This window comes from Styela clava, chromosome 2 (assembly GCF_964204865.1).
Source record: "Styela clava chromosome 2, kaStyClav1.hap1.2, whole genome shotgun sequence".
NCBI lineage: Eukaryota > Metazoa > Chordata > Ascidiacea > Stolidobranchia > Styelidae > Styela > Styela clava.
The window spans coordinates 7,862,562-7,922,613 of record NC_135251.1 but is presented as its reverse complement, the minus strand read 5'-3'; the positions used below and the strand labels follow the sequence as shown (position 1 = coordinate 7,922,613).

Genomic DNA, 60,052 nt, shown 5'->3' with positions numbered 1-60,052 from the left:
TCCCACCTCCGTGAATCCCTTATAATGGGTTTCAAACTTTTCGATCAAGTTTGTTCTGCAAGAACTTTTATTTTTAGACTCTTCATTTGACCCGTCTGACTTTTCTTGTCCCGCTGTATTTTTCATACTTAACCAATCTAAGTTCAAAAAAAGACCCTACCCTATATAAGATGGACGAATACACGACCATCTATCTATATCACGGCTTCCCAAACTTCTAGGCTCGCAAACCCCTCGAATAAATTAGAAATTTTTCAGGATCCCCTGTTCTGAGTAGTGGCAACTAATCGCATTGGTATGAAAGCATGTAGCTTCCCTGATCATATGTACAGTACTCCATTGAAATTGAGAGATTTATGCTTTGCATATTGGTTTTGGTGCTCATGTAGTATGTGAACCATGATGACAGACAGTGGAACGTAGTAATGTGTAGGAATATATGTACCAGGTTAGGTCATAATTTCAGGTACAAATACTATGGGTGTCACTTGACTAGTCGCCCTATTTTTAACAGGACTGAAATAAGGAAAATTGGAATAAAAGTATGTCCTAACCGTATCCTAGAACAGGGGTGTCAAACATGCCGCCCCAGAGCACTTCCCATGCGACCCTCGAACGCTTAACAATATTTGTAATATAAACCAAAATTTGCTGAAAGTAGTTTTAAAAAATTAAAATTTTTTGTTTGCAATTGGACCCAATTGGATACACCTCAAGCTAGCAAATGATAACTTAAAAAAACACTTCAAGGATTAAATAAAACGCAAAGTACATGAAGAAGGTGGCATTTTTGATAAAAAATGGGAGAATGGCAAAATTTCTACATTTCTCAAAATTCTATAGCACATTGTTTAATTTGTCACATTTCCATCAGTACAATGAAAGAAAACAGCAGTCAATAGGACAATTTTAAAGATCAACTTGTACAAAATATACAATATCAATCATAACTCAAGCGGTCCACGTATGCCACATAATGGTAGGAAATGTCTAGTCCGAACAGTCAGTCATTTGTTTGTTTACTGATCTATACATGCAATGATAAACGTAATATTTTTGTATTACTGAAATGCAGTGGCGGCGCGTCGATAGGGCCAACCGGGGCAATGCCCCGGTTGTTTTTTCGGTATAATAAAAAATATTCGAAAAATACCTCAATATCGGTTGCACAGACTTTCTACACTAGCCATATTCTCCCGACATGGTGTTGACATATTCACGCATTCCTTCTCGTTCGTTGGTTGCTTGGAGAGTTGATAGTTTCCTCGCCTTCGTTTTTGTCGTTGTTTCGCTATTTGAATCAGTTAGAGACCTTTAGTCCATTTGCTTTCGATTTTCCACATTCCTTTTGAGCTCCTCACTTCTTTCCGGCTTCGCATTTCTTAGCCTTAGACCTCATAATGAATAAGGTTGATGCACTACCTCGCACTCCGTTTTCGCAGCTGCCGCTGGAACAAAAATTAGAGGTACAACGTCTTGGGCCTTATCAACCAAAAAATTGTTCACTGGAACAATCCCATGAGGGAGGAAAGCGTCGGCGTACATTCTGCGCAGAAACTTGGTATAAAAAACACGAATGGTTGTGTTACAGCGAGGACAAAAATGCACTTTTTTGTTTATATTGCCTACTTTTTGCTACCGCCCGTGACTCACGTTGGTGTAAATTTGGTTTTAGAGATTTAAACATCTTTCCGAGCGTGCCAGGGATCATCAATCTTCTATGGAGCATCTGAACAATGCAGTAAAATATCGAACATTCGGAAATGTTAATATTGCAGCACAGTTGGATGAAGGACGCGCAGTTTCTATTCGTCGGCACAACCAAAACGTCGAGAAAAACCACCATGTTCTCGGTCGATTGATAGATGTTTTGAAGTTTATTGGTTGTCACGAGCTGTCCCTCCTTGGGCACGATGAACGGGCTGGCTCTTCAAATAGAGGGGTATTTTTGGATATGGTGGAATACATCGCATCCCTAGATACAGTATTGAGAGATCATCTTGATGCCGCAACTGTTTCGAAAGGGACATCTAAGGATATCCAAAATGATTTGCTCGACTCAATGTATAAAATTTATTTACAACATTTGGCTCTGGAAATTGAGAATTGCCAGTTCCTTTCGATTCAGTCTGACGAGACAACTGACATCACGTGCGTTTCCCAACTGGCTGTGATTTTTCGGTTTGTGAAAGATGGTAAACATACCGAGAGATTTCACAGCTTTGTACCAATCGTTGATCGCACGGCTTGCGGGATATCGGCTGTACTGAAAGAAGTGTTACAGCCTTACAACGCGAAGTCAAAATTGATAGCTCAAACTTATGACGGCGCGGCAGTCATGAGTGGGTCGAAACATGGTGTTCAAGTTTATATAAAAGAAGATTTTCCTCATGCGCATTTTTTACATTGTTATGCACATCAATTTAACCTCGTTATTAAAAATATGTGTCTTGATACCCCTCTCGTCCGTATATTTTTTGCAAATGTTTCGGGGTTTTCTTCATTTTTTTTCGTTTCGCCGAAGCGCTCTGACCTCCTTCGCCAGATATGTAGCCGCCGTTTCCCAGCTAGTGCACCAACACGTTGGAACTTCCAATCACGCGTGGTGCAGGGCGTGTCCGAAATTAGGTCTGAGCTCATTGAGTGTTTCAATGACATTCAGAGCTCTCCGGTTTGGGACGAACGCTCTGTGAGGGAGGCGGCAGGTCTAAAGCGTCTGCTAGAAGATGGTGAGTTTTCATTTTTTCTCGCTTTTTTCTCCACAATATTCTATCACGTGGATGTATTATACGGCGTATTGCAGTCAAGGCTAATGGATGGAGCGTCTGTGCAGTCGTGTATTTCAGACTTCTGCGATGCTGTATCTCGTATCCGGGAAACAATAAAATACGACGACACATGGAGTGCTTCTTTACGCCGCGGGCAAACAACGCAGCGTTTGATTTTGTCTGCAAAGGAATGCTGTGACATTCTGGTGAATCAAATAGGCAATCGTCTGCGCACTGAACACCTTGCCGCGTTCTCTTTGATTAACCTCAAAATTTTTTCCAAATTTGCACGTCAATTTCCCATCCATTTGTTGGCTACTGTCTCCAAATTTTACCCCATGATAAACGTGGGTAAATTGGAAAATGAATTGCGATGTATATACACCAATCAAACTTTTTTGAACATCACATCAACTTGCGCGCTCTATGGGTTCCTCATAGATAACACTCTAGTAACTACCTTTGCGGCGTCTGCAAAATTTCTGGACATCATTTTGACGACGCCTATTTCTTCCGCCGACGCAGAGCGAACATTCAGCACGCTGAAGCGTATTAAAACATATCTCAGAAACATAATGAAGCAAGATAGATTAAATTCCTTGGCTGTTTTATCCATTCACAGAGACGTTATTTCTGGGATGCATGACTTTAATCAGCGCGTTATTGAGCATTTTGCTTCCAAGAAACCGCGGCGTGTTGCATATATGTTCAAGCAGTAGAAGTCTAGCAGCATATATATCTATGAGTGAGCGACGCATGTCCTTATCTTTGCATTTCTTTCCTTTCTTCATAGTAACATTTTAAACCTTATTTTAGGTTTTGTCTGCTTTCCCGAAGTTTCTGTTAATATGTCCTTGTATTTATCTGGGTAAATATTGCCTTTCCTTTTGAAAGAGGTTTCAAAATAAACTATGTCTATATTTATTAATCCCTTGACTTGGACCGGTTTTAAAGACACTTTCTTATCGTTAAAAATTGTCGCTTTTGCCGATTGGTTGTTACCGATGGAATGGTTTTTATACTCATAAAATGATGGGAGAACTTACAGCGCTCATCCTGTCCCCGTAGATGGGGGTGACTTGGTCCCGCAGTAGCTTGCCCCGGTTGTCAAAATGACCACGCGCTGCCACTGCTGAAATGAATCAAAAATTCTCAACAATCCAGAATAACCGATGATCATGTCGCCTCTTCAATTAGAGTTGGTTTTGTAAAATCATTTCAGCCTGATATTAGTAAGCTTGTGGCACAAAAGAGATGCCAAACGTACAAACAGTTTTTTCTGTAGTATTTTTGTAAATTCTTGGCTTATATATTTGGATCAAGTATTTTTTAATGTATGTATTATTCTTTTCTTATCAAAACTTTGTTCAAAAATGTTTTGGATAGTTGTACATAAAAATTTATTATTTTTTGTAATAAATACAGAAAATTGCAATATTACTATGCAAAAATTAATATGTAAATGGCATTTGAAATTCGAGAAGATACCAAAACTTCATTCGGCTGTTTAATTGCATTACAATATATGTCACAAACTATACTTATCTAAAAATAGGCTTTAAGTATACATTGTCAAAATATATCAAAAACTATTTGCGACCCTTTGCACAATTCCCAAAATGCAATGTGGCCCTCGAAAACCCACGAGTTTGACACCCCTGACCTAGAACACGCACGACGTTCCGTTGTCCACCATCTATGTTCACATACTACAGGAGCTCCCTAGTTTTAATAATTGTGTTTCGAGGCAAGTCTAAATAAGTACACGAAATATAGTACTTGTAGTACATGTGAAATAGGTGAACTCCTTGCGACAAACATTCAAGATTCAAAAACAAGATGGCTTAATTCACATCTTGTTTTTGAATCCGTATTTTTTTATCCCACCTCGCCTTCTTAACATTTTCACAAAGCCTAAAAATAATTCTCACAAAATAAAAAGGATTAACTTCACAGCTTGGCAGTAATTTATTGGCATGATTTTTTCAAATCAATCACAAGGAATTATTGTTAAACGTGTAACAGACTTGCAACAACGGTGCACGGCAGAGTCAATGAAAAATTAAATTAAGAAATGTAATAGCAGCGGGTATGTTGCAAAAGGATATAAACTAGGGATGGACAAAATGCAACTTTTCAAAGCATTTTGTGAGGCCCTCTTGCCCGCCGAGGAATTGTGAAAATGCAAATTAACTGGAATGATGTTATTTTGATTTGTTAAATCAAATGTTATCACTTTGTCATCTAATTCATTTCCTTAAAAAAATTATTTTGGGGTATTTTACATATCAAATTTCAAGTAAATGGAACTATATGATATAGTCTTACGAGAAAATTATGTTCTCAGTGCCGCCCTTGGAAAAATAATTTTTGAATGAAGCCCTTGTAATATTGCTCACCCCTGGTATAATCCCTATCTGAATAATTCAATGTCAAAAACTTCCAAGATTATTTTGACTACATTGGATCACAGGACAGAAATAACACAATTACAAGTAAAAATTCAAATCAATAAAAAAATGTAATTATCAGGTTCAAAGGTCAGAGTTCAAACATTGGCAAGGTTATTGAAAACCTGTATGACCCCTTTCAGGTATGTTTCCATAATGTTACAGGCTAAATAAATCAATTGCAAAATGGACAGTTATCGTAACATATTTTCTTTTAATGTACTATTCAGAAAAGATATGCTAGCGTTTCGGGACCATATATTTTGTTGAAGATAAAAATCATATGTTTCCAGAGATCAAAAACAAATCAAATATTCAAACACATTTGAATATATGATAAATATTCATTAATGAGTTTAACTTTCTTGTTTAAAAATTCATAATTATTAGCATTAACATATAACGGACTGCAGTTAACTTCAGATTCTGTAAAATTAAATATTGATTAGTTAAAATGATACCTTGCCAATTTACTATCATTTCTGCAAATTTCTCTGTTAAACATAACCAATTTAGAATATATCATTTCAAAATAGTACAAGATGTCCAGTGGTACAATTCTAGCAAATAAATTAAAAACGTCGGATCTATTGAGCTCTAGTTAGACATCATTTTGAAATATGAATGTTAAACTCTGTCCGCGGTGTCGAGTTCATAGGCAGTTAGTTGAACTATCTCAGTTGTGGGACGATCTCTGAACCTTAATTCAGTGTGGAAGATTTACATCATCCCACCCATTCTTCCCATGCCCCCCATTCCGCCTTCCATACCACCCATAGGTGGCCCAGCTGATTCATCTTTCGGCTCTTCTGTGACGACCAAAGTGATGACGACGACTACGCAGTTGTCAATAACGATGCTACTCCTGAAGCGTCGACAAGAGCTTGCTTGACTACTTTTGTCGGGTCAATGATACCAGCTTCCATCATATTACAATACCGGTCTTCGCGTGCGTTGTAACCATAATCCCCTTCAGCCTGGAGCAATTTTTCCGCGATAAGTTAACCTTTTAATCCACCATTGGAGCAGATAGTTGACGTAGGAATTCTGAGAATTTTTTTACAATGTCGACCCCAGTTTGTTCATCTTTATTTTCAACTTCGATATTTTCAAGTGAAGACGAACAGCGGAGGAGAGCGATTTCCCCTCCGGGAACAATACTTTCTTCGACAGCTGCTCGTGTTGCGTTGAGAGCATCTGTGACACGATCTTTCTTTTCATAAACTTCAACTTCGCTTGAGCCGCCTACTTTTAAAACAGCGACACCACTGGCAGGTTTAGCAAGACGTTCGTTCAATTTTCCACGTTCATAATCGCTTGATGTGTCTTCGAGTTGTTCTTGGATTGGAGCGATCCTGCGGTCGATATCCTCCTGCTTCCCTGCTCCACGTAGAAACAAAGTATCATCCTTGGTAATTATAACTTCGCCAACTTTTCCTAAATCATGGACTTGAACATCTTCTAATTTTAATTCCATAGCTTCATCTCCGAAAATATTTCCTATCTTTGAGCATATTTTTACGGTTATCGCCGAAGCCCTTTTACAGCATCAATTTGTAAACCAACTTTCATTATTTCTTTTTTCTTTTTAAGGATCACCAGATGACAGTTTTGAGAATACTGAAGAAAAAGTGGAGACTTCACAAGAAGTAGGAAGCCCCAGGTTAGATATGACAGTACTTTAACTTTGTATGATTTATAATGTTCACCTGTATTTCAATTGTCAAGGGGAGTGAGTACTGCAACGGTTCCCAATTCAACAGCGCACCCAAATGAAAAATTGCTGTTTTATGTCTTTAAAGTTGTGGGTCTAGAGAAAGAGGAATGTTCATCTAATGCACTTGTGGCTATTGCAAACGGGTGTTTGCACAAACTTTGGTACTCTCGTAGTATGTAAATTAAGATGGCAGACACACTATGTGTACCAGTTTAGGGTTATCTTGGTTCACATATGGAAGGAGCGCCCAAAATTCTATATTCTATAAGGTCATTAAAATCTGAATCAAGTTGACGAATTGCTCATCTTTACTTGTTGATAAGCATATATATTCATATACACATTTAATATGAAGAACAATAAAATATTTATAATAATTACAATATGTAAAATATTCAATCTTATGTTAGCTATGTTTAACACAGTTCTGTTAATTTTCAAGGGCACACTTAGCAAATTGCAGCGGCTCACTAGTAGGAACCACTAGCCTTGAGGTTAAAGTATTGAACTTATTATCTATCACAGATTGGAATTTTTTGGTTTAAAGCTCACCACCTTACCTGGCGCACAAAATCTTCAACACCCTGGCTAAGGAGAAGGGTTTTGAAATTGAGTAATGGGAGCCATTATTTTAATCAATCAGAAAATGAATCAAAATTAATATATTCGAATGCTGCAATTTTGTTTTCAAAAGTGAACTCCTGCTGTCTGAAGAAGAAGCAGAACAATCAAATAAAGAAGTAACTGAACAACTTACAAAGCCAACTCAGCATAGTAATTCAGCTATCTCACTAGAATCTGGTAGCGTTGGGTTGAGTTAAATGCTTGTAATTATGAGGAAGTACTGAATCATTAAGATGTCGGAATAATCCAGGGGTGTAAAAAAAATTTTTTCAGTGAGTAGGGCCCGACCTATAAATCGGCCGACCGACATATCGGCCATGTTTTCCACAAATTTCGAACTATCGGTATCGGCTAATTTTACCGATATATATCGGCCAATCACGTGACTGCCAAAATGTCAAATTTGAGCCGGGAAAGCAGTTTTATTGCTTGTTTAATTGAGAGCGATTCTGCCCAATACTCTAATTACGTTACTTCTAATTCTCTCTTATCAAAAAGCAGCTTTTGACTATGTCTCACTTATCTAATACGGACGTATGACACGGAATTTAACACTTTGTACGCGAGTTTGCGAGCGTGGTGGATTGCAAATTGAAGCGAGAGAAACGCGCAAACCACTTTTTTGTGTCGAATAATACACGTTGATTAATAAGAAAATTCTTTTGACTATGTCTCTCTTATGCACAACGGACATATGGCACGGGATTCAACTCTTCGTAAGCGACTTGCGAGCGTGGTGGCTTGCAAATTGAAGCAAGAGTAACATGTGAACGACTTATTTGTGTCAAATAATATACGTTGAATAATAAAGAATTCTCGCCGTTTCCACTTTCCATGGCCATGGATTTTCCCTTGCGCTTTCGTCATTCAAGGCGCGATTTAACTTCTTGTATTGATATGTTTTAAATGGCTGATTCTAGCGGTAAGAGCAAAGTATGGGAATACTTCGTATGCCATAATGATGGCGTAATTTGTAAAATATGCTTATCATTATTAAGTCAAAAAGTTCCGCTGATTTAATAAAAAACACCAGTAATTTGTAGAGCCATCTCAAAGCAAAACACAAGAGCAAGTATGATTGGAGCAAATGCAGAAAAGCATTGGAGCCAATGCAGAAAAACTCTGCTCAGTTACATCTAAGAATGTTGAACTGGAGCAATTGAGATTCATAAGCTTCCTGCCCTTATAATAAGTGTTTTTTCTTGCCACGCACACAGTTTACTTCGGCACTGTGGCTTTACACTAATAATCATTTTTAACATAAGTCTTCGAAAATTGCTAAAATTAGATTCACAAAGAAAGGAGTAAATTTACTTTTTATGCAATTATTTGTCATCATTGCATGAGTTCCACATTTTGTTATAGGTTTAATTTCTTCTGCAAGAAAAACACAAAATTCTCCCAGAGTGTTGCTTGTTACTTGTAGCCATCTTTTTGGGTAAGGAAACATCAGTGTCGGTATCGGCTTATCGGCCTACTTTCAGAAAACTATCGGCATCGGTTTAAAAAGACAATATCGGTCGGGCCCTATCAGTGAGCCATATAACCAACTTCAGACATCTAAATGGGTAAGCAAAAAAAATTAGTTTTTCCTCAAACAAAGAATTGAAAAATTCACACAATGCAAAAATCCTATTTATGTAACATTTCGGTGGGACACTTGAAACTTTAGGTTCTTGCATAGTTTGTTATGATCAGCCAACATAAATTGTCGGATTAGGATTTCATGCTTGACGGGGAACAATCTGAATATTTACAAGGGTCACACTAAATGGCTTGTCGCACCGGCCTTGTTACACACCTCTACAATAATAAAAAAAAACTTTTTTTAAAACAAATTGCAAACTCTCACAAAAATTGTAATGTTTGGCGAACCGTAGCCGTAAAAAAATCGACTTGACTTAATTATCACCATGAGAGTCTACAATTATGACCCAGGTGATTTTAAATTTAAATTTCTAGTTCTGCTTTTGAGTTTGAAAATACAACTTCAGCTCCGATTCCAATGAAAACACCTTAACCCCGCTTTTAGCAGACATTGCTAACTGAATCTTTAATTTCCTAATAGATGCACATGAATCTTTGTATTTGGCTTTTGCTTGAAGAAGCCACCCACAGTTGTTTTATGATAAACCTGCTTTCTTGGTTTGAATATCATTGAATTGCTACTGACTGCTATTTTATATTTTATTTGGTTTTTGAATATTTATGTAAATTGCCAACCAATAATTTTAAGGTCAAAGCTTTTATTAAAAATGAAATATTTGTATTTAGCTTTGCCGCAAATTGAAAATGTTTCATCCCAAAAATGTGGATCCGACATTCTTTTGACTTCGAATCAAGTACCTGACAGAAACGTTCTATACAACATAGAAATTTTCTGTGATGATGTGAAACTCAAAGAGACACTACAGAGGTTCCTCAGTATAGAATGAAGTCACCTACACTTGGTAAAAAATATCGTTTCCAAGTTTGGGCCAAAGATGAATTGGAAAAAACTCTGGCATCAAAACACAGTCAAAGAATGTTATCAAACGTAAGTTATGGCCATTAATCATTAGGTGGAGTAGCAACTTTATAATTCAACTTGTTTGTTGTTTTAATAAATGGTCAATGAATGCATCTACATGGTGGCTCTCATCATCATTATTATAAAAATATCAAGCATTTGCATTTTAAAATTCACGTATTGGTGCAATTTGCGTCCGACAATGTTGTTTCAATAACATATTAATCTGTCTTCTGTGGGCCTTGGTAACAATATTTGGGGGACTTGAGTGACTCACTTATTCGAACCCGAATAACAGCCATAGCAACTTTACTTAGAACCCCAAAAATTTTTAAGCAAGTCTTTCGAATAGCAAAAATCAATTGAATACGATTTACCATGCATATCAATGTTGTGTAAATTTTCATGTAAAGACGGCATATTGGCAAAAAATCAGTGATTCCAAATGGCCTCAAATCTTTTTGTTAAATGAATATCTGTTGACCAAGGCACAATCAATTTATTCCACCATTTGTGGTAGTTCAAGATTTGATTACTGACGTTAGACTGTACTATGTCAAACTGTTATGTAAAATAATGGTGCTCCCGAAGTTTGTGAACCAAGATGGCGTACACCGGAACGTAGTATGTGTACCAGGTTAAGGTTAGGACATACCGTAATTTTATTCCAATTTTCTACATTTTAGTTCTATTACGAGTTCGGGGACTAGCCAAGTGACTCTCGTAATATTTGGACCTGGAATTATGGCCTAACCCTAACCTGGTACACATACCACGTTCCGGTGTCCGCCATCTTGATTCCCTTTATACAATACACGAAGATATATTGGGCTCTGGTCATACAAGCAATCTAGATTTATGAAGCCAAATCATATTTCTACTTCTAAACATGGCTAAGTTTTGGAATACCAGATTGAACTGGGAAAAAAAATAATTGAAAATTCTAACTCAATACAAAGGGAATTACTCGAGCAACTTATGGTAACAAATATTTGGTCGTATCCCCAGTGCTAGCAAGCCATTTCTATATTTTGCTTTCTTTGCGCCAAATGTTCAAATGATAGTGAAATTGGAGCTGAGCCTGATTTGATTTATGTCCAAGTACCCATTTCCTGCTCACGCTACTTCTTGCGTTTTATTTCAGTAATTTCTCTAATGGGCTTCCTACATCTGAAACAAATTACTGGTTAACTATTCCAATACCTGACATGGACTGGTAATCGAACAAAGGCTGTGTGTAGTTTGCTATACGATTGAAGCATCATGTCTACTTCCTTTTACCTGGCATCACTATGGAAAACCTAATGACATTGGAAGGGTCTTTAGATAACTTTGGAACCACCTGTTATGATTAAACAAATCTAATTTTTTAGTGGTAAACGTTGAAGTTGCTGGCGGCTCCATGAAACTGAACGAATGCAAAGTCACGTTTCTTAGTGGAACTTTCAACAAACAAACAATGGTCTGGATGTCGGTTGGAATTGACAATTCACTATGCCCAGAAGAATAAATACATTGGTATCACACCATTTTTCGATATTAGCGCAGATTCTGAATTTCTCAAAGATGCGATCGTGCAAATCCAGTCATGGTGTGTCGGTCTAGAGAAAGACAAAATTGACATATTACATTTTTCAAGTGAAACTGATTGGGACATTATTAATCCTAATCGAATAACAGAGGATAACAACATAGAATTTCGTTGCAGAAAGTTTAGCCCGATTATGGCTGTAATCAGGTGGTTGCTATTTAAAACAGTGGAGCTTCTTATGGAACATCGTCTTTATATTTTAAACAAAAACCAATTTTATTTTGCATTTTTCACATGTGGTGAGACTGTTCAGAGCAATGTCAGACATTATTATAAAGACCTGGGTGCACAACTTGCTCCTTTTCATCTCCCTCAGATCTTGTTACGAATTGGAGACAGAGTTAGCATGAAACTCCAAATTGAACGTGAACCAGAAAATTTGCATTTTGATTTTCCTGATGGCCATACTTTCCTAGTAGACAAAACATTTTTAGGAAAGCAAGGAAATGATTACAAGTTCCGTCTTCTCCCTGAATTAGAAGAATATCCCAGAAGAAACAATAGATATGAGATGGTGAAATATGGTGATGAACAGGAGATATGCGACCGTGATTTGATTTTTCATTAGAACCAGTAGGTGAGTAATTGACGGCACTACTGGAAAATTTGGTTATATATTTTATGTCTATATCTCAGTGCCATGTGACGATTTTTGCTAATTGCGAAATGCCTTCGAAAAAAGCCCAGCATTATATGGTAGCCCAGGGGTAACCCATATCATGTTGCTTACTTTTCATTATTTCACAAATGATTAATGAAACATTAAATGCCTGACAATTGAGGCTGGAAATTTCATTTTAACCGTTAACTGGGTATAATTGACCGTTTAACCTCAGCGTGACGTTTGACACGAGCAAAGTTTAATTTAGCTTGTTACATCACAATGGTTTAATTAAAAGCAATTTCGTACGATTTCATCCTGGTCCATCCAACATTGTTCTTTTCGTGCAGATCATCAACCACCACCACCTCCAACTTATAACTTTTATGGGGATTCAGAACAATTGCACATAATTGGCCAAGGAAACGTACAGATGACCAATTCAAACAGATGTTTGACTGGATATGGGAGGGAAAATACCACAATGCTTGCTCAATATGTCTGCAAGTTGTGTCGGTGACAATCTAAAACGACATTTTCTCCGTTATGAAGAGTTTGAAATCTTACACCAAATGTAGATATAATAATATTTTTGCACTTTTTAGTGAGTTTTTTGGTGGTTTTGGCATGTTTTAGCTTAATAAGTGACAAATAATGATCAATGTGTTTGGACAATGAAAGTGTTTGTTTTGTATTGCAATGTTTACCTATTCATGGCACTATTGTGGCCCGCGGCTAATACAAAAATAATAGTGTGGCCTGCGAGGCCGTCAACCTTGAACCACCCTGAACTAGATCATTGTGTCTGTATACGAGAATAGTTAAAATACTTGGGATAAGATAGGATTTACATATTTATGCAAGGGGTAAGGTAAGGAAAGTCGATAAACCGACTTAATTATAACTACGTTCTATCATTCGTTTTCCAGTCCATGTCAGGTATGGGATTAGTAAGCCAATTATTCTGCGAAAGCCGTAACCGACCAGCGGTTACATGAACCACCCTACAGCGACGAAGAGTCCAGCAAATCTCTCGCAAATAGTTATCCCCCACGTGATTCAATACTGCGAACTTGATGAAATTTTAAATATATATACATATAATTAATATATAGACACAAAAGCCGAAACGCAAAGTTTTGACCCTTGAGAGTCTGAAGTTAGACAATTTGACCAATTTTGAAAAGCTGCTCAATGTCAACCCAGTTTATTTCGAGTTAATAAGTTTATACTTAATGTAGAACAACTTTTACCACATACTCCACAAACCTAAGGTTTCTCTTCGGTATGGATTTGTATGTGACTTTTCGAGTTAACTAATTCAGAACAACTTTTCCCACATATTCCACAAACCTAAGGTTTCTCTTCAATATAAATTTGTATGTGACTTTTCGAGTTACTTATTGTAGAACAACTTTTCTCACATATGCGACAAACATAGAGTTTCGCTTCGATATAAATTTGTATGTGACCTTACGAGTTACTTAATGTTGAACAACTTTTCCCACATATTCCACAAACATAGAGTTTCGCTTCGATATAAATTTGTATGTGACCTTACGAGTTACTTAATGTATAACAACTTATTCCACAAACACAAGGTTTCTCTTCGATATGGATTTGTATGTGACTTTTCGAGTTACCTGATGTAGAACAACTTTTCCCACATATTCCACAACCATAAGGTTTCTCTCCTGTATGGATGTGTACGTGACTTTTTAAATCATTTATTGTAGCACAACTTTTCCCACAAATTCCACAAACATAAGGTTGCTCTTGAATATAAATTTGTATGTGACTTTTTTTGAGTTACTCGATGTAGAACAACTTTTCCCACATATTTCACAAACATAAGGTTTCTTTTCGAGATGGATTTGTATGTGACTTTTCGAGTTACCTAATTCAGAACAACTTTTCCCACATATTCCACAAACCTAAGGTTTCCCTTCGGTATGGATTTGTATGTGACTTTTCGAGTTACTTAATTCAGAACAACTTTCCCCACATATTCCACAAACATAAGGTTTCTCTTCAATATAAATTTGTATGTGACTTTTCGAGTTACTTCTTGTAGAACAACTTTTCTCACATATGCCACAAACATAGAGTTTCGCTTCGATATAAATTTGTATGTGACCTTACGAGTTACTTAATGTAGAACAACTTTTCCCACATATTCCACAAACATAGAGTTTCGCTTCGATATAAATTTGTATGTGACCTTACGAGTTACTTAATGTATAACAACTTTTCCCACATATTCCACAAACACAAGGTTTCTCTTCAATATGGATTTGTATGTGACTTTTCGAGTTACCTAATGTAGAACAACTTTTCCCACATATTCCACAACCATAAAGTTTCTCTCCTGTATGGATGTGTACGTGACTTTTTAAATCATTTATTGTAGCACAACTTTTCCCACAAATTCCACAAACATAAGGTTTCTTTCGAATATAAATTTGTATGTGACTTTTTTTTGAGTTACTCAATGTAGAACAATTTTTCCCACATATTTCACTAACATAAGGTTTCTTTTCGAGATGGATTTGTATGTCATTTTTCAAATTACCTAATGTAGAACAACTTTTCCCACATATTGCACAAGCATAAGGTTTCCTCGTTTTACATGACTTTCAAATTGACTTAACGTAGAACATCTCATAGGTCAACATTTACCTTTTTCATTTATATGTACGAGGTTGATGACCAGTTGTTTTATTTCAGATGCATGCACTTGATGGTTATGGGATTTACATATTTATCCCAGGGTAGACGAAAGCTGATAAGACAACTTTTTCATATGCTCATCCACGGTGTCTCGTACACTTACCAGTCTATGATGGGTATGAGATTAGTAAGCCAGTTATTTGTACAAAGCGCATGGACCTGTGACAGGTCAACACTTTTTCACACAATTTTTCATTCATATCCTGGATTTTAATAATTATCCTGGGGAAGAGACAACTTGACAATCAAGTTGCCATAACTTACCGTACTAATGTTTAATCAGATATTCAAACCTTGGGTGTCGCCGCTTGATAACCAGATTTGACTCCGCGACTTCCCTTCCCCAGTGAAACGTGTATTCAATATTATTCGTTTAAACATTGTATATCATTTTTTTACTGGATGGAAACATAAACTTGTCTATTAACATATGGCGAATCCATGTCAGGTATGGAAATTGTCAACCAGTTATTGGTTTCAAATGCAGAATAGAGCAGATGTGATTGGGGGCTCCCGAAGTATGCGAACCAAGATGGCGGACATCGGAATGTAATACGTGTACTAGGTTAGGGTTAGGCCATAATTTTAGGTATAAATACTACGGGAGGCTCTTGGCTAGTCTTCGAACTGATAATAGGACTAAAAGAAGGAAAATTGGAAAAAAATTATCGCCTAACCCTAACCTGTTACCCATGTTACGTTCCGATGTCCGCCATCTTGGTTCGCATACTTCGGGAGCACCTGTGATTGAACGTGGAATCATAACTGGGAATTACAGGGGAAATGTTGCAAAAAGGTCTGGAATCAAAGTTTCTCTTGCCAGTGCTTAAAGTTTAAATTTTTTGCTGAAAGGCTATTACTTTTATTTATTTCAAATATATCGGTGAGCTGAATAGGATTCGTTTTTTTTTGTGCTATGACGTCATCCAAATTTGCTACTATGTGGCGCTACGTGTCCATATATTTGAGCAAAACTCTCTTGTTTATAATTGTACTGGGAATTTTTTATGCATTGCACTGAAAAATGTAATATTGACCATTAACAAGTCAATAAGTAAACACGACCCCAAATAACTCAGCTTATCCTGTAACAAATTAACCAATAATTTTGAAATAATGACATCAGGACTAAATATAATTCTTAAGTCATAAATATTGGAGAATATTCTAGAAGATTCCAATATGATATTTCAACATAACATGCGAAATAGCGAATAATTCCCGTGTGATATGTCAAATGACCTTGTTTTACATGAATAATCTGTGTAAGAACGGTCTCGAACAATCGAGAAGGATAAAATAAATTGTTGTACCCCTTTAAATACGTTCTCAAACATACAAGGAGATCATCATTATCGTCAAACATTAATAACCAGATGATCTCTACCAATCAACTGTTAATAATAATAACTTGGAATTGTAAGTTGGTTTATTTGATTTAATTTATTGTAATATATTTATTGAAGGAAATAAAATCTATACAGGCAATTGTCTAGATCAGGGGTGTCAAACTTGCGCCCGCGGGCCGCATGCGGCCCAATAGAACTTCCAATGCGGCCCTCGAACGCCTAACAATAATTGTAAAAAGTTTTTTCCTATCTGAGTGGAATACATTTTTCAAACCTTTTAAAGTGAAATTGCTTATTCACACAGAAAACGACAATTTATTGAAAATATTTTTAGAAAATTAAATTTTTTTGTTTTCAATTTGGCCCAATTCTGGATACACTTGAGAAGCTAGCAAAAAACACTTTAGGGATTAAATGAAACGCAAAGTACATGAAGAAGGTGGCATTTTTGAAAAAAAATGGGAGTTGCAATATTTCTGCATTTCTCAAAATTCTGAAGCACATCGTTTAATTTGTCACATTTCCATCAGTACAATGAAAGATACAATATAAGTAGACATTATCAAAATGAGCTCAGCAGTCAATTATGACAAATTTGAGAATCAACTTCTTACAGAAATTTTTTATGTGTTTGTATATTATTGGACACGTAGTGGACATAACGATAGTTTCAAAATTTTGTTGTTATTGGTATTATTATTATTATTTGTCTCCATCATTTTTTTTAAATCGCTTTTCTCTTTGACTACCGGACCAATTGCTTTGAAATATTCAATGAGTAAAGATTGATTTTTTTGCCAGAAGGCTATTACTTTTATTTATTTCTAAATTTCGCATGAAATCTGATATTTCGTCCAAAATTTCGCTGTATTATTTTATCCATGGGAACACTGGCTGTCCGGTTCGATTCTGTAAATTATTTCTACGCGAAACTCCGAATTTTTTGTGGGTACCGGTGGCGTCAAAGGTAAATACTGCTTCGCTCTGGTTAACGTGTCCATATATTTGAGCACAGCTCTCTTGTTATAATTATACAATAGTTACTAAAAATCAATATCAATCACAACTCAAGCAGTCCTATTCCACGTAATGGAAGGAAATGTCGCAAAATTTATGGTCCGAAAAGTCAGTCATTTGTTTGTTTACTGATCCATAAAAGAAATGAGAAACGTAATTTTTTTTTTCATTACTGAAATTAATCGAAAATTCTCATGTGACTTCGTTAATTAGAGTTGGTACTGTAAAATCATTTCAGCCTGGTATTAGTAAGCTGGTGGCACACAGGAGATGCCAAACGTCAGATTATATGTAATGAAAAAACATTGAGTTTATTCTGTGGTATTTTTGAAAATTTTAGGTTTATATATTTAGATTAAGTCATTTTCGGTGTATGTATTATTCTTACCCTATCAAAACTTTGTTAAAAATTGTGATAGTAAAAATGGATAGTAGTGTACATGAAAACTGATTTTTTGCAATAAATTGCAATAATAGTGAAATACAAAAATTAATGTGTAAATGGCATTTGAAATTTAAGAAAAGAACAAAACTTCCTTCGACTGTTTATTTACATCACAAATTACAATATATGTCACAAACTACACCCATCTAAAATATGCTTCAAGTATACATTATCAAAAGCTGTTTGCGGCCCTTTGCACAATTCCCAAAATGCAATGCGGCCCTCGAGAACTCATGAGTTTGACACCCCTGGGGTAGATCCTTGCTGTTATATCAAATTAACAGACATCTCAACTGGAACAAGTAACCTATTATATATTGACTCCAACTAGTTTAATTAGCAATTACAACAGAAGACGTTTCAGTCCCACACCTATACCACGTGTTCCACTTGTTTCCATTATATCGTTATTATTATTTAAGTGCTTTCGTTTCGAGGCAAAAAAATGTTTATCTGGAGAAATGGGATAAATGGTCATGACTGACATGAGCAAACATTTGAAAAAGTATCCGCTAGGTGGCAGTATAGAACAACAAAATTCATCAATTTGGTCTCGATGATTGACATCTGATGATCAGGACATTTTATATAATTTCAACACAATTCTGACTTTTCCTTCCAATACATCAAATGCTATTAAGCAAACTCAACACGACTACCACCTTTTTTAGTAGTACTTCAAATAATATTATACAACCAACAACCCGTCTCCCATACAATTTGGTATTTTGTTGAACTTCAACAGCAGCCACTATGTGACAGCAATGAGCAATATCTATTTAGGTATCCATAGTGACTAAATTGTAACTTCCGGCCTAAATATTTTTAGGTATCACGAAGGCAGAGTATTAAAAAAATAGACAAAACTTTGGGATTCTTAACGTTAGAGATATAAGCTCTAATTTACTATTATTTGAGGCCTTTGATATACAACAACTTTATTTTATTTTAAAAAGGAAGGTTATTATTAGGATACGGTAAGATAGGAGAGAATTTACATATCCTGAGCGACCTGAGGTAGAGGAAAGCCAATAACACTGCTTAATTATATGGCGAATCACGGCCTATCGTCTATTCACCAGTTCATGTCGGGTCTTTTCATGGTTTAATTTATTCTAAATCATCATAATTGCAACAAATTCATTATGTACGCAAAATTTTACTGTTAAAGTATGAGTTTAACCCTTTCGATGCGATTTTTATTTTTTATCAAATCATCGTATTTGCTACGCCGATTTTATGCATTTGTACCCCCACAACTAATCGATCGACTGACGAAAAACTAATGATCTTCTGCTGCCTACTGACGGCTCGTTGGAAAGCTTATTTTTTTCAAAAGTGGTGGTCTGAGTCACAAACTGGAAGGAGGAAAGGCATTTTTTTTTTTTGGGAGTTGAAACTTCAAATCGTGATAAAAAATAGAAATATTCTCTAAATCCTTTACTGTTACCGCTTCGTGGTTGGCAAACAATAGCATAATATTGCTGTATTGCAATTTTGTGATCGAACTCAAAATACTTTGGTAGATGGAAGGGATGATATGTCTTCTATAACCACCCAAAAAAACACCGAAATTTGCATAAATTTCAAAAACACTCCCTCCTTTCGCCGCAATTAAAATTCCCGTCGTAAACGAAAGCGAGATTTACCGTCGCTTATGTTAATCTCGAAGAAGACTTCTTATCAATAAACTAAAACTCGGAAAAACTAGACCAACAGTTGGCGACCGATTGCTAAATAAAACAATGGAGTACATCAACGTACCCGCCGCAATCTAGCGGCTTTTGTCGTTGGTACGTATACGTGCCCACCGCACAGAAAGAGATAAGTAAAATTTAATATTATTATAATTTCAGATTAAAAATATAAAATTTCCCAAGCCACAGTAAAAATTTTGATAGTTATTTGACTTCTTGTAAACGTCTTTCCAAGCCATATGGCTAAGCGCCACTTATGTTGGCATTGCAGTTTAAAAATGTTGGGTTTAAACCATTCACATGTTTAAACTGGAAAAATTTTAGTCTTCGAATATTGTATATAAGTGGAAGCTTAGAGTAAAATGCAGGAAAAAAACATCAAATGGATGTTCTTGTTATTGGTAGGAAAAGTTTTAGGTGCTATAACACAGGGGTCACCAAAGCGTGGGACCCTGAAATATTGTGGGGTTCGTCTAGTGTCCGACGTTGTATTCTTGTTTTATTTTTCGTTATTCAATTGCGTGCATTCTACAACAAGCTGACTAGCACTACATAGCATATTTGGATATCTGAATTAGAGTGATATCTTTTTTTAATAAGGCTATTGTGTAATGAAAATTATTTAAATTGTAACACAAAATCTAGAGCATGTGATACAATTTTCGAAATGTGACTCAGGCCTGCGCTGGCATAGAGAAATAAGGTAATTGAGCATAACAGACACAAGGGTGACATAACAATGAATAGTCATCAACAAAATACTCGTTAAACATATGAGGGCATTCTATTTAGATGTCGGAAAATATGGCAAGTCACACTTTGAAAACGCTATTTTGCAAGTGCCTAGAAAGAGATTTTATTGTGATCTTTAGTGGTTCGAACAATTTTAAAAAATATTTTTTTCAGGAATGCTTATCATACGTCATAATTTTTTGAAAAATGTTTGACGACCACTGCTATAAGAGAATGTTTTGAGCTTTGGCAAGAAGTAAGGGCAGGAAAGAGATTTTAAACTCTTGCAGTTCTGATTTTTGTTGCTTCCTGTTGAGATTCTGAAACTACTAGCTTGATACTTGTCAGGAGCATTGTTAATAGTAAAATGTATTCACTCCTATAAACAAAAACTTTTACTTTCTATTGGAATCAGGATTTTGGTCAAAAATCGTATTCAATCAGTCTATTCATATAAGTTCTATCGAGCATGCACTGATAATCCTTGTGCTAATTTGAATATGTATATTTTATTTTATGTCGTACTTAAAACTTACTGAAATTGAAATCAATCATTTCTGTTTACAATTACTAAGCTCTACCTATGTTGGCATTGCAGGTTAAAATTGTCGGGTTTAAATCATTCACACTTGTAAATAGGAAAGATTTTAGACTTCAAATATTGAATATTGGTGAAAGCTTATACAGAGCCAAGTTCAGAGTGAAGGGCAAGAAAAAACATCAAATAGAAGTCAAAGAATGTTATCAAATGTAAGTTATGGCCATTAATCATTATGTAATGTAGCAACCTTATAATTCAACTTGTTTGTTGTTCTAATAAATAGTCAGTGAGTGTATCTGCATGATGGCGGCCATCATCATTGTTACAAAAATATCAAGCATTTTCATTCAATGTTGTTCCTATAACATATTAATCTGTGGGTCTTGGTAGCAATGTTGGGGGAACTCGAGTAACTCACTCATTCGAACTCAAATAACAGCCATAGCAACTTTACTTAGAACCCCCGAAAAAATTTTTAGGCAAGTCTTTGGAATAGCGAAAAACCAATTGAATTCGATTTGCCATACATATCAATGTTGTGTAATGTTTTATGCGAAGACAGCTTATTAGCATAAAAACGGTGGTTCCAAATTGCCTCACATTTTTTTTTTTGAAATAAAAATGGTTTACATCCGTTGACCAAGGCGCAGTGTTTTTATTCTACCATTTGTGGTAGTTGAAGATTTTGTCACTGACATTCGACTGTATTATGTCAAACTGTTATGTAAAATAATGGCGCTCCCGATGTATGTGAACCAAGATACACCGGAACGTAGTATGTGTACCAGGTTAGGCCATAATTTTATTCCAATTTTCTATATTTCAATTCTATTATGAGTTTGGGGACTAGCCAAGTGACTTCTGCAGTATTTGTACCTGGAGTTATAGCCTAATCCTAACTTGCCACACATACTGAGTTTGGGGACTAACCAAGTGACTCCCGCAGTATTGGTACCTGCAACTATGGCCTAATCCTAACCTGGTACACATACTACGTTGCGGTGTCCGCCATCTTGGTTCACATACTTCAGAAGTACCAAAAAAATTATGCAGAAACCACTACTTTAGTGGCTCCTAAACACCACCCCCCTTTTAAATGCAATACATAAAAATATATTGTGCTCTGGTCATACAAGCAATCTAGATTTATGGAACCAAATCATATTTCTATTCCCAAATGTGGATAAGTTATTCAATACCAGATTGAACTGGGAAAAAAAAGCCCTTTCTATATTTTGCTTTATTTGCGCCAAATGTTCAAATGATAGTGAGAATTAGAGCTGAGCCTGATTTGATTATGTCCAAGTACTAGGGCTGGGAATGGTTAACCGATTTCATATGGTTAACGGTTATGATTTATTTTAACCGTTAACTGACATCTCAGGTACAAATCATCTTTATACCGTACAATTTCGTCAAATATGATTACGTCATCGCAAATTTATCTCTTGCAGCGTTTAATTCAAAAAAAATATTACTAACTGTGTGGGTAAGGAATCAATAAATGTGAAAAATATTGGAAGCACCAAGGTTGCTGATAATGAAAATTGACAATGATAAATTCAGAATCAGTTTTCGGTCGACTTCGAGATATATTGTTCACGATTTCATTGCAAAATCAGATATTCAATACCATACAACAAGTGTGCAGTTGATGCCGTCTTCCTTTATGATATATATCTCGAAGTAGAATTTGCACATCGAACACTGATAATTTGTCACATAGATGACATTTAACATTAGAATTGGGTTTTCTAAAATATTTTTACATGCCCGAACCACGCTAACTATCTTTTGCAGCAGAGGAATCATGAAACTATCTCGATTCGTGAATAATTTTGAGCGATACCGGGATAAGAACACGCGAAATTGCTTTATAACCATTGTGACGTAATAAGCTGAAATTATAATTATTACGTCAAACGTCACGTGGCGGTTAACCGGTTAATTTTACCCGGTTCACGATCAAAGTGTTTTCCCTAAAATTCCCAGCCCTACCAAGTACCCATTCCCTGCTCAAGCTACTTTTTGCATTTTATTTCAGTAATTAGCAATCTTCTCATTTTTAGCTAATAACCCCTTTTCCCTAATGGGCTTTATACATCTGAAACAAATTACTGGTTAACTCGTCCCATAACTGACATTGACTGGTAATCGAACAAGGGCCGTGGTTTGCCATACAATTGAAACGTCTTTTCTACTTTCCTTTCACCGGGATAAATATGGACATCCTAATGACATCGGAAGGGTTCTTTAGATAACTTTGGAACAAATGGTCAAAATTTATTTTATGTCGCATTATAAAACAAATCTATTTTTTAGTGGTAAACGTTGAAGTCGCTGGCGGCTCCATGAGACTGAACGAATGCAAAGTCACATTTCCTAGTGGAACTTTCAACAAACAAACAAAGGTCTGGATGTCAGTTGGAATTGACAATTCACTATGTCCAGAAGAATACATTGGTATCACACCAGTTTTCGATATCAGTGCAGATTCCAAATTTCTCAAAGATGCGATCGTGCAAATCCAATCATGGTGCGTCGGTCTAGAGAAAGACAAAATTGACATATTACATTTCTCAAGTAAAACTGATTGGAATATCATTAATCCTGATCGAATCACAGAGGATAACAGCATAGAATTTTGATGCAGAGAGTTCAGCCCAGTTATAGCCTTCATCAAGTGGTTGCTATTTGGAACAGTGGAGCTTCTTATGGAACATCGTCTTTATATTTTAAACAAAAACCAATTTCATTTTGCATTTTTCACATGTGGTGAGACTGTTCAGAACACTGTCAGACATTATTATGAAGACCTGGGTGCACAACTTGCTCCTTTTCATCTCCCTCAGATTCAGTTAAAAATTAGAGACAGAGTTCACATGAAACTCCAAATTGACCGTGGACCAGAAAATTTGCATTTCGATTTTCCTGATGGCCATACTTTTCTGGTAGATAAAAAATTCTTGAGAAAGCAAAGAAATGAATACACGGTTCATCTTTTCCCTGTCCTCGATGAATATCCCCATCGTAACATCAGATACGAGATGGATAAAGATGGTGATGAACCGGAAATTTGCAATCGGAATTTTGTTTTCCCAGTAGAAGGTGGGTAGATCAAGGCTCTTGCTCTCGCCTCACACAGTATAATATACTAATATGAAAGATGGCACACATGAGTTTTCTCTGAAGACATCATTCAGGACAAAAATGAAATAGTGACATTAAAGAAACGACATTAAAAAAATAAATTTTGTGTGAATTATCAATCCAATACTTTTTATTTTTATATTCATAGAACGCAGAGGACCTCCACCTGTCAACTTTGCTGGAGCGAATATCGGAAATGTGAATCTACCGGGAAATCATAACAATCAGCAAATGGTGAGATTTGATTATTATTATTTTTTTAATTGTATTTTCAACCTCCTCACACAAGATGTAATAAGTAGGTTGGGCAGGTCAACCTGACAAAAACTCAATGTCAATTTATAATTAGATTCTCTTGGCATCTCCCTAAATAGCGCCTTGTTTGGGGGAAATATGTGGCTTATCATATAAGTAGCAGAAATCAAACCTCTTGTCAATTTATACTTGGTGACTTTGAGAATGTTTAACATGGATTGAAATGTTAATAGACACTCATATTTCATGCTGACAGCAAACCCGCATAGGAACCATGGGATATCGAGACCACTATTTCCTATGGAGTATTCTGACCTTGAAGTTAATTGATATTATTCTGCACTTTATAATTCTGTCAATAATAAGCAGTTTATGTGACCGGTAGTTAAAAGGAAATATTTGTTTTAAGGGTCAAAACGAACAAAGACAACCTGGTGCAGTTGGTGGAAACCAAGCAAGAGAACCACAAATGAATGAACCACTACAACATGAAAGCGATAACGGTAGGTGAAATGCCACCGCAATAAGCATTTTTTCAGCCTTCCCAAATTAGTATTTTGTCAAATCATACTAAACCAAAAGTCTCTGATGTGCTGGAATAAGTATTGAAGTCATTTTAGATGAAACAATGACACATTTTGTCTGCATGATTTATATTTTCTGAAATTTTTTTTTGATTTGTGTACTGTACTGTGAGAAGTGTACTTCCCAGGTTATTCTTTGGGGGGCTTCTGGGGAGTTAGAATGAATAGGAACTTGTGAAACGCCCAGTGTGCCAAGGCGACGTTATATATTTGTGGACGATCAATGACCCCTAAAATTGTAATATGTTTGCAGGAAATTAGCCAGGTTTTCCCTCAATTTCATTTGTGATAAACAATATTTGTGATAGTTGCCTTTCTAATGCCTTATACAAACAACACATAGAAAATTGATGTAATATTTCTCTACTGAGCACCATTTTTGCAATCAAATTATTAAGTTTTCAACTCCAGCTGAATAATAATTTTTTTTAGATTCCGATGATCTTTGCTGAAAAAAATGAGAAGTTTCCTAGACTGAACACATTCGAACGACATTGCTAAGGGACAAAGATCGCTTGGGCATGTCGCATAACGTTAAACTAAAAAGTCATATTCGACTTTCAATTACTCCAACAACCTTGGACTGAATGCCTAATGATCCCGCACCGCAGTTCATACCTCTTATCCTGCATCATATTATGGACATGCTCATGTAGTGAAGGGATTAAATATTGAAAAAATTAACTCTAACTTAATTTGGGCAAAAATTTTATAAATTTTTTTCATGTGAAATGTTGAGAGTAGCAAATCAGTTCATCATTGTAGGTTCATGGGCTTGTATTGCGGTGACGTAGAAACTGACTCTTTGTGATATGTACCACCCTGTAAGAGTGAAGATATCAGAAATTCCCTCGGTTACAATGAGTCCTCACAGGATTTGACCCATCAACCCACAGCGACAATCTTCGTGGAATGAGTGTTTGGGGCAGCCACTACAATTTGTTAATAGAATGTCCTGCCTAATAATTTAAGAGCATTTTATAAAATTCTGCACCCAATTCTGATTTGCACGTTTTTTCATTGTTTCATACAAGTTCTTGTCATCTGATAAATTTGAAAATTAGACTGAGTGCTGCATGCTTTAGCTTTTTATGTACTATTTTTAGGGAGCCACAACAAACTCACTTTAAGCTTTCACAAAATGTTATGTCTATTGTTTTTATATCGACTAGATTTAGAATTTTTTATGAAATTGTAATTTTTATGGCATGTCAAGTTTCATTATTTACAGCACATACTGCAACCACTGTACATAATCTTGCTGTATTTGTATCGCCCTTAATCCTTCTTGCTGTATATAATTTTCTTTGCAACTTGTGTATTTACTTGAATTTAGAAAAAAAAACTTAAAAATATATATAAAAAAAAAATTTCTGAGTTTCATCAAATTTTACTCACTGTATTAGTGATCACTGAAGAGACAAAATCTCCCGAGACTATAAAGGATTATAGTGTAGAACTGGGGTGTGCAACAGGCGGCCCGCGGGCTACATTCCGACCCGCCAAGCCATTAAGCGTGACCCTTGTCAACACTCAAATTTTTTCCTATGAAAGCATAAAGTCCTAATCCAACAGCGTATGTTTAAAAAAATGCTTATACAGGTAAAAATACATGAATTATTTTGTTATTGTCGCTGTGTTATATCTTTCGTCGTTTTGCATGGTCCCTTTATCACTGTTATTTCAATTTCTTCATTCAGGGGTAGTCGAAGTAGAATCTCATAGAATATTAGATTTTATTGTAAAAAATAACCTCTTTTATTGAGTTACATTGTTATCATACAATATTCATTAGGTTGCTGATATTCACCAATGTCAAATTTTAAACATATACAGATACTCATTCACAAAATAATAGGAAAAACACATGTAGGAATTTTTGGCATTCATTTATATTCCCTCTTGTTTCATGAAACGCAATGTGCTAATTGTGGTGACAGTCTTTGGCTATTCTTGTTTTCGGCTGTTTATTATTTAAAAGCTTAGATTAGTGTTTGGCTACTTTTTCATTTCTGTTCCCCATTGATTGGGACATTTGGGTATGACATTGTAAATAAAACACATGTTTAGGATTTCCCGATTCGTCTCATTATTTGCCCGATGAATATTATAGCTAATGCATAATTTTGATTGCTCGGTTATTCACTAGTAATCTAACTTTTTATAAAATGACTAAATAATAAATTTGTGTTTGAGAGATAATACCATCATATATTAAGAAGTATCACTCAATGTTTTGAACTTCTCATCGACTATGATTAACTGTAATTGGGATGACAAGTACAGTTTACGGTTTTTATTTTGAACTGCAATTTTATTGACTTTTTAATTTTGGTGTTTGTTTCCAGCGTTTGTAATAAGCCAACTTCATTAAACATGGAAGATTTAATTTGAATTTCATTGTTTTGTTATGTTTCATGCAACTCTAATGTTTTTATCCCGTGATGTTCTCAATCGTAGCTAAATTTGGTTAATTGTAGAAATAAATGTGCTCCCGAGGTATGTGAACAAAGATGGCAGACACCGGAACGTAGTATGTGCACCAGGCTAAAGTTGGGTCATAATTTTATTTTAATTTTAGATCTATTACGAGTTCGGGGATTAGCCAAGTGACTCCTGTAGTATTAAAATTGGCTAACTATAATACTATATTCAGTATGCTATTGCAGCTTGGGGGATCTTGCCCAGTCTTTCACGATCCATCCTCAAATGCTAGATTCAATGTTTTCCGTTCTTGGTATTTTTATGGGTGCTCCTGAAGTATGTGTACCAAGATGGCGCACAACCTGAACATAGTATGTGTAACTGGTTACGGTTCAGGTTGTACGTCATCTTAGTACACATACTTCCGGAGCCTTTTTATGTGTGTTCAATGTTTGACATTGATTTTTGTATCAATTTTCCTCTACTGATACATAAATCAATTTGGATATTTGGTGTGCCACGGAGTTTTTTGAAATTTCAGAAAAATAAACTATTCCTATTACACAAAGGCATGAATGCAAAGGATAAGCTTGAGTACGCACTAACCATTATTAGATTGATAATATTATTGCATTTGTTTTGTTGTATTAAGGGTGATTGCCACGTTATACTTACATTGTCATAATATATTTGTAAACAAGACGTGCACATTCCGCTCAGTCAGAATGAGTTTTGGCTGTCTGGTTGCAAATTCTTTTCAATCATCGGTGCGAAAGCAACCAAAATAACCTAGTCATTTGCCTTGGCTCTGTGAGCATATATTTTCTGCTCTTACAATGGAAGAAGCATATGCGCTTGTGCATCATCGTATTAATCGAACTATTTCTTTATTTTTCTGCAATTGGGATATGCTGAAATGAAGTTAGATCTGACTGGAATCAAAAGCATAAAAAGAGAGCGTCGGAATCTCAATTGTTTCTCAAAACAGGCACACACATCACATTACCATTTGCAGAATAATTTTATTTGAAGCTAACTTCAATTTATCACAGGTATGCCGCGAATTTTTTGTATTTTCTGAGTACGCCGCGAGCAAAAAAAGTTTGAAAACCACTGCGCTAGACAAAAACATATATCTTCCAAATTGGGCTTAATGTTAGTTGGACTGTAATACTATACATAAATATACATACTACTTAGTTTGGTTCGGATAAAGCAGTGGTTCCCAACCGCCGCCGCGAAATGATTTCGGTGTGAAAATATTTCATTTTTGAATTTATTCCAATATCCAATAACTCTGGGCTTATGCTAACAAACAGAAACGGCAAGTGTGTGGATGCCTATTTGAGTATTCTTTTAATTATAAGTTTTGCATAAAACGTGCCAACACCGTTTCGTAAAATTGAAAATGTCAAACATGGTAACAACGTTTATAAAAATGCATACAAAATATTCACGATTTGGGATGGGTGTGCTGCGAAAATTTAACGTGCACAATAGTGTGCCGCGATATAAAAAAAAGTTGGGAACCACTATTCTTAATCTGATTAAGAACTAGACTATTCTTAATCTGATTAAGAATAGTATCATATATTTTATTTTGTTCCAAGTCATTTACATTTACTCATAGAGCAAGGCCCCAGATAAGCATATACTTGAACTTAGTGGAAGCTTGTGGAGTATATTAACCCCCCATATATCTACCTAATATTAAACGTCTAATGATGGATGAAGAATCCAATTTTCACTTACAAGTAGTTAAATATAGATACTAGCTCAATACTTTGAGATTAGAGATGAAAAACAACTCAAAACTTACATACTGAGTTCATATTTTGAACGGGGATAACGATAAAATCCACGCGATAGATACAAAGTAATGTCTAAGAGATATTTTATACGCTGTAAATTGCAAGAAATAAAACAAATTCCCGTTATGTTCGGTCACTATCGAAACTGAGGATGAAAACAATTAATTAGGTCACAATTTGCTTTTGGATTTATTGCCAAGAACACACAACCTATCTCGACTAAATTGAAATTTACGATAATAATCGTAAATAAATTTCCATCAAAAACATCCTCGACGTCTTATACATAAAGCACTTCAAGTCGGCGCTTCTTGAAATCCTTTCATGTCGGCTGTACGTCAGTCAAAGAAATATTTTTGGGTAAAAAATTTTCTTAAGTTGGATTTTTCTTATCTAGAGCATTTCGTAGGTAGAGTTTCTACTGTATCGCATCCCCGTTCAGTAATGATAATATTGCTCGCTTAATTAAAATTGGGACCGTAATTTACAAACAGTGAAATGAATGTTACACAGCAGATTTACCAACATCGCGTTTACAAAAAATTTCTGAAAAGTTTTTTAAAAAAAAACGGCGCACGGCGATCGTTTCGGCGACCGACATCCCAATTAATGTTTATAAAAATGACAATACTCATTAAAACTGTTCGTTAAATATATTCGAATAATTCGATTTAAAAAATGGGCCGACCACTAATCACGGCGCACGTAAATATTCATTGAATAGAAATAAAAAATCGACTTGATTAACAATAAATTCCGAGTAATAGTTTCACATTTCATGCATTTGATCGGCGCTACACGCGAGGTTGTTTTTTGTACATATAAACTATTATACCACTACTGACATCAGCGAGTTATAGTTTTCTCTAAAATTATTTTTTTACGCCAGGCAAAGAGAGCCAGGCGGTCCACACGTAACTGAAGAATTTCATTATGAACGACGCATACTTTTCAATTTATTAAACGCCTTACGTCCTCGTGAATTGCACTTTTGGTGCAATGTTTCAATTTCACCGTAACCCCCCTGTTGGAAAAATCCTGGCTGCGCCCCTGTTTTGAATATAATATCGGTATACAGAAGAAATCCAGTGTGCGGAATGACACTTGCCGAATATTTTATCGCGATTGAAACTATGATTCGACCGATAAAGTAGAGGTTATTTCAAATCATATTTTTTCTGTATCTTTTGTATTTTTTAATGAAATACCTCTTGCATCGCAGTGAAACTATGCCAAGATGGTGAGTTTTGCAGCTACAGCTACCGGAATAAAAATTTCAAATATGTAAGAAAAATTCTTGCTTTGACTTTAACTTTCATTGGGTCACTATATTGCCAATTTAGTACCTACACCGAAGTCATAAGATTTTAACATGAATGTTTATCCGAGATATCAGGGAGATGCTTTGCGTGAAAAAAGCAAGAAAAATCATAGCATAGCTCACGGGCCAAATACAATCTAAAAACAGTTGGATCAGGGGCCCGCTCGTCGCCTAAATTCCGCAAAATAAGTGCGTTAATACGATAATGGAGAATATACTTTGATCTGCGGCAACCTACCGTACGTAAGTTGGAACGAATCAAGGCGAATTTATTTAGACGATGAGACACACTAGGGATCGGATTTCAATAACGGCTCAACTTTTATGTGATGTCGTAATAGGAACATCAAGTTTATGTATTGCGTATCATCAAATGTACATTGCAATTACATTTCTAAATTGCATAAATTACGAAATATGGGTTGAAGCCCCTAGGACCCAGGCTTCGGAGAGTTTATTGCGAATAAGATACGATTGGCAAGTTTTTAACTCCATTATTTTTTTTTAGCCCTAACACATTTAATACTCGAATATTACAGGCATTTTAAACAAAACATGCACAAAAAATGATTTTGAACATTTTTTTTGAACAAATCCCTGGATCAGTTAACGTATGTTTATTATTTTCTATAGTTTATTCTCCGATAGATTACTCAGGTTTAGTAGTGTTTTGTGCGACGCGATGGTCTGGTGGTTTAAAGTGTTTGACTCAATTAACTGTGTTGGAGTCGCAGAATACACATTGTGTAGATTCACACAATTACGCATCACGGGTTCAAATCCTATGTGGAACCCCCCTGCTCGTAGCTTGCGTCGCCCTGCACGGCCGCTATCCGTTTGCGGGGACGTGGTAACTGATCGAAAAGTGGATTTAAACATTGAACCGCAGACATGATTCCGGGTATATTATGAGTGCGAAAGCTGATTTTTCACTGTGTCCCATGTGGCCCACCTCCCTCTACTTATCAGTACGCTGATGTAACAAAAATCAGTTGTTTATTTTCCCACTATACATAGAAGGCACTTTGTGGATTAATTATGCAAAAAGAAGTAAAAATGGCATTTCTGGGCCAAGGGAGGCGCGTGAACTAATGAAAAGCGATACCCGTGATTGAGCCTGACAGTCAAGTCCTACACTATTCAGCTAGTTTTAGGTTTGATATAAATGTGGAACCTAACCAAACAGCGAATAAATATTTTACCAATAATAATGAATATTTTGTAACAGAAGTCGTTCTCGTTTTCAGTGTTTTTTAATACTTTAAACTTTTTTTTAACAGCTTTACTTCTCACTGTATTTCTTCAGCCAATGGCTTTTGGCATTTTAGCTGTCGCCTGTAGCTCTGCTCAGGGATAATTCTTTTCATATTTAAAGTGACTATTCTATTTAATTCAAGAGTCTTGCTAGACACTTACACAAATATATTTCTGTAACGCTTTGTCTGAACGAAGTCAGACTTCTTCAGACAAGCATTTTACACTTGTGACAAGAATCGCAATCGCATGCACATAATGGTATCAAATGCCGAGAAGCATTGCTTCCCTGTTGTTCTGGCATTGTCCCAATCCTAGTTATTTCTTTCTATCGGAAACAGACCCAACATTTGATACCATTATTTATGTGCATGCCATTGCGTATCTTGTCATAGCTGTAAAATGCTTGTCTGAAGAAGTCTGACCTCGGTCAGACAAAGCATTGCAAAAATATATTTGTGTGTGTAGCAAAACTCTTGAATTAAAGAGAATAGTCATTTTGACTTTTGCTACAGCACCCTTGTGTTATACGCATACGGATCCAGCTGTACAAAGGCATAGATAGAGCAAGAAAAAGTAGTTAGTTTCACGTGACCCCAACTGTTAGTTATTTAAAATGTGGACCGGCCCTTACAAAAACAAGTGCCTGCATGTATATGGCTTTGTTAGGGCGGGGATTTTAAAAAACGCCGAGAAATGCACGACACTGACGCTGGAATGTCACTCAATATCGCGCTATTTGGAATGTTATTCACACATTAAATGGACGATGTATCCCAAACATATAAATTTCTAGGAAGTATTTTTATAGGTACTGAAATACACTATTTGTATTAGCAAGCCTGACATAATCTTGGTCGATGAGATTTGGCCCCTTTAATGTTAGTCACACACCACTATGCAGGGGGGTTTGACAGTTACAAGTTTATTATATATTTCAGTCTTTTACCAGACCATTTCTCTACATTATGGCTTCCCAGACTTTCAGGCTCGCGAACCCCTCTAATAAATTCAAATTTTCCGGGAACCCCTGTTCCCAGTAGCGGGCCCCTAATCAGACCTCACAATCAAGGTCGACATTGTTATACAAGGGCGCAGTCTCTCTAATCCTATGTGTTGAAAAAGAGAGTTTTTGTTTCGCACTAGTTTTAATGATTGTGTTAGAGTCAAAAGTCTAAAAAAGTACAATAGATATAGTACTTTATGTGAAATTGCTGTACTCCCTGCGACCTCCGGTTTGGAAAGATCTATACCTCCCTTGCCTCGGTTCCTCACAAAGCCTCAAAATAAAAAATAGTTACCTCACAGCTTGGCAGTAATTTAATGGCATGATTTTCTCAAATCAATCACAAGAAATTATTGTTGAACGTGTAACAGACTTGCAACAATGGTGCACGAGAGAGTCGATGAAAAATGAAATTAAAAACTGTGATAGCAGCGGGCATGTAGCTAGCTAGAGGATATAAACCAGGGATGAGCAAACTGCGGCACATCAAAGCATTCTGTGCGACCCCTTGCCTGCGAGAAGTTGTGAAAATGAAAATTAACTTCGATTTGGCAATTAATTTGTATCATTTGATATTTTTACTTTGCCATACAACAAAAATCTTCAATTGGGGATATTTTACATACTAAATTTTAACTTATTAAGATATGGTAACTATATGATAAAAAATAAACACCCCTTCGCTAAAATATTTTCCGAATGCAGCCCATGCAACCAACATTAACCCCCCCTGGTATAATCCATATCTTGAAGTTTAACATCAAAATTTCCAAAATTACTTTTGCACTGGCTCACAGGACAGCAATGACACAATTACAAGTAAAAATGCAAATCAATAAAAAATGGAATTATTAAGTTCAAAGGTCAGAGTTCAAACATTGGCAAGGTAATTGAAAATCGTGATGACCCTTTCAGGTATGTTCCATAATCTTACAGGCTGAATAAATCAATTGCAAAATGGACGATAATTGTAACACGCTTTGTGATTTCCTATTAAAAAAAAGATAATTTCACATTATCTAAAATTATTAGTATTTGGCTGATGGTCAGACAGAAAAAAAACTTCCAAGTAATTTACGACACTCTCAAATAACATGAAATCGGTCAGAGCAATGTTTATTAGGGGTTGCATCACTGAATTTTCAAGTTCCATCAAGAATTTCTGCAAATTTCTTTGCAAACATGACCCAATTTGTTATATATCATTTCAAAATGTATTTAGAATTGTAATTATTTATTTTTAAACCCCCTGCCCTAACAACCAAATTAAAACTTGAAGCATCAGATCCATGTGATGGAATATGGACCTGGGTGAATGTTCAAGACTATAAAATAGCAGAATGAGACGTCCAGTGGTCCAATTTTATTAAATAAATTAAAAATGCCTGATTTATCTGGCTCTGGGTAGCCATCATTTTAAAATGCGTTGAAATCTGAATGTTGAACTCTGTCTGCAGTGTTTTGAATCAAGTTCATAGGCAGTTAATTGAACTATCTCAGTTGAGGGACGGTCTCTGAATCTTAATAATTCAGTGTGGAAGATTTACATCATCCCACCCATTCCTCCCATGCCCCCCATTCCGCCTCCCATACCACCCATAGGTGGCCCAGCTGATTCATCTTTCGGCTCTTCTGTGATGACAACTTCTGCAGTTGTCAATAACGACGCTACTCCTGATGCGTCAACAAGAGCTTGCTTGACTACTTTTGTCGGGTCAATGATGCCAGCTTCCATCATGTTACAATACCGGTCTTCACGGGCGTCGTACCCATAATCTCCTTCAGCTTGAAGTAATTTTTCTGCGATAAGTTGACCTTCCAATCCAGCATTGGAGCAGATAGTTGACGTAGGAATTCTGAGAATTTTCCTCACAATGTCGACCCCAATTTGTTCGTCCTTATTATCGACCTCAATATTTTCAAGTGAAGGCGAACAGCGGAGAAGAGCGATTCCACCTCCAGGAACAATTCCTTCTTCGACAGCTGCTCGTGTTGCGTTGAGAGCATCTGTGACACGATCTTTCTTTTCATTGACTTCAACCTCGCTTGAACCACCTACTTTTAAGACGGCGACGCCACTGGCAAGTTTAGCAAGACGTTCATTCAATTTTTCACGCTCATAATCGCTTGATGTGTCTTCAAGTTGTTCTTGAATTTGAGCGATCCTGCGTTCGATATCGTCCTGTTTCCCCGCTCCACGTAAAAACAAAGTATCATCTTTGGTAATTACAACTTCGCCAACTTTTCCTAAATCATGGACTTGAACATCTTCTAATTTTAATTCCATGGCTTCGTCACCGAAAATGATTCCTCCAGTAGCAATTGCCATATCTTTCAGCATATTCTTACGGTTGTCTCCAAAGCCTGGGGCTTTTACAGCAGCAATTTGTAAACCAACTTTCAAACGATTTACGACGAGGGTTGTAAGAGCTTCACCTTCAATATCTTCTGCAACTATAATGAGAGGTTTACGTTGAGCGTTTGCAAGTTCGAGCGCTGGTACAATGCTTTGAATAGAGGTTATTTTCTTCTCGCTTATCAACAAGAAAGCATCCTGGTACTCGACCTTTTGACCCTTCGCTGTGTTGATGAAATAAGGTGAAATATAACCTCGATCAAATTTCATGCCTTCAATAACATCCAACTCATCGTTCAAAGTTTTTCCATCTTTTACCGTTATGACGCCATTTCTGCCGACTTTTTTCATAGCTTCGGAAATGAGATCGCCAACCTCCTTATCACCGTTTGCGGAAATGGTTGCTACTTGCGCAATTTCTTCAGGTGTTGTCACAGGTCTAGATAATTCTTTTAATGCATCAGTGACTTTCACAACCGCTTTTTGAATACCTCGTCGAACATCGATTGGATTCGCACCTCTGTTAATTTTCTCCGAGCCTTCTTTCGCAATTGCTCTTGCGATTATCGTAGCAGTCGTAGTTCCATCACCCGCTTCGTCGTTGGTGTTACTTGCAACATCTTGTACAAGTTTTGCTCCAATATTCATCAATCTATCTTTGAATTCTATCGCTTTTGCGACAGTAACTCCATCTTTGGTTACTTTTGGCCCTCCCCACGCCTGCTCAATAATAACATTACGACCTTTAGGTCCCATTGTAACTGCTACCGCATCCGCAAGTTTGTCAACCCCTGCCAACATTTCCTCCCTTGCAGGTGAACCAAAAGAGACAATCTTTGCGTAGCCACGAACTGCAACCATCTGGCTTGCTGGCTGGGCAACTTTTCGAACCAATTGTGGAACTCTGTGCATTTTTATATTTCTTGTTTTCAGATTATTAAATTTAATGAAAGCTGGAAGTGCAGGTCTACGTTAACCTGGTCAAAACTACAACTGTAATAAATAATAAGTAAATACTGAAAGTTTAATCATTAAATAACAACTGTTGGACAAAAATATGATAAATCTCGCTTGTAAAAAAATTTGATCAAGGTCGTTTTTTTCAGCGTAACATCATTCACAATCAGAATTACTTATATGTAGTTGCCAGAATATTCTCATCCTAATGAGCAAATATATAAATGCTATTTCTGCTTGATTTCACTTCAGGCGGTTTGCAAACAATTTTCATAAAATATTATAAAATCTGAGGTATCAATGGTCTTAAATTGAACAGATGTACGATCTAGCATACCATAAATCCCAAAAACTGCAGGGTCGAGGCAGCTAAAATCGTGTCATATGCAATCTGATGCATTTCAGGACTTTAGTTTATTACAATTTAAATCAATAAAACCTGAACCGGAATAATTAAGTTCAAAATCACATAGGCAGCTAATGGGAAACTTTTATTTATTTATTACCTTTTATTTTATTTATTATATATCGACTATTCGAATTTGAAAAAAGTATCTGAGTACCGAAAATTGAGATAATAAATAGGGTGGCTTACCCACTTTGCAACCACGACCTATTTGCGACCATCAACTTCATCAATTAAATTAATGCCAAAAAAACTAACGAACCGCAACGATATTTCTCACACGTCATCGTCCACTTATCCCCTGTAGCTCTGCGAAATTACACTAAAATGCGGCCACAAACAAAAAAGTAGCGACCGAAAAAAAAAACGGACCATTTTTCTATGTCGCCAACTACCCATTGTCCCTGAAAAAAGCTTGAAAAACCATACAAATAAAAGAGATAAAAAGATGAAACTTGGCAAGTGGGTAGAGTTGTGTTTCTTTTAACCATCTTTAAAGTTTCGCGTTTCTACATTTAAAGGAGGGGGAATTGGAGGGTGCGCATTTCCAATACGTCGATAATATCTTTGTCGACCAATTTGTGACCACCATGTTTTTTTTTTTTGATTGCTGTGATGCGGTGCTTTGTTTATAATTTGACGAGTTTTGTTCGAAATAACCGTGTTCTTAAAATATATGACGGTCAAAAATGCAATTAGAAGGCCACTTTTTTCACACATGGCTGCGTATGCCCTAGTCTCGACGCAGCAGAAACGATGTTCAAGGCTTGAAATCCGTGGTCGCACACTGGTCGTTCGGTCGCAAATATGTCTTCAGAGTGTCGTACTTTTGTGGTTTGTATAGCTTTAACCCCTGGTCTTAAAAAGGTAATTCGAGGTTTAGCGTGTAGATTAAATGCCAATGCACCTACGATGCAAAAATTAACAGGTTAAAAATATTGGTTTTTCAGTTTTATATCGGTTTGAATGAAATCGTCCGCAGACTGGCTACACCACCCTATCAGCAAATTCTATTATATTTACAGCACCTCATTAGGTTGAAAAATTTTAGGGTATGATTCAGATATTTTTGCAGGCTAAAAGACACTTTAAATGAGGTGAGTTGTGGTGAATAAACAAATAAATTGGAAAATTGTGACAAACCAATAATTAGAACAAAAAACTATTGATGTTAAGGCAGCAATAAAACTGCAAAAAAATTGTTACTAATCATTTGATACAGAAAGGTGGTTTATTAATGATTTATTAACATAAGATAATTTCTTTAAGCACCTTAAATTCTTAAATTGGTGACACAAGACAAAAATGTTAAAAATACACAATGAGTTACAATCAAATTATTTTTTCTGCATTTGTAACATTTAATAATCAATGTTTTTGGTTTCAATTTACTTCAATAAGACATTCATCACACACAGACTCTGCATTATTTCAGAATTTCTAGCATCAAATTATTTTTGAATACAGACAGTACGGTATCGTAAGGGCAGTACTGCAGTACCAGACTGGATTCCATGGCAGGTGCACGCCCGAGGGCGCTAGCGCTCCGCAAAAATGCACGCGAGCGAAATCAATTTTGCACGTCGAAAATTTGCAATTGCTCACCAATGTAAATCGGTTTAAATGGTTTTAAAATCAATAATCCAGTAATATAAAGATGCCAAAATATTATAACTCCACAATTGTCGACAAATACCAGCCTGCAAGATTTGGTCTGATCGAAATATTGCGAAGCAAAAAGACCATGGACCTTTTCCCAACATTTGACCCGCGAAAAATTCCTCTCATTGTTACGTCCTTTTTTGCATCTTGCTGATTGGCCAATGTCACGAAGTAAACAAGGAAGTCGATGCTCGGGGAAAGGTCCATATCGTGTTGAATGATAGGAAATAGGTATCCCGTGAGAATAGTTATGGACGAAAAGATCGCCTTCGCACCAATGGCCAAGTACGGCTCTGATTCAGCGTATTTTTCATACAATAATTTTACTCGAATGTACTGAACAGTACCGGTATCTAAAGTTGCTCAAACACTCCCAAAATTAGTGACAAAGTATGAAAATAATGTTTGGGGTCAAAGGTCAAACGTCCATTTTGCTCTAATTTGACGTATTTTTTATCCATTAATTCTACGTAAAAACACTACCAAAATTAATGACAAAGTATGTCCATTTTGCTCTGGTTCAACGTATCCAATAATTTTACGCGGATGTACTGAACAGTACCGGTATCCAAAGTCGCACAAACACTCTCAAAATTAGCGACAAACTGTAGAAATAATGTTTGGGGTCAAAGGTCAAACGTCCATTTTTTCTCTGATTCAACGTATTTTTTATCCGATACCGGTAATTTTACGCGGATGTATTGAGAGGTATCTGATGTCAAAGTCAGTTGCACGCGAGTGCAGTTGTTTTGCACGTCGTGAGCTATAATTGCACGCCAGGAATTCTTATTTTGCACGCGGGAATTTCTGATTGCACGCCCGATTTCTCGTTCAAAAAGGCCATGAAATCCAGACTGGCTGCAGTAGTCAATTCCTTGAGAAATAAAAATATTTGGCTTCAGCACTTTCAGACTTTGCAGAAACCACAGAAACAATCCTGCGATCAAGACTCCTCTCCACAGTACAGCAGTATGAACACTTAACTCCAGAACTCAGTGAAGAGTTACCGATACCATACTTCAATCAATCAATTTTATCTGGCCACTCTGATAGAAACAAAACACAAAACAACAACGAACGGACAAACAAAATACAAAGGAATAATTTGCTGCTTTCACTATTCTAAACGTTTTATACATTGGTTTGCTTTGAGCAAACGTAACTACAAATATCTTACAGTAATAACGTTAAATAGCTTTCTAACCAAATACCTCATTCCGACATCAAGATATTCTCGATCACAAATCGCAGCAGCAATAAAAGAAACGCTTTCTGAAAACAACCGACTGTGTGACTGCGCGCGAGACAGACACGACGGAAGGTCGATCGATTGCACAACCGGCGATCACACGAGCACGCGTTTCTTTTGCAGAAAAATCCAGAAACAGGCGTGGATGCATCCAGGCGTATCGAACTCTTGCGTCGCCTCGTGGCAATTCTGCGTAAGGTTTCACATCATATTTATTCGGGAGATCGTAGGGAAGTCGATAAACCTGAATAATTATATGGCAAACCATGGAATTTCGTCCGGCTATCAGTTCGAATCAATTATAGAAATAAGTAACTAGGTATTTTTCAATCAGCTTGGTAATATCTCCTTTTAAAGGTGCCGCTGATCGATAACCAGTATTGGTTACTCGCGTCTCCTTCACCCTGAAATATGGCCTATTTATAATTTAATTTATTGCAATTTGTATGTTTGTGCCTGTTTTAAGTATGGTGAGGAATAAACTACTGATTGAGGAATATTTTTCTCTGCACAGCATATCCCTCTTGTTGACTAAATCGGTATCCAATTTGGCAATCCTCATAAAATCATTAAATCGGTGTGGCGAATAAATTTAGTCATTTTTTACTCGTTTGTATATTTTTCTTTTTACTAAGTAATTGAATTTATGTCTCGCTTTTTCGCTTCCGATCTTATCATGTCTCGGTGATTGTAGGTGTGTGTGTATGTGTGCGTGCATGCCTTAATTAGTTTTAACACTTTTGGGAGAGCGAACACGTACTACTTCCTTTATCTATAACTTCCCACCTAAAATCTGTACGCTTTATACTTTACTTGAGGTTTCGTTTGCTTTCCCGATTCTATAATCAGTTTTATTTATTTTGTTCTCATCAATTTTCTTTATCGTCTATTATGCTGATTATTAAGCAAAAACGACTATATTGTGTTTAGCAGTTCGTGAACAAGGTTACCGGATTACAGATGTATATACGCGCATGTTGGAAGACCGTAACCTACTAGTAGCGAGTACGAAATGTTCTGAGGACGTTTAGCTATAATTTATTAAAATACAAACGGCTTTACCTCAATACCTTAAAATTCCATAACATATCTGCAATCTCCCAATGGGGATATCAATTGTTTGTTTTATTGCTTTTTTTAATGACAAAACTGGTCAAAATCTTAGTCTAATTGTCTGATTTGCAAACAGTGGGATTAGATCAGGGTTGAGCAAATTACGGCACGTGGAGTGTTTCATCCGGCCCACTTGTGCCCGCTGAAGTTATACGACTATAGTTTTTGGAAATATAAATAAATATATAGCGTACCGCAAAATAAATAATATCTCACGCAAAATCCAAACCTGGATGTAATCAATGACATTAAACAATGTTGTTTAATGTCATTGATGTAATTTACAAATCTTCGCCCTGGCGGGTCGCGAAGCATTTCCAAATGTTACATACAATTTTCAACAAGATCAAGAAATTGTGGCATTATTATCACATAACAATAACCCTTATGACGCAATTTACCAGTTGTTGAATTCGGGTAAACAGTAGCCAGTAAACCGGTTTATGTAGTCGTTAATTTTATGTCCAATGAGTTCCATTTTGAATACTGAGTAGATCAGGGTTAATATACTTTATCAAAACACCCTAACTTTGTTTAATTTTTGTAAGAAACAAAATGGGTAATTTTTAAACAGAAAAGGTAACGAAGTAAAAAATCTCAATAGATTACAGTGAAAAACTTTGATTCGGATTACGTCAAATGTGGTTTTATTGAGGCAGGAAATGACTTCAAAATCACAATATGTTGAGTGTCAATGCTACGTTGGCAATGAGCCCCTATCAATCATCCACTTGATCTGCTAATATCAAATATACAAGCTTAAATTTTGCATCAATAATATATTGCATTTGGATACCTTGTATCTTTTCTAATATATTAACACCCCATTGTGAGTGACAAAGAAAAAATGGCGATACAAGTGGGTCACGAAGTGGAAAAGGTTAGGAAGCACCGCAATATATATTTGTTGTACATAAGCTGTTACGATATTTTTTTGCAAATAAACTGTTTCTATTCATGGGCTTTTCATATCGAGCATCCGGCCCAGTAAGCAATCTATCATCTGGAACTAGCCCACTCCTGGATTAGATAGTTAAAAATAAGAACTAGACGGCTGGTTTATTAGGGTTAGGAAACAAGCCTGGCATTGCACCTCCGTATGAATACCCACAGTTCGCAAGCTTGAATCGCAAGTTAGGATCGAGGTGGGATGTACCGGCAGTTATGTTAGGGTGGTTCGCGTCACCGCTGGTCGGTTATGGCTTCCTCCACTATGAAGCTTATGCTCCAGAAAACAAATATTTAACTAATCCCATATCCGACATGGAATGGTAACAGACGGGAGGCCGTGGTTCGTCATAAGGTTTGGATAGGATTTACATATTTATCCCGGTGGAGGGGAAAGCCGATAAGACGGCTTAACCATATGGCGAACCACGGCCTCTCGTCCGGTTACCAGTCCATGTCGGGTATAGGATTAGTTTTAGTTATCGAACCAGCGGTAACGTGAACCACCCTACGACTGCGAGGAGTCCAGCTATCCTCTCGCACATAACTAAGCCCTATTATCCCTTTGCTATCTCCCGGGATAAATATTTAGATCCTCACACATTCCAACTATGCTCAGCATGACATCCTGGTTACATAATTGTCCTAGACGTAGAGGCCGATCCAAACTATTATTGGAAGTCTGTAAAACCGCACAAAAGTAGGTTCCCCGAAGTTGATTAAGGTCAGGTTTTATGCAGACTGAAATATATTTACCAGTAATATATGGCAACCGTTAGTTAGGGTCAAATGTCACCTCACCAGAATTTATTTTATGTCGTCCTGTGCTGTGTCAGTGTGTGAACCGTACCGGCAATGCATTGGTTACCGCACCGTAGTATAATTGAAAGATTATTTCGACTCCATAGTAAGCATAGCATGTGAAAAAATCAGCATAACATGTGACAAGCACAATATTGTATAAATGTGCTTGCCATATCATGCCTGATGAAGTTTTTCTGAATAGAAATTCGAAACATCGGCAAATTGAATCGTTTTGCTAACACCAGTTACCGGTACTGAGTTATGCTTTATTTATCATCGATATGAATATAGCTGGCTGCCTGGTGGCAATCTTGCGCTATGTGATAAAATTATATTTACCAATAAAACTAATAATTTTTCCTAATTTGTACAAACACAGAAATTATAAATAAATTGGACAAGTCAGACTACACAACTAACACAGATTAAATACTAAAATAATGACAACTGATACTGTACTGGTACCAGCACATATTGGCTGTTAAAGAATTATCCAATATTTGAACTTATCTTTATAAGAAGTTGCTGAAAATTGATATTTTTGCAGAAACAGAAATAAAGTTTGCAAAGTTATAAACCTAGGAACCTTGTATTGTTTATGTCAGAGAATCAAAATAAATGATTGATTGAAATGGAGAAAATACCTGACTGGTAACTTTCACAATCCGCACTCTGACTGGAGTCCTGAAAGTTGAGACCAGAAAAATTCGGAAAATTTGCATACTGAAGCAATAATATCGATACAAAAATAACTGACATTGTTATTTGTTATCATGATTATGGTAATGTGTTCCGTGTCTGTACCAGTATCGTTAGTGGGGGCAGGATGAAAGGAATATATTTATAAATTCATATACCATTGGAATATAGTCCTGTACTACTAAATCTCATGGACTGCAATACTAGGATTTACTCATCTGAGGCCTATACAGACCTAGCAAGAGAAGGACCTTCATACAGGAAATTGTAAGTAAGTTTTTTATTAATTTCAAGATCCATAGGCAAAAACATTTCACTAACAAAGTAATTTTTTTAATATATTCTGTAAAACAGTAACCTATGCTTTTATGATACATAATTAAATACTAATTAAGTTACTATTCAAAGAATAGGGAGGGTTATTCAGACATTTGCCAGATTTTTGATATGAAAAGTTGTGTAACAAAACGTAGTATTATTATAGGTTTGAAGGCTTCTCTTTATCAATCAACTGATAAACTAACGGTATATGGAAATATTGACTAGTGAAACTTGAGCAATGCTAACAGAATTAGTAACAGACAAACAGTATTGATGAGGGGAGGCGGACAACTCACCATCACCAGAGACAACTCGACTGCAGAGAGGCCTGGTGAGTTGTCCGTCTTTTCGCATTTTCTACGGCGGTGTTTTAGGTCTATGGAAATTGCGAAGCAATAGCTCTGTGACGAGTTGTCCCTGTAGTCGAGTTGTTCGTCAGCCTTGATGAGTTACCCATTTAGTAAGGAATATTATATTTAGCGAAATATAGGTATATGTATTGAATATATGTTTATAAAGGTATAGTTAGGTGTTAAGATTATAGCCGATAAAAACATAAAATTACAAAATAGTAAAAAAATTTCAAAAAAGGTTAAGATTGATTCAGCGTTTGAAGTTTTAAGTTTAGTTAAAAATCATTAAGTTATAAGTATTCGATGCTTTGGGGAAAGTCAAGGCTCACAGCTGACTGGGTAAGTGCTAGCAGTATTGAGAATAAGTAATAAGCTCCTATTCTAGTTGTAGATTGAGATTCTAACATAATATTTTAAATGTAGTATAAATAGGCTACCAAAAGCTGTGTTATCGTGTATTAGTATTCAATTAAAATGATTGTCAGATAAAGTAAAGTTTTAAATATGGAAGTTAGATGGCTAAGTTCAGAATTAGAAGAAATTCATTCTCAATTCTAATTCAATTGAGTTGAATGGTAATCTACTTGATATCTTTAAACTCGAAAAGGAACCTACTATTATGATAAGAACGAACTTACAGAGCTGTATCAGAACAGAATTACTGAAAGCAACTAATTACAGGTGAGCATGGGCATTATATGTTTTGACTAATGCAGGATAAATAAGGGTCATAAGATTTAGAATTGAGTAGTTGTTTTGCTTGGTCGCAATTTTTATTAATACAGCAGTTGAAGGCAGCAGCCACAAGATATGATTACCTATCACACACATCAGTCCGTTTCGTATGACTAATGTTAATTTTGCCAAATTTATTTCATATGGTTTTTACTTCATATGAGAGCAATGTCATGCCATGATATATATAGAGGACTTGCACAGGTCACGTGACTTTGTTTACTAAACGTCCAGCTGGCTCCTGTCAGTTGCAAGTCGGATTATACGTTTCCGTTTTGTTTGACTGTTGAAAATGGTTATTTTGTATGGTTCCGCTGGCTGTACTTGTAGTATAGACAACGAAATGGATCTTCAGTTATATTCCACTGTTTTCAAAAGATTCGGAACGTCGTGCAATGTGGATATCATCTATTGGCAGGACTACTTGGTGTCAAGTCCAGAAGTCATCTCGCTTGTGTTTCACTGTTTGCGGACAGCACTTCGTTGATGGTGAGTGATAATGTGCCGCTATCAATTTTTTAAAATATTCACAAGCTCCCTCATTTCAATGGAAAGCAGATGACAAACTATATTGACAATAGGGTATTGTTTCCCTGGTTAACTGGTAATCTATTACTAAGTGTGAAAAGTTGCATCTCTGATCATCCTGGTAGTGTCACATGTTCCGGTTCCAATCCCATGCGGGGATAGTTATGTGCGAGAGGATTGCAGCTCTCCTCCCACTGAGGGTGGTTCGCACGACCGCTGGCCACTTACGACATCCCCCACAATCAAGTCCATATTCCTGAAAACAAATAACTGGCTAACTAATCCCGACATAGAATGGTAATCGTACGATGTTGTAGCTGCAATCCTTCTCCAGATAAATCCTATGGTGATCAGAGATGCGGAGGCGAGCGTATTCCTAGATGGCGAATTCAATTGAATTCAGGTTATATTTTTTGCATGAGGACTGGCGTTAAACTTTAGTTATCTATCCAACTTTTCACACTTAGTAATAGATTACCAGTTAACTAGAGGAACAATACCTTATAGCAATTGATGATTAATTCCCTACATAAGTCAAGTCTACAAGTAGACAAGCAAGTAGGCCTACGGCTAGGCCTACCAACAACAGTAGTTTGTCATCTGCTTTCCATTGAAATGAGAGAGCTTATGAATATTTAAAGAAATTGATAACAGCACATTATCACTCACCATCAAGGAAGTGCTGTCCGCAAACAGTGAAACACAAGAAAGATGACTTCTGGACTTGACACCAAGCAGTCCTGCCAATAGATGATACGAAATAACTATTTTCAACAGCCAAACAAAACGGAAACGTATAATCCGACTTGCAACTGACAGGAGCCAGTTGGACGTTTTTGTTTTTTTGCCGTCCAGTAAACAAAGTCACATGACCCGTCACCCGTGCAAGTCCTCGATAGCTTGTTTGCATGCATTGCATCTTTTGTATCATGTAATGTTTTATGCTAACAACGTTTCGGTCTAACAACCACTTAGCATACATCAGAATAATGTTTAACTTACCTCTTATTTATTTATTTTTTCCCATTTCTAACTCTTTTTCTTGTTATCGTATATATATTATTTACCTCCAACACACAGCCTCTGCATAGCCCCACGAGTGTGTATTTAAAACATTGCTTAGCTTGTAAATAAATTAAAACTATCCGGTGATGTCCCTCTCAAATGCGATACCGGTACTGCGCCAAGAGGACAAAAGTCTTTAGCGCAGCCACAGAATAACCACGGCAGTCCGGCTCTCTTGGTTGGTTGTTCAATGATATGCGGTCACCATGGCGACCGCGGCCTGTCGTGTCTGGAGTTGCTTGCTTTCGTTATTATCCGGGTCACCGGGTCGCTTAATGGCGTCTCAAGTCCGGCTTTTGTTAGTATTTTATGTTTGACTTCTTTCTCATTATGATTTAATATTAGACTTACTGCCTCAAAGGTGACGCTGCTCGATAACCTTCTCTGGTTTATCGCGTCTCCCTTCACACTGAAATGTAATTTTTCACTTTTTTTCAATTTTGTTCGTCAATGTTTACATTCGGTTTGTGATAAAATAAACTACTGACTGACTGACTGCCTTGTTTGTGTCTGAGAAACTAGGATCCTATGACATTGATATATTTACCATTATGGTACAAGGACAAAATTAGTATATGTGTTATTGACATTTTCCATTCAAGCGTTGCAGATCTATTTAGATGATTTGCATGATAATATGCACTGTCATAGAAAATACTGCGCTTAACCGCTGCCAGACGAAGGATGGTCAATGCCTAATAATCTACTTTTGTGTTACATTCTTTATAATATGGAATATATAAATTATTTTTAAAATTTGATACAAATGAACTTAATATTGTTTTAGGTAATGCATTCGCAGGCCTAAACATTCTTTTTAGTCACTCACATTTAGTCATAATCCTGTTCACAGGCATGTCATTGTAAGGCAGCTTTCTAAAACCGAATACTCATTGCTGATTGCTGCAGAAAATATTCAATTCATCATTTTTAACTGTAGTCAAGTTTAGTTTGATCGATTCCCTATTTTCATATCCTTTTATTTTTATTTTTCAGTGAGAAAGCATTTCTCTCATCTGCTATGAAGATGGGCAGTTGGACACCAGTCGAAAATGACAACGTCCTCATCAAGATTGTTGTACGAATAAATAGATCCAGAAAAACTGCTCTGACATGCCGCAACATCATTCATCATTAATATCATTTAACTGTATTTCACAGATCTTTAAACAACCTGAGAATAGGTGTATATTTTTTTTCGATTGATTTTTTTTGGCAGTGGTTTGTGGTATGATTATGCTTACTTCTTACACTCTTGACCGAATATGAAAGTCCTATATTTTTCAGTGGCACAGAGGGCAAAGTTTTGTTTTTGTATTTTTCCATTGTGGTAATTTTTTTACTATAGTATATAAAACAAGTCTTGACGTGAACATTGCACTATATTGGCAGTGCGCTAGGAGGAGGCCATCATATAGCGATTTGGACCATATTACTACACACACCTAATCTAGCTAGTGTGGTGAAGCATTACCTGAACATGGCTTTCTACAATAGGTTTTTATACTTTTAACCACTGCGAATATCACGCAATTAGTATGGCATGTATTTGGAGGTCGTTGAGCTTGAATGGCAGTGTAGTCGCCTAAAAAAAAATCAAACCTGACGTTCTGAAGGGCAGTCTAATATGTCTTCTACTAAGGAGGCCGTTCAGATAAATGTTGGGAACCTGTAACCATCCCTATATCTAATTTTGAGTAACAAAATGTAGATTGTAATACTTCTAACGTAACAACGTAACCACTGAACAATATGTAAACAAGATGTTTTCAACATTCTACATAAAACAAGTCCATTTTATGATATATGCTGTGTAAGTAACCTCGACAATTGATCAGTCAACTCGCGGTCAATCTTCAATTTTATATGTTATTTAGATCAATTTGAATGTGCAAACTTGATAATAAATTAAAACATTGATATTTGCCGACCGCTGAGAAGTGAATTTGACCTTTTTTTGAAGTTTAATAGGCGTCATTCCAATTATCCAATAAATACACTGCGTGAAACGAAGAAAAGCACGCACATAACCGTGGACGTGCTGCTTCTAAGGATTGATGCTCTTATTTCATTCCGTGGTAGAGCCAACGGCGATCCTGGAGTTTGCGTACCAAGATGGCGGTTACCGCCACAGGAGCGTAGATGTGAACCAGGTTACGTCATGATTTTAGGTACAAATATCTTTTATAGGAATCATTCCCATATCCGATGCATAGAAGAAGAATGGGCGCTCAAGAAGTGTGTCACTTGACTAATTCCCGAACTCGTGTCGTAGTAGGAATATTTTTAATAAAGTACTACGTTTGGGTATCCGAGTCATCCCGTAGTACGTACGGACTTTACTGGCGGGTGAGTCGTAAACGGAGGTGAACCAACAACGTAGCAAAACGAGCTATATCGATTCAGGCGCGTCCAGGGTTTTCAAAAGGAGAGTGGGGTCAAAATATTTATTTATCGACTCGATAGTCCCACGAAACAGCTTCGTATGGTGTTGTTTCTGTTGTGCAAGTATTCATTTCACAGCCCGTACGAGCGTATTCAAATGTCATGCTGTAATGATTTAATTGTGTTCCACGTAACCTCCGGTTGTACAGACTACGACAAAAATTACTAGTATAAAATACCCCGACAATCCGAGTAAAATGTTAACAAAATTTGTTGTATATACAACTAAACACAACTACTATAAAATACCACATAGAACGTGTAAATGCGTGGTATACTGCCCGATTTTATACAGGTTTGATTCGAATTTTTGCGAATTTGTTAAATTTGAGCTGTTCCATCGCAGTGCCGTGGCTCAAGATGAAACATTGTGAATAGTAAATTATATTTTTATGGTAATAATTCGATAAAAGGATAGATTGAGCGTAAATTTGAATGTTTCAACTTTGGTGACTACGGTATAGCTTCAAAGGCAAATAAGTACAAAGTGTGCGATGAGCACAAGAAAGTTTAGCGATTCACAGAGTCTAGAATAGTGTTTTTTTATCTGTCGCGCGCTCTTGAAAAACAATATGCTGTCGCGGGGATTGCAAAACAAAATTAACAAAATTCATGGTGTTTTCAGTTAAATTTTAGTATTTTCTAACGCCTTTTTCAATCTTTGTATTAATCACTGTATTGTAAGCCAGTATGTGTGTCGCGGATTATATACTTTAGTTTTCTTTGACGTCCGGTCCCCAATGATCAGATATTAGTTGGGGCGTTGTTTACACGGGACACATAGATCCACGAGAAAAAACGGCCATCGACCTACTCGTGAAACAAGGAGTACATATACAGCGAATACAGAAAGATACTTCTGGGACAGAGCGACTTGCAGAAATATGGTTTATATAAAAGTTGTATATATATAAAATTCCGACCAGCCGAAATAACTATGTCTCGCTGACGAAAACAATCGGCGATATTAACAAAACAAATAGCCCAGTGAAAATCGAAAGCATTATTAGTGGCCTTTTTAATTTTCCAAAACTCAATAGGGGGGTTAGACTTCGCCTCTTGTCCACACGCAGATACCCTTTGAATCGTGAAGTGTACAACAATGCTAGTGGAACACTGTTTGTGTACAAGAGTATACCTACTGGTTGCATAGTTGCGACTACTTGCACTTGTAGATCAATATCTTATTCCAAAGTAAAAACCTCGGTAGGTAGTAGTTGAGATACACCTGACTGACTTGTGTTTTATAGAAATCATGACATAAAAGACCATGACGACTTACTTGTGTAGCGAGGCCTTTTGAACAATTCGAATATGAAAATAATAAGTAGTTATTTCTTGGATTTGGCTGTTCGAATGAGCCGTGTCCGTCTGGCGGCGGCGTGTAGCACTCGTATAGAAACATGTTTATTTTCATGTAAAAGATCTCATTAGGTAATAGCTGACACAAGTCTTTAATTAGTAAATTACAGTAATTCAAGTTCAACACTGCCAAAGAAACAGCTGGGTAGAGATGATATTGATTGAATGATTGGGAAAACTCAGAAGAGAAATTTTGTTTGACAAGCGCAGTGTTTGGACGAAAGCTGATAATATACTAATACCACTTTATACTAATTTATATGCTTGATTGTGAAATACAATTCAAGATATCTATAAATATATTGGGTGACGCCATATTTCCTGATTGTATATATATTTCACAAGCATAAAGCTAATGTTGGACCAATCTCATTTAACACTAAAATTGGATTTCCATCACCTATAACTATTTTTGACTGATTCCTCAAATTTGAATTGAACGCCTGAAACATTGTTTTCATGCTATTTTGAGTTCATTCCAAACCCGAATGGTTTTTGGAAATTGAGTTCAACAATCAGCACGTTTTCATTCTAATTTGAGTCCATCTTAAAATGAATAATTCCGTATTATTGGATTCATCATAAAAACCCACCATCTACCTTTCTGAAATATTAAGTTTATGCCCAATCCACGACACTGACACACGTCTGTTTCATAGTTCAAAACCTTACACTTTATTAACCATACATTTAATATGTCTTGTTTATTAGGTTTTTATTATGAGCAATTAAAGAAAAACGTTCAACTGAAAAAAATCATCAAACTTTATGTACAATAAAACCAATCAAAAAACTTACTCACACATTCAATTATATACATGAAATACGTATTAAAAATCAAATATTATGGGAATAATGTTTGTAAAGCATAAGTCGTGATTTAATGTTCATATAAATACACGAAAGAAATCCCGAACAAAATGATCAAACCTACGTACGTACGTATGGTGACCAACGTGCCATGTCGAAGATTACTACCAATGCCGTATTACACTGCTTGTGTACCCCTTATATTCAATAAGCTTTGTTCATTATTATAACAAGCAATCAAAGAACAACATTAAATAACAAGATCATAAATTTTTATACATATGAATCAATCAAAATATTATTATATACGACAGCTAAACATCGCAACAAATTTTCCAAAAACGAATTATCAAAGAATAAGATACTCTACAGAGATAATACATTAGAATGCTGCACTCTACAGAATAACCGTTGATCGATAATCGAGCATGGTTCTCCTCGTAAGGGCTTTAACGTTTTGATTTGAAAAATGAACATTTGACGTGTATAAGACGAGAAATAAACCAACCGTGCGTCCAACAATAGTTATAAAAATAGAGGCGATGGATAAAGCGTAGACTTAGTTTGTTAGCATCGCAGATTACATATATCGGGTAAAATATCATACTTCCACCACGCCCAGGTGTTATGAAGTGGGTAGGCAATGCCGAACCGAAAAGATTTTTGTACTCTCGCAAAGTATAACAAATTGTTATATATATCAGAGGCTTCTTGTATATGGCCTTGTTCTGAGAAAACGGGAGAATAAGCGTCGTATAAAAACATGTATAAATCAAATCTGGTGAAACCAAATTAGCCTAAATATTGCACCCAAATCACTCATGTAAAGTATTGTGTCAGATATTATAAAATATGTGCCAATTAGGACAATTAAATTGACATAATAATATTCACCGACGAGTGTGAAGACATGTGGACGAATGCGTTCCCGGCGTTCATTGCTAAAGGCGATACGCATGAAATAAGGACGGATATAATTTATTTTCATATTATTGAAGTCGGTGCTCCAGTAATGTGTGTACCAATATGGAGGTAACTAATTTTGTTCGCTTACTTTTAATCAAGTTGTGTAAAGAGACTGAAACCTAGGGGCAGGGGATATATTAATTTGGCTAACACTGACAGTCCCCTACTCATAATAGAACTGAAATAAGAAAATCGGAATCAAATAATTGTCAGTCCTAAACTGGTACACATACTACGGGAGTACCTTGAAATCTCCGTGAAATAATAACACTCAAATCGGAATTGTTTTGAAACTCTTTATTAATTGATCTTGGAGTTAGATTTCTAGTCTTGAGATTTACGCCCAATTATGGATGGGTCATGAATGATTGATATCTAAAGTCGAAATTTGGCAGAATCTCTGAATACACGATTCTTAGTCAATCAGCTTTACGTAATTCCAAGGAATTAAGCCTCGTTGCCCGTTGCAGGTTCCCATCCACCATAGTTCACTTGGAAACTCAATATTTGTGATGATATCTCCACCCCGAAAGCTTATTTCGTCATCGTCTTCTAAAAGTAAATAAAACACGGATAGAACTGCTGCTTCCTACAGTTTGTGCCAATATAATTTGATAATAAGAATATGATTGTGTGGTAATAAGAAGTTTCCTTGAGAGAGCTTTCATTTTAACATAACATGTATAGATCGTTACTGGCCGCGACTGCCGCAATAGAAACGTAGATGGATGGCATCGGCGCTCTCGTAGTAGGTACATTAAAAAGATGACGCACAACTTGAACCCTGACCCGGTACCCATACTATGTTCAGGTATTGCGCCATCTTGGTGCACATACTTCTGGAGCACCCTATTTTTATATATGTGGACAATGTGGTCTAAAACATGAGTCAAAAGCCTTAGTAAAAATAGTATATGTAGTTCGAGAAAAATGTAAATATTTTAATAAATATATATGGAAAAACTGCAAGACTCACTTTTGTCATAGTCGAAAAGTGCTCGTGCTTTCTTTTTTGCTGCGGGAGTAGCCTTTTGTGCATCAGGTGAACCTATGATTAAAGATTTACATATTCGGCCATCGATATAATTTGAAATTGTTCGAGTAACAGTATTTAAAACAGGAGTTTCACTGTCGCTGTCTGTGTGGTGTGGAAGTCTATCTCTATTACAAATTTAGGGAACTTCCTGTGGTCATTTATATATGTCCAGTCAAAATAATGACTTTACCGCTGAGTTTACGTTTCATCCTACCCATACGTGAAAGTGAATGTCTTTTAGGATGTACGATGTGTACGTTACAAACGAATCGCCGGGGTCTTTTTCAGTGGTATTACTTTGTCATGGCTTTATTAATTGCAGAGTCTTTCGCTTGCAAATGTTGCAAAAGTTTTGTGCTTGGCAGTATGCAAACAAAATGTAATAGATTTTACCAAAAAAATGTAATAGATTGGCAAGACGTATTGAATGCTCGCATTGGTCTTGGATGAATATTTCACGCGACAGAAAAATTAGTATCGACTGAAAAATTTGGCTCTTTTAACGAGTGGTGTTATAACGGAAAACTTCTCATTTGGGAATTTCTTACGCTTTAGTCTTTCTAGTCTGTGTGTTTTATTTTCGTATTTAGTAAACCCCATCGTCTACAGTCGGAAGTTTTTATTACCATACCCGGTATTGATTATTGCTTCTCATATGCAATTTTATTCTGAAATTCTTCACAAGAACTTTCACTTTGTGGAATTCTTTTTTGCCAAGCTGTTTTCTCAACAGTATTGAGAACTGTATTGGTTTATATGTATTTTTCATAGCAGTTGTCTTTCTGATGTTTTATCAGTATTTTTCGATAACAGGGGAGAGATTGCTTGCGACCTTTTTTGATTTGTGTTAAAAAAATTCAAGACTCACTTTTGTCATAGTCGAAAAGTGCTTGTGCTTTATTTTTTGTTGCGGGAGTAGCCATTTGTGCATCGGGTGAACCTATAGTAAGATATTTACATATGCGTCGTCGATATTTTTTCGATAATGGTGAAGAGATTGCTCGTGAACTTTTTTAACTTATATAAAAAAAATGCCAGACTCACTTTTGTCTAAATTGAAAAGCGCTTGTGCTTTCTTTTTTGTTGCGGGAGTAGCCTTTTGTGCATCAGGTGAACCTTTGATAGCATATTCACATATGCGGTCAACAATATAATTCAATACAAATAGTATTTTAAAACAGGAGTTACGTTATCACTATCTGTGTGGTGTGAATTTACTTTTTATCCTAATCCATACGTTAAAGTGAATGTCTTTTTTACGACGTACGGTGTGTACTTTACAAAGGATTCACCTTTAGTAGTATAATTTAGTCATGGCTTTATTAATTGCAGTGACTTGTACTTTCGCTTGCAAATGTTGCAAAAGTTTTGTGATTGACATTATGCAAACAAAACTTAACAAACAAAATGTAATAGGTTTTACTAACTTTTCAAGTTGGAAAGTGATTGCATGGTATTCTTCAGAAATGGTTTCTTGTCTTTAGCAATTGATTCTGTATACATCGAATATAGAAATTTTTTAAGGGTGAGATATTAGTCTATAAATTTCAATATGCCACCTATTAGGACTGATTCGGCGTTTTTAGGGAGTGAAAAACGACAGGAGCGACAAGAAAAATCTAGGTAAACTGAATGTCTGAAGTGAATGTCTTTTTTACGACGTACGGTGTGTACTTTACAAAGGATTCACCTTTAGTAGTATAATTTAGTCATGGCTTTATTAATTGCAGTGACTTGTACTTTCGCTTGCAAATGTTGCAAAAGTTTTGTGATTGACATTATGCAAACAAAACTTAACAAACAAAATGTAATAGGTTTTACTAACTTTTCAAGTTGGAAAGTGATTGCATGGTATTCTTCAGAAATGGTTTCTTGTCTTTAGCAATTGATTCTGTATACATCGAATATAGAAATTTTTTAAGGGTGAGATATTAGTCTATAAATTTCAATATGCCACCTATTAGGACTGATTCGGCGTTTTAAGGGAGTGAAAAACGACAGGAGCGACAAGAAAAATCTAGGTAAACTGAGCTGCAGAATTCACATACAAGAACATTTTGAAAAACTCACTATGTGCTTTATTGGCTGCACGCGTGAAACCTAATTCTGAGTGGTGAGAAACATCTCATAAATACGATGGTATGATATTTTGAAGCTTAAAGTTGAAATGAATATGTTAAAAGTGCGTGTCCGAAAGTTATATGTTCACAATTAGTTCATTCATTATTATGTTTATCCGAAATTAAAAATATTATTGTAGCTGACCTGTAGTTTCAACACTGATACTGACCCCGTCGTTGTTGTCAATGTGTCCAGATTCGTTGTCAAATTCATAATATTTCAGAATATCCTCAAAAATAATATTTGTCCGAATAATAGAATGCTTTTTGTGATTTATTAGAATTGTTCTCAGTCTATTATGCGAACCTGTACTTATTAAATTTTGACACCATAAATTGATTTATTTTGTATTGCAACCTATCGTAAATATTTCGTAGACCTTGTGAATTAAGCAGTTTGGAAGCTTGGCCCACCTCAGGTTAGGAATAAGGACTTCTATTTTATAATTAGACATTTGTGTGATGTCGTTCCCACATGCAGATCAGACAGTCAGTTTTATGTAATTTGTCAAACTTTTCGTTTCATAAAAAAATAATATTGCACTTTGAAGTTCTATCGGCCTTTCGAATAAGTTAAAACTTTGTTTTGCCAAATAGGCAAAATAGGTAAATTCTAGTTGTTTATAATTTATTTTTTTATTTTATATTTTTTTTGTTGGAAATTGTGTAATTAGCGACTTTCTTTAAAATCGGTTCATTAAAAAATTGGAGCATATTTATTTTTTACTACGTTTTGCGCCATCAACCTGGCCGGTTATCAGCAGCCAGTGATATGTAAGATTCTACTATTTTTTGAATGACCGGTTATTTCGTATGTTTGCCCTGCCTATCCTATGATGACTTTATGGCTTGAAACCGCGGCTTTTCGTTTATTTGTGTTTTTTTACCTCGAGATAATCGAACTCTGGCCTTTTTTCTGGGTTCTCATCCCAACACTTAAGCATGACTTCGTAAAGTTGTTCAGGACATGAAGCTGGACGTGGCATTCGATAACCTTTCACGACCTTTTCTAGGACTTCTGTTTCCAACATTCCTAAATGAAGTATTCAATTGTAGTTTTACAAAAATTTTGCGTTAGTTTATACAGCAAAAAAGAGAAGAATTGTGAAATTTTGTTTAATTTTGACATTTTTCTACGGAGATCACGACTTACACTTTCTATCGATTGATGGATATAGAGGGTGGCCCTAAAGTAGGTATACAGTTATTAAACTATTTTACTGTATAATAATTTTTCTAACTGTATACCTACTTTTGGGCCACCCTGTATATTAAATGACTGAAAATCACTAAATAGCTCAATTTCCATTTGTTTGGGAAATGGAGTATTTTTGCAATATTTTTCACATGTCATGGAATGCTCACCTGGATATGGTATGCGTCCTTTCGTCACTAACTCAGTCAGAAAGACGCCAAAACTCCAAACATCTGACTTATGGGAAAAATCACCGGTTAAATGGGTTTCTGGTGCTGTCCACCTTACTGAAAATACACTTCCTGCATGTGATTTCCACTTTCCATTGTTCCCAACATGTTGTGCAAAACTGAAGTCAAACAGTTTACACAATATGTTTTCTCCGACGGAAACATACCTTGCGCGAAGAACCACAAAGACATATTGTTTTTCTTTCAAATATGCCATTCCGGATGCAATCTGTTAATAAATATGGCATTTTTGGCTTTATTCCTTTTCGGATATTTTTGAAGCCTAATTCCGAATTAGGGAGTGAGTTGCGTTACAAATCAGTAAAGCGAATAACAATCAAAACATATCTGCGTCTTATAATCGTTATTTGTTAAAAAATAATCACGTCGGAGACGGCGAGGGTATTGGTAAAGTAAACTATACATTTGTATAAAATAAAGATTCTCACCGTTAGCCCCATATTCCTACTTAACAAAGTCATAGTTTATTATTCAAACAGAACATACTTGAGCAGCCATGCCTATTTGATCTTTTATTGTGGAATGTCGGCCTTCTCCATATATAAGAAAGTCCAACAAAGTACCATATTTCATATACTCGAGAAGTAATATTTTCTTATCTGCATAAATAAAATAAAACTAAATGAAATAAAATGAACTTTACACCAGGAAAATTCTGTGAATAGAATATTTATATACATTATATTACATTATATATATTACCTGTATATGTATATAGCGTGATATATTATGTATTCATATCATGTGCAGTTTATAGAAAGTACTTATTATACCTTAAAAATAGTTTGAAATGATATTCTGATGACGGATGTGTCTATTAAACGTTTTTAAACTATCTTGGTATTCAAAAAAAAAATGATCAGTATGTTTTGAGGGCACTCTGTATTTTAGCATTAACTTGAATGCCAGTGACTTCAACTTCGATTCACTTTTTGTAAAGTCACCACGTTTTAGGAGAAGGAAGAGCGAATTTTAGATTTCAAAAAACGTATAGAAGACGCATTTATTTAAATCAATATACCTACCACACTATGGCCACGGTTAATATGATGTAAAACAATTAGTCTATGATTGAATACTGCCTTACCTGTCACGGAGCCAAATAATTCCACGATGTTTTTGTGAGATATATTCTTTATTGTATTAAATTCATTCGAAAAATTTATTTGGGCAAGCTCGGCTTCTGTCTTCCAGATTTTTATATTCACTTTTTGAGAACCAAAATAGCCTGTAAGTTACATTTATTTGTAATTCGATTTCAAATTTGTCTTTTCTTACATTAATTAGAAAATAGAAATGGGTGCTCCCGAAGTATGTGCACCAAGATGGCGCACAACCTAAACATAGTATGTGTACCAGGTTAGGGTTATCAGGTTGTGCGCCATCTTGGTGAAGATACTTCCGGGGCGCCTAGAAATGTCGTATGGGTCGAAGTTTCTATTGGATATGTGAATTACATATAGCAAATATTTCTACAAGTGGAAACAATATCTATACGAGCAACCAAAATTTTTTTTGGTATTCTTGTCAAAAAAGTCGTATATTTACTAAAACTCAGCATACCATTCCATATTTCTGCAAATTGAGTGTCACGTTTTCTGCTACTTTTAGTAATTTGATTTTCGTATATAGTAATCCCCACTTCGTCTCTATTAGCAGCCGCCGAACCTAAAGCATATGGTTCTATATTAAAAGGTGTTTTTGTTTCTCTTGTGGGATCATGCTAATGGTTTGTGTCGGCCAACAGGTACGACTGCAGCTCCGTAATATAAGCGCTCAAGAAGCTTAGATTGAACGAGGTTAAAATAACATAATTTTTATTTCATTAATAATTACTTACTTTTACCAATATTCTCGGCATTGTCATCAATTTCAAGTCTTTTCAACACACTCTGAATAAATAAGTGGAATAAACATATTTCGTTCGACTATTATTGACTGTAATATAATTGTGATATTCAAAATTCTAATTATCAATATAAAAACTTAACACGTTGGTCGAACCGTACGTAAGTTAGGGAATATTTACTTAATTCAGATGAATCTGTAGACAAATTAAATTGCCACATAAATATGGTTTAAAAACGTCTCGGCGACACACTAGGTACAGTTGAAAACTTATTACTTGCGGAATCATAAGAGAAATCGTCACTCGCATACGAAACCGTCATGTTAAAGAAATAAATTAACCGTTATTGGGATTTGTTAATTGTATCTTCTGTATAGACGTTAGTCAAATAGAACCAGCGTTAAGGTTGCCAACGATAAGAATGAGGTATTATAAACAGTATATTTACTTCCGTACTTGTAAATTAATTGTTATACCATAATCAACATTTGGGCGCTACTAGAATGGCAAATACACAAGAATAAGGGACGCGAGGCAACTAACACAGGTCTCATAATAAAGTTTAACATACAAAATATTTATATATGTTAGGAGTTTGCAAACTGCATAATTACTTATAAAACACCTCACCTGTAGCCAATTAAAATTTGGTCTCATCAACGGTTCTCTGGCCCAGCACATAAGAATGGCGATATATAATTTTTTGGGACATGACTGAGGGCGTGGTAATTTAGAACCTCCTTTAATATTCCACATAATTTCTTCGTTTTTCATTCCTGAAATCAACGTTACAATCTGTTTATTTCTTAAACAGAGTTAATAATTAGTGCGGCAGTGTTTATACGTTCTTACGCCTCGATCTTGGCCTTTGATACATTTAATGAACTCATGCTTGCTGGTAGAAAAGGAAGTAATTGGAACAAACATGGTAAAATGGTGTAAATTTATGTGTGTTAAAAACTTGGAGTGTCAGGCAGTAGTATTTCATTAGTACTGGATGATCCAAAATACATAACCTCGAAATTTCTTAATTAGTTTTACCAAAAAAAAAGTTATTTAATTTTGTTTGCGCTTGAATTTGTGTTTGTTTATGATAATACCCCAAAATTTCAGAAAATTGTACGCCGAGTACAAAAGTTGCGTTTCTGTAAAAATATGTTTGAAAAAAAAAAAAATATGAAATCTCCTCAGCATTGGAGATAGACCATCCGTTGCTCAAAATTGTCAGTCACTCACTTATTTTTCTGCCAAAACGCACTTTCTGCTGTCAGGACATGACAGAAGCTAATGTTTACCGGGGCAAAGTTCTTCCGAAGGAAGGAAGATTCGAAGGACAATGTGTATCCAAACAATCGGTAACCTCAAGGCTGCAAATGCGGCAAAAATCAAAGAAATAGCAATAGAGGGGTGCGTGTGAATGATTGACAATTTTGCGTAATGGATGCAAATCTGTCTTGTACGTCGAGGAGGTCATTTGAAATATAGAAACAGTCATAGATTCCTGACACTTTTGGATACAATTAGCACAAACAGAAGTTTTAGTGTAAAGAAAGTAATATTAATAAGTACCGGTAATATTTTTCATTGAAGTAATGGGGAAATTTATGGGTTTGTATGAACTTTTATTTGAGGTGACATTGACAAAGATTATGTTGTTTAATTCTATGTTGATATATAGGGTATATGTCGGCGATCTTGAAGCCCTATATCTAGACTTAGTCAATAATTTTGAAAGTCTTTGTATAATCGTACAGGAAACAACAGAAGGTTTTCATCTCTTTGTCGCTAGGGGTGTGTATATATTTTTTTGCATTGTAGAATTCTTGCTATTTCGATATACTAAAAAGTTTATTCGGAAGCAAAATTGTTTTATATGCTGATTTATTCAAAAGTTTCAACATTACTAACGTTAGTATTGTAAATATAGATTTCACAGACGAAAGTAATTTTAACTATCTATATTTTAAAATACACATTTTTCGTGTTATTTTCAAGTTTTGTTTACACTAACTTACATGTTTTTAGTTTAAACAATGACTTTCTGATCAAATACCGCTATCTTAGAAGGCCGAGTGTTAGTTTATGAATTTTGAACTTTTCAACACCTAGCGAGTTGATTGCATCTTTGAACTTATTAGTTCAACTGGAACTTTTGAGAAAAGACATTATATATCTCACCAGGATATAACGGTTGTCCTTTTGTCACTATCTCAATCAACAGAACACCAAAGGCCCACGCGTCTGAG

At 35.9% G+C, this 60,052-nt stretch overlaps 4 protein-coding genes, 1 long non-coding RNA gene and 1 pseudogene across 5 annotated transcripts in view; 2 read left to right on the top strand and 4 right to left on the bottom strand.

Moving 5' to 3' along the window:
• Positions 1-6,227: 6,227 nt before the first annotated feature.
• Positions 6,228-6,695, bottom strand: LOC144431230 (heat shock protein 60A pseudogene; annotated as a pseudogene).
• Positions 6,696-23,370: 16,675 nt separating this feature from the next.
• On the top strand, positions 23,371-27,659 carry LOC144419866 (uncharacterized). Its single transcript, XM_078109979.1, has 4 exons — positions 23,371-23,879; positions 24,070-24,155; positions 24,586-24,679; positions 25,193-27,659. Exons 1-4 carry the CDS (start codon positions 23,486-23,488, stop codon positions 25,210-25,212), a joined length of 594 nt encoding a protein of 197 aa, XP_077966105.1. The 5' UTR covers positions 23,371-23,485; the 3' UTR covers positions 25,213-27,659.
• A 5,210-nt stretch (positions 27,660-32,869) lies between these two features.
• LOC120335747 (60 kDa heat shock protein, mitochondrial-like) lies at positions 32,870-35,954 on the bottom strand. The gene has a single exon (XM_039403366.2). It carries the CDS (start codon positions 35,842-35,844, stop codon positions 34,120-34,122), a length of 1,725 nt encoding a protein of 574 aa, XP_039259300.2. The 5' UTR covers positions 35,845-35,954; the 3' UTR covers positions 32,870-34,119.
• Positions 35,955-42,608: 6,654 nt separating this feature from the next.
• Positions 42,609-47,694, top strand: LOC120335809 (uncharacterized). Its single transcript, XR_005568711.2, has 2 exons — positions 42,609-43,037; positions 46,769-47,694. It is a non-coding gene; the product is annotated as an uncharacterized LOC120335809 (long non-coding RNA).
• Positions 47,695-53,032: 5,338 nt separating this feature from the next.
• On the bottom strand, positions 53,033-55,542 carry LOC144431227 (uncharacterized). Its single transcript, XM_078119066.1, has 7 exons — positions 55,399-55,542; positions 54,657-54,741; positions 54,217-54,282; positions 53,819-53,884; positions 53,436-53,507; positions 53,260-53,331; positions 53,033-53,133 (listed from the first exon to the last, which is right to left on the bottom strand). Exons 1-7 carry the CDS (start codon positions 55,540-55,542, stop codon positions 53,033-53,035), a joined length of 606 nt encoding a protein of 201 aa, XP_077975192.1.
• A 2,247-nt stretch (positions 55,543-57,789) lies between these two features.
• Positions 57,790-60,052, bottom strand: part of LOC144431219 (uncharacterized) — a 10,906-nt gene continuing 8,643 nt past the window's right edge. Inside the window, exons 7-9 of the mRNA XM_078119056.1 lie at positions 59,985-60,052; positions 58,437-58,582; positions 57,790-57,849 (exon numbers count right to left, since the gene is read on the bottom strand). The exon at positions 59,985-60,052 is cut by the window's right edge and continues 221 nt beyond it. Coding sequence (XP_077975182.1) covers positions 57,790-57,849; positions 58,437-58,582; positions 59,985-60,052 — 274 coding nt within the window. The remainder of the gene's footprint in view (positions 57,850-58,436; positions 58,583-59,984) is intronic.

What these genes read in the sequence shown, in the direction of transcription:
- LOC144419866 (XM_078109979.1), top strand. Translation starts at nt 23,486, where the DNA reads ATGGAACATCGTCTTTATATTTTAAACAAAAACCAATTTCATTTTGCA. An exon ending in TTTTGTTTTCCCAGTAGAAG is followed by an intron (nt 23,880 to 24,069) that starts GTGGGTAGATCA and finishes TTATATTCATAG; the next exon opens with AACGCAGAGGACCTCCACCT. An exon ending in ATCATAACAATCAGCAAATG is followed by an intron (nt 24,156 to 24,585) that starts GTGAGATTTGAT and finishes ATTTGTTTTAAG; the next exon opens with GGTCAAAACGAACAAAGACA.
- LOC120335747 (XM_039403366.2), bottom strand. Translation starts at nt 35,844, where the DNA reads ATGCACAGAGTTCCACAATTGGTTCGAAAAGTTGCCCAGCCAGCAAGC.
- LOC144431227 (XM_078119066.1), bottom strand. Translation starts at nt 55,542, where the DNA reads ATGTTGGAAACAGAAGTCCTAGAAAAGGTCGTGAAAGGTTATCGAATG. An exon ending in GCTTTTCAATTTAGACAAAA is followed by an intron (nt 53,332 to 53,435) that starts GTGAGTCTGGCA and finishes ATCTTACTATAG; the next exon opens with GTTCACCCGATGCACAAATG. An exon ending in ACTTTTCGACTATGACAAAA is followed by an intron (nt 53,134 to 53,259) that starts GTGAGTCTTGAA and finishes AAACCAATACAG; the next exon opens with TTCTCAATACTGTTGAGAAA.